General features: G+C 42.8%; 6 protein-coding genes and 1 non-coding gene across 7 annotated transcripts; 6 read left to right on the top strand and 1 right to left on the bottom strand.

Annotated features, from left to right (window-relative positions):
- The first annotated feature begins 6 nt into the window (after positions 1-6).
- On the top strand, positions 7-6,159 carry LOC133919389 (uncharacterized). Its single transcript, XM_062363766.1, has 10 exons — positions 7-339; positions 1,769-2,003; positions 2,193-2,279; positions 2,380-2,549; positions 2,963-3,105; positions 3,193-3,370; positions 3,469-4,066; positions 4,732-4,844; positions 4,927-5,170; positions 5,627-6,159. The coding sequence occupies exons 1-10, from the start codon at positions 140-142 to the stop codon at positions 5,852-5,854; spliced, it is 2,196 nt and encodes a 731-aa protein (XP_062219750.1). The 5' UTR covers positions 7-139; the 3' UTR covers positions 5,855-6,159.
- Positions 6,160-7,862: 1,703 nt separating this feature from the next.
- Positions 7,863-12,377, top strand: LOC133919388 (alcohol dehydrogenase-like 6). Its single transcript, XM_062363764.1, has 10 exons — positions 7,863-8,026; positions 8,125-8,261; positions 8,404-8,450; positions 8,533-8,855; positions 9,012-9,094; positions 9,179-9,254; positions 9,328-9,389; positions 9,708-9,803; positions 9,905-10,066; positions 12,065-12,377. The coding sequence occupies exons 1-10, from the start codon at positions 7,975-7,977 to the stop codon at positions 12,179-12,181; spliced, it is 1,155 nt and encodes a 384-aa protein (XP_062219748.1). The 5' UTR covers positions 7,863-7,974; the 3' UTR covers positions 12,182-12,377.
- Positions 12,378-32,066: 19,689 nt separating this feature from the next.
- LOC133917612 (uncharacterized) lies at positions 32,067-32,764 on the top strand. Its single transcript, XM_062361490.1, has one exon. It carries the CDS (start codon positions 32,368-32,370, stop codon positions 32,614-32,616), a length of 249 nt encoding a protein of 82 aa, XP_062217474.1. The 5' UTR covers positions 32,067-32,367; the 3' UTR covers positions 32,617-32,764.
- A 3,747-nt stretch (positions 32,765-36,511) lies between these two features.
- On the bottom strand, positions 36,512-36,584 carry TRNAA-UGC (transfer RNA alanine (anticodon UGC)). Its single transcript has one exon. It is a non-coding gene; the product is annotated as a tRNA-Ala (tRNA).
- A 9,065-nt stretch (positions 36,585-45,649) lies between these two features.
- Positions 45,650-47,265, top strand: LOC133919387 (putative GEM-like protein 8). The gene is made up of 3 exons (XM_062363763.1): positions 45,650-46,026; positions 46,130-46,213; positions 46,343-47,265. The coding sequence occupies exons 1-3, from the start codon at positions 45,888-45,890 to the stop codon at positions 46,798-46,800; spliced, it is 681 nt and encodes a 226-aa protein (XP_062219747.1). The 5' UTR covers positions 45,650-45,887; the 3' UTR covers positions 46,801-47,265.
- Positions 47,266-59,345: 12,080 nt separating this feature from the next.
- Positions 59,346-60,766, top strand: LOC133917611 (GEM-like protein 4). Its single transcript, XM_062361488.1, has 3 exons — positions 59,346-59,610; positions 59,750-59,818; positions 59,919-60,766. Exons 1-3 carry the CDS (start codon positions 59,445-59,447, stop codon positions 60,368-60,370), a joined length of 687 nt encoding a protein of 228 aa, XP_062217472.1. The 5' UTR covers positions 59,346-59,444; the 3' UTR covers positions 60,371-60,766.
- Positions 60,767-67,050: 6,284 nt separating this feature from the next.
- On the top strand, positions 67,051-67,656 carry LOC133918009 (alpha-amylase/subtilisin inhibitor-like). The gene has a single exon (XM_062361797.1). It carries the CDS (start codon positions 67,051-67,053, stop codon positions 67,654-67,656), a length of 606 nt encoding a protein of 201 aa, XP_062217781.1.
- Positions 67,657-70,807: the final 3,151 nt, after the last annotated feature.

Here is a 70,807-nt window from a genome sequence, read left to right as displayed (position 1 = left end):
CGAGCAAGGAAGGCGGAAAAAAAAAATCCGCCGGGTTGCCAACGGAAAAGAAGGCACAAACACGAGGCTTCCAGTCCAAGCGAGCAAGCGAAGGGGAGGGGGAGAGCCGAGAGCGACAGCAACAGAGAGGGCGGCCGGCATGGGGATCGTGGAGGCGTGGGTGCGGGAGAAGCCCATCCGCACCTTCCTCGCCCGCCTCTCCCAACGCCGGGCGGAGGCGGCTGCCGCCTTTCTCGCCTCCCCCTCCGGCGCCGCGGCCGTCGACGGAGAGAGCGGATGCGACGGGAGCATCCCGCAGCTATCCTCCATCGCCAACTCCGTCGTCTCCCGCTGCTCGAGGTATTCGGCCACGAATCTACTCCGATAAGGGGTTGGGGACGGAAGTTTGATCTGAGTTATTGACTGTTCATCGGCGAGGCTGCGCACGAACGTTTTTGGTCTTCCCGATTGGTGACTTGGTGTGGCTTCCACAACGCCATCGGATCGCACTAGAACTCCACAGAAATGTGGGAGATTACTTTGTCCCCAAACTTGATTGATGCATAAATATAAGGCGCGGGGTAGAGTGCTCGATATATAACTAAACATCAATTCAGGCTGCTCATCATCCATCTGTGCTGCATAAGTTAACTGAGGAAGTGCAGTGGCCATTGGGTGTGTGTGAGAATTGGAAAGAATGATCTCAATATTTTGCTAACGTGAGCACTGGAGCGTCATTATCTTCCTGTGAAACAGTGGAATGAATGGCGCAATCAGACAGTCACAAAATAACTACACCAGAGTTTCAGCTGTTATCTACATTCTACAATCAGTTCTTAGAGAAAGGACAGCACGCACAGCTGATTTCTCTGAAGGATCAATGTTGGATTTCTTGAAAACTTAATATTATCTAGTTATTGCTCAACATGTGTTGCTTCTCATATCAACTTCAACATTTTGTGAAAGGGATGGAGCTAACAACATAAAATAGCCACAATTGGATCAACAAAAGGCAGATCCGTTTTTGAATAAACCAAGTCCTATGCTATAAAGCATCTTTTGTCATAGGCATTAATTTTAAAGACATTGCATGATCTTATATAATCTCGAGTTGTCCACATTTTCTTAGTAATGTTTGTTATTGTGTTCGACAAGATCTTTTCATTTCCTCTCAAAATGCTCAGTTATGAATTGAATTGCTTTCTTCCTAACCCTTACAATTTCAGGATCCTTGATCTTGCAACTGAAAACTTGCAGCAAAGTTTTGAGACTGATTTCTTGAAAACTTAATATTACCTAGTTATCTTCCTGTGAAACAGTGGAATGAATGGCGCAATCAGACAGTCACAAAATAATTACACCAGAGTTTTAGCTGTTATCTACATTCTACAATCAGTTCTTAGAGAAAGGACAGCACACACAGCTGATTTCTCTGAAGGATCAACGTTGGATTTCTTGAAAACTTAATATTATCTAGTTATTGCTCAACATGTGTTGCTTCTCATATCAACTTCAACATTTTGTGAAAGGGATGGAGCTAACAACGTAAATTAGCCACAGTTGGATCAACAAAAGGCAGATCCATTTTTGAATAAACCAAGTCCTATGCTATAAAGCATATTTTGTTATAGGCACTAATTTTAAAGACATTGCATGATCCTATATAATCTCGAGTTGTCCACATTTTCTTCGTAATGTTTGTTATTGTGTTCGACAAGATCTTTTCATTTCCTCTCAAAATGCTCAGTTATGAATTGAATTGCGTTCTTCCTAACCCTCACAATTTCAGGATCCTTGATCTTGCAACTGAAAACTTGCAGCAAAGTTTTGAGACTGATTTCCCAGATAGTTGTAAGGAGCATAATACATATGCAAGGGAGCTAGTAGAGTACTGCTGCCACAAAGCTCTTCATGAAGTAACTACACGCCCGGACTATTTGACTGATAAGAATCTTCGCCATTTGATGTTTGATATGATGCTTGCATGGGAATCTCCAGGTGCCCAGGATGGATTTCTAGAAAATGTGAGAAATCTTCAATGCTGCAGTAGTTTGTAGGAAACCATTTTTTTTCTTCGTTTGATTTATCAAATAGATACCTTGTAAACAAAATAAAAATTGTGACCATATCTGCATTTTCCTAAGATAGGTTTACAGTGTTTTAGTTTACTTGATGATAGTTGTCATTGTTTCTGACTGTGTTGTGGTGGTCAGGATTCTACCTCATGTAATTCCCTTGAGACTGAAGATGAGGACGAGGGATCGATTTTTTATGCAAATTCTACAAGATTGGCTGTTCAAGTTAGCTCTATTTTGAGACTACATCTCTCTCTCTTTTCCATTCGTGACCACATTTATGCTGTGCGCATACACCTGATAATCTACTGGCGTTCATTTTTAGGTTGATGACAAGAAGATAGTTCGGTTAAGTGCTTTTGCACGGATAGCACCTTCATGCCCAATAGTAGCTGACTTGGTTACTGTCCACAATCTGTTTGATGCACTTACATGTTCATCTGGAGGCCAGTTGCATTTCCTTGTTTATGACAAGTATCTCAAGAGTTTAGACAGGTAATGAATACAACTTCATATATTACCAAAATCTTGAGATTATTTTCCCCGCCTTTTGTTAATGTCTTATTGCATTCATGCATAAATATCTGAAAGTCGCCATGGCTGAAACGGATATTTCAGTAAGTTATATAAACCAAGTTCATGCTCTCTGCATCTGGTGTTGTGAAAGCAGTAGTTGTGGTGCTGTAGAAGTGGTAAGCATAGCATTGAATTCATTTTTTTTAAAAAGCATAGCATTGAATTGGGGGAGTTAAATTGGTGAAGCATTGTACTTGGGTCGCAGATAGTTGACAGAGGAAGGGAGAAGGTGCACAGGGTTGTGGATCTTTAATATTGCTTTACGCTATGATTGTTGATTGATTCAACATGAGGTACTAAGAGCAGTATCAATGTATCATTCTCATTCATAGGGCATTGAGGTCTGTGAAAGGTATCATGCAGTCACCACTTGCTTCGAGTTTTCAGCTTGATGCAGGGGAGTGTATATTAGCTATGGATGGAGACAGGCCTATTCGTCCTGTACTGCAACATATTGGAATATCAGCATGGCCAGGTGAATCAATTAATTGCCAAATAACCCCTCAATTGGCAGTCATGTTGCACCTTGGGAAGGCATTAACATTTTCTTTCTTTTTGGCAGGAAGATTGATCCTTACAACACATGCTCTTTATTTTCAGAGTATCAGAGTAGGTTATGGTGATAAAATTGTTAAATACGATTTAACAACAGATTCAAATCAAGTGATTAAGCGTGATTTGACTGGACCAATGGGTGTTCGCCTCTTTGATAAGGCTGTGATGTACAAATCAAGCACTTTGTAAGTATTGAAAGGGGAAAGATTCTCCAATACCCATTTTCTTGAGCACTGTAGTTCTTCATGGGCTGCCTTCAAAACTAACTGCACCTTATTTACAGAACAGAACCAATTTATTTCGACTTCCCTGAATTAGGAGGTTCCTCACGAAGAGACTATTGGTTAGCGATCACCCGTGAAGTATTGCAGGTGAATAGATTTATCAGGAAGTTCAACCTTGGAGATGTTCAGAGAGCAGAAGCACTCTCCAAAGCTATTCTGGGCATCTTGAGATACTCTGCTGTGAAAGAAGCTTTTCATATTGCTCCTTCTCACTTTAAGACAACCCTTACTTTTAGCTTAGCAGAAAAGCTTCCAAAAGGAGACATGGTCTTAGAAGCCCTATATAATAACTATTTCCAGCTTTTGGACACTTCATTGAGCCATTTGGAAACTGAATCAATAGTTGACAAAATGCCACGGACACATTCTGTACCATTTTCTTTGTACGCTCTCTCGAGAATGGGATTTATTCTGCTGCAGAGAAAAGATGAAATCGAAAAGGAGATAAGCTTTTGTGCTGTTTGCTTTGGTGTTACAAAATCTCTGGAGGCTGCTCTTGAAGAGTCATTTTGTTACTCTGAGAGAATAGAGTCAGCACGTGCGACAGTAGATCAAGTAAAGGTGGAAGGTGTTGATGCAAATATTGCCCTCATGCAGGTGTGTTGGTGATAAATCAGTTTAAATTGTTACTTTTTGATCTTGCTAATTTTCCGTACATGCAACTGGAAACAAATATGTTTCTTTGTTGCCCTGGATTTGGATGTGGAAAATGCTTTCATTCTTTGAATAGTTCTTTGGCGAAACTCCTTGCGTTTCACATTATGCAAGCCTATTTCTCTGCTTATTGGTCAATGAATAGTGCCATGGTCCACATACTTGATGATCTTGTGGCCGTACCTTGTTTTCCTCTACTACATAATTATGCTTCCATGACTGGCCAATAGAAGAAAAGGAAACTTTTATACACGTGGCATTGCTGGTGTCGCGGCAATAGATTTACATGTTCATGCAAAACAAAACAAAACAAAACAATATCTTGCGCATGACCACCCATGGGTTTATTAAGTTTTTGTGCTGTCTACTGTATTCAGGCTATATAATGAGCTGTCAAAAATTGCATCCTTTTTCCTGAATATTTATCATATCCCTTTCTTAATTACATTTGGCTCCACTTTAATTGCATGTTTTCGTCATGATACACTGCTGGATCTGTTATTTTTCTCTTTCTTGGACATTACATTCATTCTCCAAATGAAATGATCCTTCAGTGTTGTACACCATTAAGGATATTTGAATTCTGATGGATTACATTTATATTGCAGGAGCTACTCTTCCCTTTCATTCAAGTAGGCAAGCTTATTTACTCTCTCAGCCAATGGGAAGATCCTCTTAAATCACTTCTATTCTTAGCTTTTATGCTGTACGTCATTCAAAGGTAACTTCATTGTGGTCGTTGTATCTTACCAAGTATGCTTACACATATCTAATTATTCAAATTTCCCCTTTTGGTTTCACAGGGGCATTGTCGGTTACATAGTGCCCTTTGTTTTCTTAGCTTTTGCTGTTGTCATGCTTTGGCATAAGTATATTGGAGATGGAAAATTGCTGGAAGTGCTTGAAGTAAAGCAGCCTCCAAGTAAAAATGCTGTTGAACAAATCTTGACCCTGCAGGAGTCTATATCCAAGTTAGAAGATTCTCTGCAGACTGCAAACATTGCTCTTCTGAAGTTCAGAGCTGTCTTGTTTGCATCTGTTCCAAAGGTTTGTCTTTGGATCGTTGCTGTTTGACATATTTGCTTTCCAATATCTTGATAGGAACCAGGGTCTTAGTTGTAGGCACATAGGCTAAAAAGTTAATAGTACATCAATATATACTTATGCATAAACAGTCTCTTGGCATGCCTAACCCGGTATTTTGTTTTACAAGCTGAAACCAATTGTTGATGAACTTTTTTTGACTGACAAGAATCAAGTTTTTTCAAAATTTTGTTTTGCAGTTCTAGCACAAAATGTTCTTATGCCTTTGCAACGCTCTTATCAACTATTGTGCAGCATTGTAAAACAAGCTAATTTGTGTTCTGAAGTTCTAGACTGAAATGTTCTTATACCTTTGCAACATCCGTATCAACTATTGTACAGCAGTGTAAAAAAGCTAAGTTTAAGCTGTACAAGAGGGCAAATCTGCTAAATGCTAATCCCTATCTTTTCCCCGTACAGGCAACTGAAATGGTCGCAGCAGCGCTTATTGCTGCAGCTGCAATTCTAGTCTTCATACCTTCCAGGTATCTGCTCGTGATGTTAGTTGTGGAGGTGTACACAAGGGAGATGCCGCTAAGGAAACAGAGCACTGAGAAGTTCCGCAGGAGAATTAGAGAGTGGTGGGCTCGCATTCCAGCTGCACCTGTGCAGATGATCAGACCAAATGAAAACAAGAAAAAGATATGACCATGGGCTCTCAAAAAGGAGAAAAGAACCCACAAATTTCCCCATTTCCTCGTTTTAACCTGACCAGCTAACATGTAGAGATTTCAACCCTGATTGCGCTTGCAATCATCGTTGCAATGAAAATGCTTACCGATTAGCCCTGATAACCAATGTACAGAGACATTGCTATGGATGTAAAATGATGAGTGATCCTTGACTGTCAGACATTTAGAAGTTAGGATGATAAGCTTCTGGAGTTCTTATGCGATTTTATGAACATAATTGAATGATTGGTTAACAGTGGCGCTCTTTCCTGCATTGAACTACGGAGGTTGATCAGATTATTGTGTTCCGCACTTCTGCGTTGTTGGAATGTAAGGTGGTTTCATGTAGATTCTGGAAAAGGGATGTAAAATTTTTGTCACCTTTTTTCCCCTGAAATCTTTGTTAGTATTTATTTGCGCGCTATGCCTGCTCGCCCCTTTCTTGCCATTAACAGCTTGTTCAAGTTCTTTCCACAGGGAGAACACACTTGTAGCCAGGGTTCACAAATGCAACATGGGTTGCGCATTCTCGAAATATTTAAAATGCACGAAATTTGAGCGAAAATTTGAAAAATTCAAATGAATTCATGTGATCAAATCTGGTTGACCGAGGAAAAAAAAGACGTTTGAATCGGACTCTCGAATGTGATACTTTGACTAGTTTTGTTGATATGCGATTGCATTCTTCATATTTCGATCAATATCAAAAACCGCTCGAATTCTTCGAAAACCGTTTGGTTTTCTCTATTTACCGAAAGCATTTCTCGAATTTCGGTGAGGTTAAAAAAAACCAAAAAATAGTTTAACCTTGTAAAATCAATAACTAATTCATCTGAGCTTCAAATCAAGTGAAACAAATTTTGTTGGTTTTCTTATAACATGATCTACATTATAAAATTATTTATACTCGTGAAAAATTTGAATATTTTCTGTGAGAAAATGTATTTGCTAAACCTAGTTAAATGCATAGTTAATTCTTTGCTAATCCAAAAATCATGAAACCAATTTTGTTAGTCTTCTTACATGATCCTATGTCTTTTAAAAATACATAAACTCATGAGGTAGCTATTTTAACCTGCAAGATTGTGTAAATGTGTTGCAACTAGATTAATTCATAACTAACTCATCACACCTCTAAAATTAGTGAACCACTTTTATTAGTTTACTTATACTATGTTTTATGTAGGAAAAATAATAGTAGACATAAAAAATTAATTACAATATTGTTTCTTAACATGTTCACTTTGTGCTTGTGAACTTTGTAAAAATTATGAAAAAATTAATAAAACTTTAAATGAAGTGAAGCAAATTTTAAAGATCCATTTAAGATATGCCCTATACGAAAAATATATGTTAATCTTTCCCTTAACGCGATGGGCCAAATCATCATGTTTACGTAGCCCATTTCAGTATTTTTTTTAAACTTCCTCCATATAAAATATGTTGCAAACGATATTTTTGAATCTTTTTCACAGAAAGTCTTAAAATTGTCTCTAATATTTTTAATATTTTTATGATTTTTTTGAATTTAAATTTTGATAATCGATCGGTTTCTGAATGCAATGCGGCTTCCATAGGTTGAATATCATGAATATCAATGTATTTTGTCGAATTGGTGAACCTTGCTTGTAGCGCGATGGTAGCATTGTAGTTATGCATGCCACCCGTCTAGGTTCTATCCATGGGATGTGATTTCTCTCTAATTATCTTTCAGACAGTCTCGAGCTTATATGGATCATAATAGGAGGGTAACATATTTATCATTTGCGGAGCTTAAGATTTTATGGATCTCTTTAGTAGGTGTGTGAGTTGTGTCTTAAAATATATGAAGATGTACTTGTATAAGATGTAGTATATGATATGCGTTTGAACTTTGAACGTGCATTAAGATACCATCTTAAAAGAAATTCTTTTCACAGTGTTGGCGGGTGCCAACGGTGGTAGGTGTGGGGAGCGCTGCTACCTAACGCTCCTCCTGAATGAGCGCCTACTAAGCGAATGGAGAGTTGACACGAAGGCCAAGCGGGTAGTTTGACTCCTCTCCACAGCCCACACCAACCTCCTACGGAGAGGAAACCGAGGCGACAATCTGCCGGGATGGCCGCTGCCGCCGCATCCTCCTCGCCTCCGGCCGCCATCACCTGCCGAGGTACGAATCCACCTGACCTGAATTCTTGCGTAGACGTGTTTTTGCACTTGCTCCTTGTACCAACTAGTAGCGAGTAAGATTCGGTGGCTTGCGCGCAGCGGCGGTGGCGTGGGGCCCGGGGCAGCCGCTGGTGATGGAGGAGGTGGAGGTGGCGCCGCCGGGGGCCATGGAGATCCGTGTCAATGTCGTCTCCACCTCCGTCTGCCGCAGCGACGTCACCTTGTGGCAGTCCAAGGTACGCGCGCAGTTTCTTCTCTTGCATGTGAAAGGCTCGGTGAAATGCTAGCTCTTCTAGCTTTCCTCCCTGAACCTTCGCTGAGACTGGCGATCTCGACATGTGCTTCTTACATGTATTGTGTTCGAATTCCACCACGCAGGCGCAACCTGATCTGTTTCCCAGAATTTTCGGGCACGAAGCATCCGGGTGCGCTCCCTGATCTCTCTTCACGCTGCCGAGCCTTGCGAATTGCTTGTACTACTGACATTTGAGCACCTTTGATCTGCAGAGTAGTAGAGAGTGTCGGTGAAGGGGTGACTGAATTCCAAGTAGGAGACCACGTACTTACTGTCTTCATCGGGGAATGCAAGAGCTGCAAGCACTGCGTCTCGGGGAAGAGCAACATGTGCCAGAAGCTCGGTTTGGAGAGGAAGGGTGTCATGCACAGCGATCAGAAGACCCGCTTCTCGGTTAAGGGGAAACTAGTGTACCATTACTGTGCAGTGTCAAGCTTCAGCGAGTACACAGTTGTCCATTCAGGATGTGCGGTGAAAGTTGGTCCAAACGTGCCGATGGACAGGGTGTGCCTGCTGAGCTGCGGCGTGTCTGCAGGTAAATCTTGAAGATTCAGATGCCAGTCCTTCTGCAGTTGTTTTTGCTCTTCTGGTTCTAAGAAATAAGAATTGATGCCTGGTGAGTGGTGAGCTTGCATTGTTGCATATTTTAATGGTATCTGATCATCCCCTTTTTCATTGTTCCATTCTTTAGGACTTGGTGCAGCCTGGAATGTTGCTAATGTATCAAGGGGCTCAAGTGTAGTTATATTTGGTCTTGGAACTGTAGGACTCTCTGTGAGTATCTACAGAAACTTCTATTATAAGCTAATTAGCAGACATCAAGAACTGCAGTTGTGAAGCCTATATCTGATGATTTAGGTAGCTCAAGGTGCTAAGCTGCGGGGGGCATCCAAGATTATAGGAGTTGATACTAATCCTGAGAAGCAAGAAAAGGGTATGTTGCACTGTCAAGTTATTCCCTCCTGCCATGAGTCCTGTTTGTGTTACTTATTTTGTTCATGGTGCAGGGAAAGCTTTTGGTGTTACAGATTTTATTAATCCGGATGAATTGAGTGAACCTGTTCAGCAGGTATGTTTACACAATTGGTCACCTGCTCATCACTCTCTGTTTTTTAGATTATGCCATTCTGCTTACTTGAACAAACTGCTATGTTTAATCAGACTATGGCTAGCAACTTAATTGGAGCTAAATACACTTGCCATAGCAGTACTTTCTCCAGGCATTGTTTTGAACAGGATTTTTTTTTTCAAATGCTCGCTCTATAAACAATATGCTTCACAATCCAATTTTTAAGACAGAAGTTTACTCATGATCATGTGTACACTGCATTTAACCTCCTGGTTGCAATGTGAGAAACCAAGTAGAATGCTTTCTTCATGCTTGCAGGTAGTCAAAAGGATTACTGATGGAGGTGCAGATTACTCTTTTGAATGTGTGGGTGATACTGGAGTAGTCTCCACTGCGCTTCAATCATGTTCTGATGTATTTTTCCTTCTCGCTTTTCTTTGCATACATATCACAGTTAACATATTCTGTTCCCTTTTATTCATATGCATTTCCCCCTGATATTTTCTTCTTGCCAGGGTTGGGGAGTGACTGTAACTCTTGGTGTACCAAAAGCAAAGCCAGAGGTGTCTGCTCATTATGCATTCCTTCTATCTGGAAGAACACTGAAGGGATCTTTGTTTGGAGGATGGAGACCTAAATCTGATCTACCTTCATTGGTGGATAAGTATGCAGACAAGGTACTTGTGAAAACTTTTGCAGAAACAACCGTTTTTTTAAAACCATCATGGCAACTTTATTGCAAACCAAATAACCGTAACATCATTCGTTAACAGCGCCAAAATAAAATTAGGAGGTTCCTCATGTCAAACAATCGTCAGAGGCCCTTCCGAGTTACAAGCTAAAGTATTTGCTACCTTGTTGGCTTCCCTCGGGCAATGTTAAAACACCACATTAGAAAATCCGCAACACATAAACATGCATTCTTCATAAATAGCTACAGCCGGACCTAAGGAATTGCCACCCTCCTTCATATTGTCGATCACTTCCGTACAATCAGAATTAACCACAATCGAGTTGCAACCTACCTGCTCAGCCAATATGAGCCCATCACAAAGTGCTCGTGCCTCAGCGGTAGTTGCATCCGCAACGTAGTCAATACCACAGCTACTAGCAGCAATGAAGAAGCCCCCATCATCACGAAGCACTGCTCCCTTTGCACCCAATCCTTGATCATTGCTGAAAGCAGCGTCGACATTCAGCTTCACGTAACCCTCAACAGGCAATTGCCATCCATAGCGTTTAACACCAGAACTTTTCTTTCTCGCTTTTTATTCAGAGTCAGTAGAGAGATCGCCTGGGCCAACTTGATGGGCTTTTGCACCGGTTCATTGTGTATAGCTTTCCTCCTCTCCCACCAGACATACCAGGCGGCTGTTGCGATCAGACGCCCTGTCCACCATGCAGGCGTCTTGCACAATCTGGTTCATCCCCATGTGCTCCTATATGTCTTTGACTCACGGGCACTCAAACAGAGCATGTTAATAATTTCACAAGCGAGTGTGCACAAAGGACACTGACCTGACCTAATGATATGCCGGTTTGCTAGAACTCCCAAGGCACGGAATCGCTCCCAGAAGAGCTCCCCAACAGAATATCTTGGTCTTCACCGGCAGCTTCAAACCCCAGATAGCACTCCACACCGGATTCACTTTAGATGTGCTGAACAGATTAGTACGCTGAAGTTTCCTCCTGTGTTGAAAGTCCCACTCGCAATAATGAGCAGATTTCACTAAGAAAATCCCTGTTTTAGTATGACTCCAAGCAACAAAATCCTTCATTTTCCCAGCAGCTAGCGGAATATTCAAGATCCGTTGTGCATCAATCGGCCAAAATATGTCGCGGACAAGTTCTTCGTCCCAAGCACCTGTCTCCTCATCCATAAGCTCAGAAACTTTTGTTAAAACAATGGCTCCTCTTCTAGTCAATATTTTCCTCGTAGGGCTATTAGGGATCCAAGGATCATCCCAAATATTAATTTGAGTACCATCTCCCACTCTCCAGATGTACCTTTTTTTTTAAAGTTTGGATTCTCCCCCATAGGCTTTGCCACATATACGAGCTTCCTTTTTTCAACTCAGCATTCCTTAGATCACCTAAGGGGAAGTATTTAGCTCGAAGCACCGAAGCACAGAGGGAGTCAGGTTCACACAAGAGTCGCCAACACTGTCGTGCTAGCATAGCAAGATTGAAGCAATGCAAATCTCTGAAACACATGGCACCACGCTTTTTTTGGTATACACATCTTCCACCAAGCAAACCAGTGCATATGCTTTTGTTGTTCATCATCTCCCCACCAGTACTGGGACATAGTATCTGTGATCCTTTTGCATACTTGTTTGGGAAGCTTGAAGGCTGACATAGCATAAGCCAGTATCGCCTGAGCTACTGCTTTCAGTATTGCAGAAACAACCGTTTAAAAAGACGAGAAAATTAATGATAGTAATATATTGCCCCTTCTTTAGAGTAATGTGAGGTGGAAAGATTATCTTTAATATACATGTTGACATAATAGATGGTAATTACGTACACAAATGATGCCATAAAACTACTCATTACTATGACACTAACAAAACAAAATGTTCCAACTTCTTCGGCGGATGGGCTGAAAGCTTTTATCTGAAAAATGATTTAGGAAGCATAAACCTGTATTGACTATTATATCTTTCACTTGTCAGGAAATCCAAGTTGATGGCCTAGTCACGCATGATATATCATTCGATGACATCAACAAAGCGCTTGAGCTGATGGTAGAAAACAAGTGCTTGCGATGTGTGATTCACATGCCACACTGACAGCGTTGAACAACTGCACATGATTTCCACCATATGCTTTACAATTGTTATTATATCTGCTGTTTCCCCCTCGATCACCCTTGTGGCTCCAGTACTCATCAGCACATCACAGCTCAACCTTTTTGGCGTTTTCTTGTCCTGGTAAATTTTGGTGTTGTAAGTCGAAGTACAGCATTATCAAGAGAATCTTATCCTATCTTATCCTACCCTATCCTATCTATATATATATATATATATATATATATATATATATATATATATATATATATATCCGATCGCGCCATGACTTAATCCTAATGTTGGACCATTGGCGGCATAGCATCGCTAATTTAATCTGCCAAATCAATCATCTTGAAATCCACAGGCTTGCAGCCTACCAGAAGGGTGTTGCTTTTTTTTTTTACTACAAGTAACACACACCACACTCACACAGTACGAATGCGTTCCTATCATACATCTATATACAATATCGTTGAAAGCCCTCACGTATATATAAATCCTGAATATCAAGATTTGAATCTACGTCTCCATCATCAGTGGTTCCCATCTGGGTGCTGCATTTGGACGGTCAATAGTAAATGCTCCGGCAGCAGAAGCATTCGACGTGCATGCCGCACCCGGATGAGAAAAAAAAGGCTTCAGTTGATTGGTATTGGGCTCAATTTATTTCACATGCGAAAACAAGATATATGCCTCTACAGGCCAGCCCAAATAAGTGGAGGCCCATCTAATCAAGCACTGGCACAGCTAATCAAGTAGAGTATCAAACACTGCTTAGTACAAGCCTCATTTGCATCATCCTTTACTCCTGCGCCTGTGGATGGACGGACGGTAGATTTCACCAACCGACGGGAAGAAGGCACCAAACCGAGACTCTAGCGTTTGTCAAGTTGCTGAGAACAGCCATGTTCCTATTGCACTGCAGCATCTGGCGTGACCATAACCTGAAGAAAGAAAGAGGAAATCCTGACAGCACGCCCGTACTGTAGGAAACTCTCCTACCGTGTGAGCTCCAGATTTACCTGCTTCTCGGTAAAGATCGTGAGGGCAGTAGAGTCGAATAGTCTGAACATGCCAAACGACAGCCACCACTACGGTGGGGTCTACGAGCAGAACAGAGATATGGCCCGAGCGGGATCCTCTGCCTTCGCTCCGGCGTTGACACGCGGTGCCGAGCTAGTATTTTTTTCATTTCATTCCTTTTTCGTATTTCACTACTCGTTCTTCTTCTCTTTATTTTCTTTTATCTTCAACTATTTCTTTTCGAAGGAATTTGTGAAGGAAAAAGAGAGAATCTCGTACTGAAAGGAATGACCTTGAGAATCTCTTCGTGACGAAAACTGTAAAGTAAAACTATTGAAATGTTGAAAGAATAAAAATTCTTTCGTAAAGAGATTTTGGATCCTGACAGAAATTGATTGGGAGTGATCTTACCGTAGAGGATCCATGTCCAGTCCTAGCACAATGGAGCTCGGCGAGCTGGTTATGCTACGCATGAGCAAACAACGGCAGAATTCTAGGATGGTCGATTGGTTTCTTGGATGCACGGTGGCACGAACCGACCGGACCAGCTTTGCCCGCTCGACACATCGCTGTCGCGCTAACCTTTGTTATCCTCTTACCTTCTCGTCCTGAAAAGAGAGCGTTCTCCTGGATCCTATTTTCGTCGTAGAAAAGGGGATGGGTATGCATTCTAAAGATCATTTTAGTAGGTGCGTTGTATCAGTACGACGCTTTTACTTTTGCGTTGCTGATGTCGGAGAATCGGCTGCAGCGGAGATACAAGAAGCATGCAGAGTCGTGCACAAGATTTCAGTCTGGAAGCAGTATGCACACCTCTTCGAAAGTGTCATCACCTCACTCAATCCTCGTCAATCCACGAGCGCAGTTGCCCCGTGGCTACGGTGGATCTCCATCTTCCTTGTGACCCGACGGCATAGTCGCGGACAGTAGCGTCCTGTGGTTGCGGTAGAGGCATGTTTGGGCATTGGGGAGCGGGCTAATGGGAAGGACGAGCCAGATCTCGGACCGGATTTAGGTGGTGGAGCGGTCGATCCATCCGCCTGGGCCCGGTGGTTTCCGGTATGTCTAGATGCCGTCGCAGCCTGGGGGGCATCCAGAACGGAAAATAATCGTTACACATTTTATCCGTTTAAAATTAAGATCTAGTTTATAGTGTGATATGTGCTATTTTTTTCACTTATAATTTTCTCTTACTCATATATAGATTTTATGATAACTTATATCACATATCACGTTATGAATTAAATATATACTTTAAATACATGAAATCAGATCTAATAAAATTATTTTTTGGTCTAGCCAGGTCTAAAAAGCGAGGTTCCTCAAGATGCGAAGCGCAGACCCTAAACCCCATCGCATGCTCCTGGGGAATTTCTTTTCTCGTCCCGTATGCTTCACTGTAGTGCAACCGATACACTTTATAAGATCAATATACTACGATTCTTTCCTCCGTCAAGTGCTCTGCTCTGATGATCCTTTTTCACTGCTAATCTGTTCTTCCTTTTCTTTTGTGCAGACCACCAAGTTTGTCCTCTGGGAAGGACAGGAAGTGATCCTACCTTCCACCATCCAAAGTTTCGAATTCGAACCCACCACGATAAGATGATCATGTGTTTCCCTAAAAGCATCTCAAATGATCCGTGTTATTTTTTTTCTCCTTCAAACGATCCCATTCCAAAAGATTCGCTAGGAAAAAATTCCTGATGGAGAAAGCTACGCACCTTGTGAGTTCGGAATAACCAGAAGACGTGCGATGACTTGCCTATGAAAATAAATATAGTGGTGAAGGTCGAGAGACTTGGCTGTAGAATATCGGAATCTTCTTCACTTCCTTGAGAAGCGAGGAACATTCTTGCCACAAATTGTAGCCGGAATAACAATGTTCGCTTTGGTTGACTGCAACGGCCACTGAATTGACTAATGAGGAGTATTCAGGAGGTCTTTGCTGCTTGTTTGTGTCGAAATGCTTTGTCTGGTTGATTTGGTAGGTCTTCCGAGTGTTTTCAGTTTACCACTGTTGCTTAAGATGAGACGAGAGCGATCGGGTTCATGTGTAACTTCTTAGTGTTCTCAAGAACAAATTAAGAAGAAGATGATGATCGGGAACTTCCAAGTTCCATGTTACCGAGGATTTAAAAATTAATAAGTAAAGATTTACTTAGATATGGTATATCCTGATGATGAAGTGTCATCATACATGTATCTATTATCTTGTACGATATATTTAATAACTGTCATGAAGTAAATAAGGTATGCGTTGATATTATAAGTAATTTATCGTGTTTTGCACGGAAACTATTCCCAGGTTAGCAATGAATCCTCCACGCAATACAATCTGGGAAGGATATGCTCGAGACTCCAAGTACAATATGTCTCTCTGACTCGAATATATAAAGAAGAGAGGGGTACATCGAGAGGCACTAAAGGAGTGAGAAGAAAGAAAAGACAGAGACTGAACAAGAGAAACATAGGTTGAATAGGAGCAGAAACAAACAATTAAGATTCGTAGCATATTCAAGCCACGATTAGATTCATCTGACAATAGCTTCAAGATTTAGAATACGAGAGAAGTCATAGAGATTCATTGGAGTTGATCTAGACACACCCCTGCTATAATTGTCATTTTCTAAGATTAATCAATGTTAGAAGACTCATTCACTTGCTGCATGTCAGGAGATGACCGATTCTTAGGGCATCTAGATCAGGTCGCTCCTCAGCACATCGTTCGCATCTAACCATCTCACCGATTGACTAGGATATCAACAACATGTTTGTTAACTCGATAGACTTGCACACTATGCTGATGTATCTATAAATGTAACCATGCGACTCAACGAATACAATCATCAATTGATATAGCAATTCTATCTCTTGCATGGTGTTAAAGCCCGTTTCTTGAGCTCTTCTTCTCACCGCTGCCCTTCTGGGATTTCTCGACGCCCACCCTCCCACTCCCATCATGAGTGACGATTCCTCCACCACACCTCCACCTTTGGCACCCGTCTCAGCCTCCACTGCGGCCTTGCCCTCCCCAGCCGCATCCGCCACAATATTCATCTCCCAGGTCATTCCGACCACCAACATCAAGTCCTTGGTTCCGTTCACTCTCGACATAGCGGCCAACAATTACACCAAATGGTGTGCTCTCTTCATCATCGTCCTTGGCCGCTTCAACCTGCGCGACCATGTCAGCGACGCTGAGCCTTGACATGATGACCCTGAGTGGGTTAAGGAGAACCTCACCGTCCTCATGTGGCTCTATGCCAAAATCTTTGACGAGCTCGTCAGCCCTGTTATGAAGCCCGATGCCACTACATACGGCGTTTGGAGCCAACTCCATGTTGTCTTCTGGGGGAACAAGCCGAGCCGCACAGTCCATCTCGAGGCTGAGTTTCACGGCCTCATCCAAGGTGAGATGTTGATCTCCTCTTATTGTCACAAGTTATATACCCTCATCGACGCGCTCGCTGATTGTGATTAGCCCATCGTCAAACGGACTCCTGTCCACCAGCTCATCCGTGGATTCAGCCCCAAGTTAAAGGTTCTTCGCACTATTCTCACAGTGCTACCAACATTCCCCACCTTCCTACAGGCCATGGACATTCTCACCCTTGAGGAGTCCTCTCATGCCAGCTTGAATAAGCTAGAAGCTGATTCTGCGCTCCTCGTCATCGGCTCCAATACTTCTTCCAACAGCTGCACGAAAAATGTTGACCGATCCAAAAACTCCTCTGATCACGGGCGCGATCGTGGTCGTGGTGGCCATAACGGTGCATCACATGGTGGTCGCGGCTCAAACCAGCAAAAGAATCAGTAGCCACAGGCTCCCCCTATGCGCCATCCTACCCGGGTTGGGGTGCACCGTACGATGCTCATTAGCATGCTCCATGGATTGGATCCATGGGACAAGGCATCCTTGGGTCTTAGTCTCCATCATCTTCCTTCAGGCACGCCTACTCCGTCCATCAACTAGCTGTTTCCCCCACCAACCCCAACACATGTGCCTTCCTAAAAGTGCATCTAGACCCCTATATGGGTTTTAGATAATTGATGACAAGTGGTCACGGGACTAATAAAGTTAAATGAGTTTATTAACAGGTATTAGTCCCATTAAGAATTTATATGACGCTAGGAGTCCTAAAAAGGGAAAAGAGAAGTGACATGTGAATACTCTATAGCTTTAAATTTATTTTACTTTTGAATTTAAGTTTAGAAATACCGTACTATTAAGAGGGATGCATGTAGATCTACTTGAAGACATCTTAGTACTCAAAGTACCATTTTAGACCAAATGAGAGACACAAAACACCCCACGAACACCAAAAAGTTCTTTGTTGTGCTGTGTACCTAGAAGTTCTGAGTTGCTGGAACCTCTGGGTGGAGCTTCGAGTAGGGATGCTCGGTTTGGTGTTTTAAATCCTACCCGAAAGTTCTGGGTAGCCGGAACCTCTAGATTGAGTCCGGGCAGGGGTGCTTGGTTACGACCTCTGAGTTTAACCTGGATGTTCTTGGTTGACATGGAAGTTTCAGGTGCCGAAACCTCCAGATTGTTTCTAATCAGGGGTCCTCGTTTGCTAAGTCTATATCTAACTTGGAAGTTCTCGGTTAAACCCGGAAGTTTCGAGTAAGTCCAGAAAGTATTGTAACCCCCACCTTGCAAGGCTGCTGAACTACATTGAGACAAAGCATTCAAAGCCCATTTAGAAGCTCTCCCCACTTCTCTTGGCTTTAATTCTTACATGGATTTGAGAGTTGGGTTGAGATTTTGAGAAAGAGTGCTAGTGAGCATCATTCCCATCTTTGAGCACTCGATTTCATCATCAAGCTGTTTGACATCGTGTTTGTTGCTCTTGGAGGTTCATCCTCCTAAACAGCTAGGCGTCGCTCAATGAGCACCTAAGCTTGCGGCGTGCCTTAGGATGTTTGTGAAGGTTCATCCTTGCCTTCGTAAGGAAAGAGGACATTTGAGTAAGTCCAAGCTCGATCTAAGTGGTCGCTTGGTGAGGATTAGGGTTGAGAAACACCCGGTTCTTTGGAGCTCCTTAACGGAGATGTAGGAACCTAAAGTGGAGGTGTCCTAACTTCAGGAAACAAATCTTTGTCTCCTTGCTTACTTAAGCTCATATTTATTCTAGTTGCTTTTGGGCGATTTGCCCGATCTACTTGATTGTGAGCTTGTGACTGCAGAAGAACTATGGAAAAGTCTTTAGATATCATTTGGAACATGTGGTAACCATTACAATCAATTAGACTTGCTTAGGAGCACTTTAATTTCAAATTTGTGTTATGTACCTGGATATTCCGGGTTGCGCTCGAAACTTCCAGAACTCAAAAGTTCCGGATTCTGTTAATCCACTGTGAATTTTTATTTTGTAGGAATACCTATTCATCCCCCTTTAGATGACATCTCTATATTTCAATTGGTATCAGAGCCTAATCTTCCACAAGGCTGCACCGCTTGGAGAATTAGAAGATGTTGACGTCCGGGGAGAAAAGTCCGAAAAGCCCAAAGAGTCCGAAGGATGAAATATCGGGTGACAGCAATAACAAGGGAGTTAAAATAGGCTTCAAATATGATAAATTAAATACATCAATACATTTCCGTGCCACCCGGACGTGCTCCACACCCCAAGTAATAGTTGTGCATATGCTCCTTACATTATGTTTCTTATAGAAAAGTTGACAAAGAAGGAGTTTTGCAAGGAAGTTAAACATGAGCCTTTGAGAATAAGGTTAATGAGCACCAAATTAACTTCTATGACATCCTCTCAACTGTCTTATCAAGCAGCTCCTAGGTGGGGGTCCTTCTCCTCCTTCACATCGGTCTTCATTATCTTCATCGTCAATTCGTGTTATGTTAAAGGCAATTTTCAATGTGTGCGCTCACAATACTGTGAAAATTAAAGAGCATAAGGATCGCACCAACATGAGGTTGAGAAAGCTAGAAGAGAGGAAAAAGCAATTCATGCACATTTGAGGATTGAGTCTCCTTTCTCTCCGTGGCTTTTGAGAAAGAAGGTAGTGAGCTCGAGGTTTTTGAGGACCCATGTGCTTGGTATGATGCTACTCAAACTGTTGCCGGTGCCGGATCATCTCATGCTCAAGCAAATATTGAGGAAGAATAAGAAGAAGAAGATGTTGGAGGTGTCGAGGATAGCTCCAGTGTCGAGGACAATGATGGAGATGGAGATGGAGGTGAGTACTATGAGGAGGACAACGACTGAGCTTTCTTTTTCAGCTTCTCTTTCCTTTTTGGTGACTTGATGCCAAAGGGAGAGATAACATATCTTTCTGTTGTCTGTTCTGTTTGCCTCAACCTGGACATGTAAAATCTTTATCTTTTCCGATGTTGGACATCTAAGACTATTTATTGTAATGGTGTGATAAACTACGTGGTGTGTGATATGTTGAACTTAAAATTCATAAGAACTTATTTATGTTAGTGTGAGATTTATGTGATGCTAAACTATATCATGTATTGATGTAATGATTACTTTCTCTTTTATTGTATGATATATCTTGTCATATGCATCACGGTTTATTTTGTTCACTCACATCTTTTGCACTCCACGGATGCTAAGATATAGTGGGAGCTCTTGCAAAATTCTCTTAAATATGTGCATTTGAAGTTAAAATTAAATGTTAATCAATGCACACATTTAGAGGGAGCTTACAATATATCTTACGACTCAAAATATTTAATTTAATTATCTTTTATAAGCTTTAATCATGTTGTCATCAATCACCAAAAATAGGAAGATTGAAAGTGCATCTAGGTCCCCTATGTGAATTTTGGATAATTGATGACAAGTGATTAAGGGACTAATGAAGTTAAATGAGTTTATTAACAAGTATTAGTCCCATGAAGAATTTATATGATGCTAGGAATCCTCAAAAAGGGAAAAGAGAAGTGGGATGTGAATACTCTATAGATTTAAATTTGTTTTACTTTTGAATGTGAGTTTAGTAATACCATACTATTAAGAGGGATGTGTGTAGATCTACTTGAAGATGTCTCAGTGCTCAAAGTACTCTTTTAGACCAAAAATGAGAGACACAGAATACCCTACAAATACTGGGAAGTTCATTGTTGCTTTGTGTACCTGGAAGTTTCGGTTGCAACTCGGAAGTTCCGAGTTGCCGGTGTAGGATTAAGGATACTGACTAGAGAGGGGTGAATATGCAGTATTAAAACTAATTGCTAAGCGATAAAGAAAACTTACAAAAACAAATTAAAGATCACTAGACCAATATGAGAACAACTAAGAGCTATGTCAAGTTTTGCAATCCTAGGTTATATGCAACAATTTATATTTTAGGAAGATAAATTGCATAAAGTAAATTGCATAAAAGTAAATTACTCAAAGTATGACACACGAAATTTATCCTATGGTATTGGTGATTTGCCGATCACCTCTAATCCATGTTGAGGTGAGTTCAAGTTTCTAACTGTTTCTCTATTAAGTATCCAATTCTCACACCGAGCAACTTTATCTTAAGCAGAAATAGAATAAGAACTACACAATACCCCGATTTCACTAGAGTAGCACTTTGTCTCTCCGACAAGGCATGCTCAAAGCCTCTCACAGTCATTGTTGTGGCTCCTTCACAATCTTCTTCGAAGGGCTCAATAGCGCAACAACCTCCAAGCCGTCTAGGAGGCGGCGAACTCCAAAAGTAACAAGATGATGCTTACTTGAAGGATCACTAGTGCCTCAATGCTCAAGCTCTTTAAAGTTATACTCTACATACTCTCACACTCTCAAAAATACAACCACTAAGCCAAGAGAGAAAGAGGAGGAAGGCAACATCTCAAATGTGTTGTAGTGAAGTGCTAGAGAGCTCTCTTGAACCAGCCAAGCGACTATATATAGGCCACACTCCAAAATATGACCTTTTCTGTTGATTTGACACCTATGTGACACTAGCGGTCAGACCGCCAGCCGTTCAACGGTTATAAAGTCGTGATGATTACTTCTGACACAGGCTGGCGATCAGACCGCCAACCCTCTTGGTCAGACCACGAGCAAGAACCCGAGTGCCAAAACTCTCTGTTCTCGACCGGTCAGACCAGCCATGCCCGGCGGTCAAATCACTAGCCAGAGCAGAGGGTCTGAACTCCTCTGTTCCTTAGCGGTCAGACTGGGTCGCACCATGATCAGATCGGGACTGAGGTCTGAACACATCTCAAACATGGTTATACAGTTGCTAGACTGGCAAAGCCGTTCGGTTAGACCGCAACAGTTGAAACTTGAACAAAACATCCTTTGCTATACAACGGTCAGACCGGCCGTTCCGGCGGTCAGACCGCCACAACTCAGAAACACCCCAAAGGCCGTCTTTCGCTGGTTTCTCTTAAATTAAATTTTCCACTCTATATGAAATGCAAGTTTCAGCCATTGTGACATTATAGATGTCTCAAGTAAACGAATAGATGTCTCAAGTAAACGCACATCAATCACTCTTAATAGTATGACACTTATCCTATCAATCCGGTCAATTTTCTTCTCTAATCTCCTTTGACCCGAAAAAGAAAATACCCTACAATTATACATTTGCCTTGAGCTAGCAATTTTCATGTTTTCCACACATGCTTCTTCTAGCTTCGCAACATCTTTGTGACTAATCTTTTTATAACTCAAAATAAACATGTTAGTCCACAAAATTTTTATTGTCATTAATTACCAAAACATGAATTAGAATTAGGGGGCTAGATGCTTCAGCCAGAACCTCCGGGTGAAGCTCCGAGCAAGGGTGCTCGGTTTGGTGTTTTAAAGCCAACCCAAAAATTTCGGGTTGACCTGAAAGTTCCAGGTAGCCAGAACCTTCGGATTGAGTCTGGGCATGGGTTCTCAGTTAGGGCATCTGAGTTCAACCCGGAAGTTCCGGGTGCTGAAACCTTCAGATTGTTTCCGAGTTGGGGTCCTTAGCTGCTAAGTCTATAGCTTACCCTCCAGGTATGTTCAAAAAATACTGTAACGACTAGTTTTTAGAGATTAAGTATAAATACCCCTCACTCCCACCTTGCAAGGCTGCTGAACTACCTTGAGACAAAGTATTCAAAGCCCCTTTGGAAGCTTTTCCCACTCCTCTTGGCTTTAATTCTTGCAAGGATTTGAGAGTTGGGTTCAAATTTCGAGAAATAGTGCTAGTGAGCGACATTCCTATCTTTGAGCATTCGAGTTCATCGTTAAGGCGTTCAGCATCACGTTTGTTGCTCTTGGAGGTTCATCCTCCTAGACGGCTTCGCCTGACAAGCACCCAAGCTTATGGTGTGCCTCAGGATGTTCGTGAAGGTTCATCCTCCCCTCCATAAGGGAAGAGGACATTTGAGTAAGCCCAAGCTCGATCTAGATGATCGCTTGGTGATGATTAGGACTGAAAGAAACCCGGCTCTTTAGACTTCTCAACGAAGACATAGGAACCTCAAGTGGAGGTGTCTAAACTTCGGAAAATAAATCTTTGTCTCCTTGCTTACTTGAGTTCATATTTATTCTAGTTGACCTTTCAACGATTTGTCCGATCTACTTGACTGTGAGCTTGTGACTGTAGGAGAATCGTGGAAAAGTCTTTAGACATCATTTGAAACATGTGTTAACCATTAGAATTAATTAGACTTGCTTAGGGGCACTTTAATTTCGAATTCATATTCTGTACCTAGATATTCCTGGTTGAGCTCGAAACTTCCAGAACCCGGATGTTCCAAATTGAACCCGGAAGTTCCAAATTCTGTTAATTTGTTGTGAATTTTTATTTTGTAGGAACGTATATTCACCCCCTCTAGGCTACATCTAGACCTTTCAGATATCAACGGCCTCATCCAGGCCTTACAAACTATATCTCTTTGACAACCTCAAGCTTCTAGCGAATGGTACTTTGACTCTGACGCCCGCACGCACATGACAAGAGACCCCATTACTCTCTCCTCTTATTGTCTTTCATCAATACCTTACTCTAAGCATGTTATTGTTGGGAATGGGGGCACTCTTCCGGTTCTTGGCACTAGATCTACAATCATGTGCACTCCCACCACCGAATTCTTCCTCAAAAATATCCTCCATACACCTACATTATCGAGAATCTCATTTATGTTAGACAATTTACCAAATATAATGATTGTTCAATCGAATATGACCCATGTGCCTTCTCTGTGAAGGATATAGCAACCAAGACTGAGATCATGAGGTCCAATAGCCGTGGAGCTCTCTACCCATTTCCACATGCGAGGGGGGCACGGTCATCAGACGCTCTCCTTGTGCTATCTTCATCAGAGGAACTTGGGCATCGCAGTCTTGGAGATCCAGGATGGTCTTCTTTGAATAAATTAGTTTCTCAATTTTCCCTTTCATGTTGCAATAATGTCCATCACAAACCTATCTGTGATGCTTGTCAGTTAGGTCACCATGTTCGCCTCTCCCTTTATGATTCCTCTACTGTTAGTTTCTTCCCATTTCAATTAATCCAATGTGATCTTTGGACTTCTCCCATTACAATTTTTACAGGCTTTAAATACTATTTTGTCATTCTCGATGATTTTACGCACTATGTATGGACATTGCCACTATGACACAAATCAGAAACCTTTGCTCACATTGTCTCATTCTACACTCTTATTCTCAACCAGTTCCATATGCACATTCAGTCCATACAATGTGATAATGGGAAGGAGTTTGACAACCAAAAACTTTGCAATTTCCTCACTACGCATGGCGTCACCCTCCGGATCTCATGCCCTTATACTTCATCTCAAAATGGCAAAGGTGAGCGTGCCATATGAACAATTAATGACATCCTTTGCACCCTTTTATTTCAATCATGTATACCTTCATCCTATTGGATAGAAGCTCTCCATACATCAACATATCTACTTAACAGATGACCATGCAAACCACTTCGTTTCTACACACTTTATCAAGCCCTATATCATATACCACCCAAATATGACCACCTTCGTGTCTTCAGATGTCTATCTTATCCCAATCTTGCCTCCATCTCTCCAGATAAATTAGCACCCAAATCTGCTGCTTGTGTTTTCTTAGGTTACCCACATAACCACAAGGGTTATCGCTGCCTCAATTTGTCTACTTGCAAAATAATAATTTCTAGACATGTTATGTTTGACGAACTCTCCTTTCCTTTTGCACAGACACACCCACATGCAGATCCTCCGTGTCTGTCACCTGCAACTGATCCCGACACATCCACCTTGGATCACGTTCCTCTGCGACAACTCGGGATCCACCCTTCTGTCCCAACCACCATGGCTGATTCCGCGGCTGCCATTCCAGGATTAGCAGTGCAACACATGTGTTCCCCACCTGACCCAACACCACCAGCAATCCTGGTAGGCTCAGCGAGCTGCCACCCACGCTCTCAACCCTCTCATTACTCCGCACAGCCAACATCCAACCCTCCCTCACATGCAATCAGACACAACATGCACACACGCTCCAAATCTAGGATCTTTGTTCCTAAACACAAATTCAATATGTCCACTCACTCTTCTTTCTCACCCATACCCTCTTCTTATCGCGTTACCCTTAAAGACCCCAACTAGTATAACACCATGCTTGATGAGTATAATGCACTGATGAATAACAATACTTGGAGTCTTGTGCTTCCTCCTGTAGGTGCCAACATCATTACTGGCAAATGGTTTTTTCATCACAAGTTAAACCCAAATGGCTCTCTTTGTCGTTACAAGCGAGATGGGTTGCACGTGGGTTTTCACAACAAGCTGGTGTTGACTACGACGAAACCTTTAGTCTCGTCATCAAGACAACAACAATCCACATTGTTCTCAACATCTTGACATCACTTAGGTGGCCAATTCATCAATTGGATGTCAAAAATGCCTTTCTTCATGGTACACTTTCTGAAACAATTTATTGTCAACAACCTTCTGGTTTTATTGACAATTCACGTCCTTCATATGTTTGCAAACTCAATAAATATTTATATGGCCTAAAGCAAGCTCCTAGAACTTGGTTTCTTTGCTTCACATCATACCTATTGTCTCTTCATTTTGTCGCTTCTAAATGCGATCCATCTTTGTTCATCAACAAATTAGGTTCTCAAATTGCCTACCTTTTGCTTTATGTCGATGATATTATACTTGCTACAAACTCCTCTTCCCTTCTTGCGCATTTCATGTCCAAACTGCATGGCGAATTCGTCATGACAGATCTTGGCCCCCTTCACCACTTTCTTGGTGTTTCAGTTCACACCACATCCTCCGGCATTTTCCTTTCCCAAAACAGTATGCGCAATAAATATTGGAGCGTGCTAATATGAGCCATTGCAATCCTTGTGCCACTCCTATAGACACTAAAGCAAAAGTTTCTAGCCTCACTGGTCCATTGTTAGTCAATCCAACCGAGTATCACTCGCCCAGTCATCATCTATGTTGTCCAACAAGTTTGTTTGTTCATGCATTCCCCACGCGAACCACACCTCCATCTCCTTAAACGCATACGGCGGTATCTCCGTAGTACACTGGACTTCAGCTTGCACCTTCACAAATCCTCATCACATGAGTTGGTGGCATACTCCAATTTCGACTGGGTAGGGTGTCTGGACACCTATCATTCCACATCCGGTTACTATGTTTACTTTGGTGATAACCTGGTCTCTTGGTCCTCAAAACGCTAAGCTATTGTTTCACGGTCTAGTGTAGAGGCTGAATACCGTGGAGTTGCAAACACGGTTGCAGAATGTTGTTGGCTTTGTCAGCTATTGAATGAACTTCATCAATAGCCAGCTCATGCCGCGGTTGTCTACTGTGACAACATGAGCACGATGTACCTATCTACAAATCCGGTGCAGCACCAAAGAACAGAGCATGTTGAAATCGACCTTCATTTTGTCCAAGACAAGATCACACTTGGTTCAATCAAAGTACATCATGTCCTGTCCTCTTATCAGTATGCATACATTTTACTAAAGGGCAGCCAAGTGCTTTGTTTGACAATTTTTGTGACAATCTGCACGTCTGTCGTCGTCTAGCTTGAGGGGGGTTGTTAGCAGACTCATTCTCTCATTGCATGTCAGGAGAAGACCGATTCTCAGGGCATCTAGATCAGGTCGCTCCTCAGCATGTCTTCTGCATCTAACGATCTCACCGATTGACTAGGATCTCAACAACCTGTTTGTTAACTTGATAGACTTGCACGTTGTGTTGATGTATCTATAAATGTAACCCTGCGACTTAATGAATACAATCATCAATAGGCACAACAATTCTATCTCTTGCAATCCAGACAGCACATGACGTATGACTATTATTCCAAGGGAGACATGAACCTGTATAAAATCTTGTGTCATTTTCTTTGATATGCACAATTGATGAACATGCATCCTTATTTTTAAATAAGTATTTGCATAATCGACTTTACTGATCATCGACACGTGTTTATTCAAACTTTATAATTCCCAGATATTAACGTATTAATTTCTCGAACATATATAACTATTGAGCTACTATACACTAACTAACTCACCAAAATTTATACTTCAACATATACTGGTCTATGTTTGCATGGTCTTGTCCTTTTTATTATAATCTTGATGAACTAATAACGCATGCATTATGCACTTGTGATTAATTGATGGATGCTTCATCCATCGATCCAATTATGAAACAGAGGTCAGACTATTTGCTGATAGAGTTATCAAAATGTAACACCTAAATTTTAATTTTTGCAATAGTTTAAAATTTTGCTAGAATTTTAAATAGGAGTTACAAATATTGTTCAATATAAGAAATTGATTTCTAAATTTAATTTTTCCATAGGTTATATATAAGTTTGATGCATTCATGCTGTTATAGTTGCAATAGGTTTTTATGCGTGGAAAAAGTTTGCAAAAAATATCCTTGGGGACAGCTGTGTAAGACTGAATTTACCTAAAAATTGGACGGAAAAACTACTACAAAGATCACAAGAAACCCAGCTCATCGCTAGAAGGCGCTCGTTTAAACCTCTTTTGAATTTGGATCAAAATGTAAAAAGAAAAGCAATTTAAAAATTGTAAAAGCCTCTTGGGCCGATTTACCTTCTTCCGGCCCATCTCACCCTCCCCCTTCCTCTCTCCCCCCGCGTGGGCCGTCAGGCAGGCCTGCCCACGCTGGCCAGAGCCGGCCGCTGCCCCCGCACCCGAGCCAGCCCCCTCCCTCCTCTGTCTCTCTACCTCGTGGGCCCCGCCCGAGCCGAGCCACCGAGCCGCGCCCCTGCCCGCCGGCTCCTCTTCTTCCTCCTCCTTCCCGAGCTCAATCCCGCCCACCGTCACCGCCCATTCAAATCCGAGCCTCCTCGAGCCGTTTCGCATCAATTAAGCGCCACTATCGCGATCCTCGCATCTCAATCAAGCACCCTGGCCATTTTCCCCCTCCATTACCCCTCTCTAATGCAGAATGCACCGCATTTATCTCCATCAAGGCCGCCCACCAATCTCTTCGAATTCCAGCCGATGCACTTCCCCTCTCGCGCATATAAGCTGACCTTTGTCTCCGTGGCGAGGTTTCGCACCAATTTAACACGTTCCCCCCTCCTTTCCCGCTCAATTTCACCCTTAGCATCGTCGTCTTCTTCGTTGCCGGTGAGAGCTTCGTCGTAGCCGTAATTCTCCATGCCTAGCCGTCTCTAACCCTTTCCTCCCCTCTACGGCTTCGCAGGGTCACCAGAGAAGCTCCCGGCTGCACCTCAGTGTCGCCTGACCCACGGAGCGCCGCCCGCGCCGTGACCGAGCCTCGCCGTCTACCTCTCTCCATCGCCGGCCTCCCTCCGTCCTTCTTCACTAACGAGAAGCCCGTGGTAATGCTCCCCTCGCGCTCCTCTTCATTTTGTGTGTCTCCCCGTCGAAATCTGTGGCCGGACGCGCATTTTCGCACGTCTCCGGCAATGCGCCAGTGACCCCGCCGCTGTCAACTGGCCGTTGCCCGTGTCCGCATCGCCAGTCCAAGCCCCCTTCGCCCCCGGCCGTCTGATCGAGATCCAACAGCCAAGATCGCATACCCCTTCACCATCTCATAATCAGTCCACCGTGGACATGGACCAACCCTCCAGGCCGTGGTCCATGGGTCCATGGACCATTTCTATAGGTTTTTCAGTTCAAAAATAATTCAGTTTTGTTTTATGATATCATAAATAAGATTTTTAGTAAAAAAACAAATTGATTTATTCTCGGAAATCAAGTAAAATTTGCAGAAAAGTCCCTGGAACTTCAAAAGCTTATAACTTTTTGCTCGTAGTTCCGATTTGGGCAATTTTCACGCTCAGATGTTCATAGCGGTATGTAGAATCTTTTTCTAGGGTTTCTACCTAGTTTTGGTACTGTTTGGTATACTATTCTTAGAGGTTTCCCTTGTGTACTTTTTCTGGTTTGTCGATTAGGAGGTGAGCAGTTCAGGAATATTTAAGATCAAGCTTTCGAGGACTTTGAGCAACTCTCCGCTGAAGGCAAGTGTCCTTGAACATCTTGCTATCATTTTAGGATTCATGTGTAGCTATTTATTCCTTCATTGCATGCTTGTCTAAACTGGAATACCATGTTAGGGTTTACTAGCTTTTGTATAATTATTCCTTGTCGCCATTGATGAGTCATGGTTAATGATGGGTAGATATGCTAGTGCTCTCATAGTTGTGTAAATATTAATCTTGACTAATGTTTATGAAACAAGAATCGGGTATGGTAATCTTGTAGCAATATGGTATAGGGATCCTAACTGGATGGTTGGTTTAAGATGGTGCTGCACAGCAGGTTTGTGGTTGTTCCTGTGTGGGATCCTAAGGATCAGTTCTTGAATATGTAACCAAGCTAAACCGTAAGCATCCACGGGGCCTATATGAGTACGGACTTACCAACTAATTAGCCACCCTCCGGTTCTATGAGCACCATTGGATAGTTGAGTGGCACAAGAGGGGGCTTTTGCATCAATGTAATCGTCTGTTAGCGGTGAAACCTCAGTGGATGTTTGCAGGTCGACAGGAGATTTGTAAAGGTCTTGTAGTAATCTCCTAGCGTACACCTCGAAAGTGTGTAAGTGTTTGATCAGCAAGGCAATATGGAGGCTATCACCTGGTAATACGGGTGATGAAATCACGACCCGTGACGAAATATGGGCAATCTCTGCAGAGTATAAACCTGATCGATCAGCCGTGCTCACGGTCAAGAGCGGCTTGGACTTCTTTTTGATTAGTTGGGATCAGAGTTTGGTATAGATGGTCGGGTAGCCAGGTAATATAATTACCTAGTGAGTCTTGGTAGTCGGATGGAATCCGATGAGCTGTTCCTCTTGATATACTTGTGTTTTCACACTTAGTAAATAGGATGCCTGCGGTTGGAGATTTAGGTCAAGATCACGTAGTGCAATAAACCAGTGTCTAAGTTGCATATCATGCTTTTCTACACTTACGAAGTACATTTTTGTACTCACACATGTTATCCCTTCTCTTGCATTATACCGCCGTTCAGAAGTCAATGAAGCTGCAACATTTGATGAAAACAACTTCAACCTGGAGTTGCTGTTCTAGGCTAGAGTGCCCCCGGTTGACACATGTGGGTTATAGAAGCCCCGCTGGCGTTGAAGATCTTCAGTTACGTTGTGTTTTGTTTTAGACTCTCGGGTCCTTTTGTATTAAATTAATTACGTTATTATAATAATGATATTGTGATGATACACTGATGATATAAATGTATGTATGAACTTGATCTTGATATATATATATATATATATATATATATATATATATATATATATATATATTGTCCAATTTTATATTTAAAACTGGGTGTACACAAAACTCAAACATTTTAGCAGCTTGTGATAAATCAGGTAGCCTGTTGAGCTTGTGATCACGATAGACGACGTCTCAATTTGATTGCATTTCTGCAGCTCCCAACAAACATGGCCAAATGGGCCATTCGGGTCGGCCCGGCTCGGTCCGGCCTGAACGGTCCATCTACTGTAGCGGGCCGTGCCGTGCCGGCCCGCGTGCCTTCCCCTCAGCCCACAGCACAGCCCGTCGGTGACCGTGCCGTGCCGGGTCGGCCCGGGCACGATTTTGGTCCGACGGCCCGATCGGCCCGGCGGGCCGAAATAGATAAAAAATATATATAGAAAATGAAAAAAATATATATATAATATATAGAAAATAGATAAAAATATAAAAAAATAGATAAAAAATAACTACAAAATTAAAAAAATATATATAAATAGAAAATAATCGGGCATTTGCGTGCCAGGCCAGATCGTACCGGGCCGTGCCAGCTTGGGCTGGACCGTGCCTGTACCGACCCGACTCGGTCGGGCCGTGCCGTGCCGATCCGTCGTGCCGCGCGCTCGGTCCAGACACAGTCCGTGACCTTGTATCGTGCCTGAACCGTATCTACAGTACCGTGTTTCGAACGGGTCCAATAGACATGACCCATTTAGACGTCTTTAGCTCCCAATAGCACGCGTACCTTGGCTAGGCTTGCAGTCATTCGCCGTGCATGCATGGCCGTTGAGTAGGATTAGACATTTGAACTGCCCTTCAGTCAGTGAGTACCATTGGCTAGTGCAATTGCCCCTTTTTTTTAAGTAGGGCTAATGCAATTGCCCTTGAGTAGGTGATAGTAGTACTCATTTGTCTTGTCCAGCGAAACTGCTCGGCAAAGCCGTTTCTCTAGAACCGTTTGGCCTGACGTTGAAAATGAAAACTCACCAGGCAGTGCAGCTGCGCCTGTGAGCTTGCTGCCAGGAATCCTCCGGTGGCCGAAGCGAGCAGGAGCAGGCTGCGCCACCAATGAATGCACGGCGCAGAAGCGGCAGAGGAAACAATTCCATTTCGCTGCCGATCCTTCAATTCGTCAACTGTTGCTTCCCTATCAATCAATACCGCAGCGCATGCAGTTAACGGAGAAGCAGCCCGGCCACTCTGTCGCCCCCCACCCCCCGGCGGTCCCGCACCGAGGAGACGAACTATACAGTGATAATCACCGAGGACTCCATTGCCATTACTGGCAGCCTGGTACTGGTAAAACCCTTTTCTTGGTACTCCGTATTCCTATGGTACTCCGTATTCCTATGGAGGTGCACGAGGACGCGCGCGATGTCACCGCTACGGGCCTGGAGCCTGGAGGCTATCGGAAAGTGAGTATCTTTCTTTCAACGCTCCAACAGATTTTTTTTTACAGTTCTTGTTATGAAAAAAATATCAGATTATTTATTTTAGAATGAGGTTTTCTCTCCTTTCTTTTCACAATTTCTCTCAAAAAAAAAGCTGCTGAAAATAAGATAAAATAAAAAAATCGAAAAAAAATAAAATGAAGAAAATATGATCGGAGATGTCCGAGAATTCAAGCGGACAACGGGCACAGAGTGGAATCCCGCAAGAAATTCTCGCCAATCCACACCGGCCACACCGTCTGCCCCAGCGCAGTGCGCCCATCCCCCACTGTCCCAAGCCAAATCCGTCCGTCTCCCGGCCCCACCGCATGTTCCTGAGCTCAGCCTACAAGCGACCGCTGCCTCACGGGCGAGGGCGAGGGAACGCAGCGAGTATGCGGGTTTCTTCTACCCGGAAGTCTGAAATACGAGTACGAGTAGGAGTAGTATTATATGTTAAAGCACATACGTGCGTGTCACGGTTTGCACCCACACGATCTCCTTATTGTGTTGTTTCCATAGCTAACAACCATAGAGGTAACTGCTTTGGCTATAGATACAAACCATATAATCTCCTTGATTTGCTTCTTTTTGTTAGGATCTATTCTTCTTCTACAAGGCTATGCCAGCCTATATATAATCGGCAACACATCAATGTAAATTATCGACGTAAATCCTTTCTGCTTTTTCAGTATAAACTAGCCGTGTGGCAGAATTAACCGAACCGGATCCGGGAAGAGCCGTACAGGCGTTGAAAGAACGGTGTGCCGAGCAGGAAGGAAAGGGGGGCATCGTTATATAGGCGTGGTACGCTTTCCCCGCTTCGCCATCTCCTCCTCCCGTGCGGCCTCCGCCCCCGCTTGCGCAGAAGCGCAACCTACCACTGGCCACTGCAGAGCACAGCTACTAGTAGTAGGTATACGTAACTGAGTGGAGTGGTAGAGGCGAGCGCGCGGGAGGACGCCTCCGCTGCACGCGCGGGCCTCTCTGTGCAGCCTTGCAGGAGGAAGAGGAAGGGATGGCGGCCGTGGTGGCGGCGGTGGAGGCAGGGGTGGTGGCGGTGGCGAGCGGGAGGAGCAGCAGGCTGCTGCGGAGCCTCTACTGGCGCCTGCGCGCGCTGGTTCGGCGGCTGCAGTCGGAGCGGGCCAGGCGCGGGCGCCGGTTCAGCTTCCACTACGACGCGCTCAGCTACGCGCTCAACTTCGACGACGGACGCGCCGCTTCCGCCGCCGACCTCGTCCTTGTTTCCAGCGACGTGCTTCGGTGACGGACTGATTGATTGTTATCGTGGGCACTGGGTTTCTTTGGGGGGCGGGAGGTTTGTGCAGTGGAAGATGATAGGCTGGGGTGGGCCGTCGGCGTTTCTTGTGTGCTGCGTGCTTCTTGATTTAAATAGGACCTGCGATTTCGGTTCTTGTTTGCCCGATTTCTTGCTTGTTCCCTGCATTTTCTTGCCGTTCAAGCGTGCTCGCGTTCCGATGATTACGGCATGAACGTTTTAACCTGGGCAATCGGGTAGCAAAAGTTGCCCTGTGGGTTATTCTATACCATGCGTTCTGGCAACGCCGAAAAGTGCAGACGCACAGCAAAGAGTAAGCATGTCTACAGTCACTAAATCGAACTGTTTATGCGCACTAAAATTGCAGCGTTATGTGCTCGCCTAAATGTTCTTGTTTGGTCTGGAGATTTTCGTTCGGGTGCAAGATGGAAAACGGTGGCAAGATTGCATCCTTCAGCCCCAAATTCTTTAGCCGTTAGCGGTGGAACGTGTTTGAGCCACCTAGGGTAGTTTACTATGCAGGTGCAGAATCCACAAGTCTATGCACCCACATCTGTGAGACTGCCATCGCTGTATGCCCACGCGCATAAAGGAGAACAAAATGACAGGTGCAGCTACGGCGGAGGTTGGAAGAAAGCTGTGGCAAAGTTGGTCTGAAATTAGCAAAAGCCTTTTTCACATGGGAGTAGATAGGGCGACGACTGACGAGTCATAATTCCTTGGGGCAAGGAAGGGGAAGGACAGGGCAAGGGGTTGTTAGTTGTTGCTGCCTCGAAAGTGAGGAACCTACTGTCCCATCCATCCGTTCTTTCGTCCCTAAGCCATGGTCTCTTTTGACGTAAGAAGATCAGACGAAAATGTCGCCGGACATGCATCCCGACGGCCATCGGTACTCGGTGCCCCTGCAGCTCCTATTGTGCCGTCCAATCGCTCTTCACGCAGCTGCAGAAGCCAGCTGATCCAAATGACGTGGACGATTGGAAGTAGAACCGTGCCTTTGCTATGTACTCGATTATGATCTTCTTTTTCTTGTCAGTGATAAATAAGATCACCAATTCACCGTCCCACTGCTGTTATCCAGTTTTATACGATAATACTACAAAAGAGTGGTGCGCACTACAGTGTAGAAGGAATAAGGTGCGGTCCAGCAGAAAACGTATCACGATCACGCGCGCAGGCATCGTCCAAGCTAAAAGCGACGGTGCTTGTGAAGCCATCCCGGAATAAAACACATGGACGACGTGAAGAATAACAATCGATGTGTTTTCATTGCCTTCTCGGGTGCATTGATTTATGTGCTGAATTTATTGGGTGCAAGTACAATGATTAATCACGCACGATTTTTCTGAGAATTCTCCTGAACCATGATGCATATATACAAGCAAGCATGGCCCTGGAGTACTGCAAAACCATGTATCGACGCAGCATAGTTTTCTTTTTCAGAGTCAAGGTCAACACAAGTTGGCGATCAAATTTAATCCCTCATGTTCAACAATCACCAAGAGGCCGAACGTGTGAAGAGGCCCCGTGCCATCAAATGGCCGAACAGGTGAAGAGGCCCGGGATGAAGGCCCAGATAGAAACACGTGGAGCTTTACTGGGCCGAACTGAAAATTGCCCAAAAACAAGCGAGGAAAAATGACCATTCCTATATATCGGTCAACTGACCGATTTTTTTATTTTTATATTACTTAGATCGAAAAATTGCAAAATTATATTTCTGTTTTGAAAAATCGCACATATAGACTTATGTCACCCGTTGGAATGGCGACATATTTATTTTTTATGTAAATTTCATAAAACTACACTATGATCATCAAAACTATCCTAAAATTATATGTTTTTCCTCCTATTTCACAAATCATACTTACTTTACATCACTTTATCACCAAACTACACTTCTTTTGATTTAACTATCACAAAACTATATTTTTTTCTCCTATTTTACAAAACCACATTTACTTTGCATCACTTTATCACAAAACTATATTTCTATTACTATAAATAGATCTGACAAGATTTGTCCACGTGTCATATTTATACCATTTGGGCGGCTAAATGGTGTCATGCCAACCCCCACCAACACCAATTTTTTGCATCTAGGAATTCAACTCGCGTTAGATCGGTAGCTTCCAAGAGAATGAGCTCAAAGACCATGTAAGATGTGCTAACTTGGCAAGAAATTGTGACATAGTGTAGTCGGTCACGTCAGTGAACGGTGAGAGCTGAAGTCTGCAAGTATGATGCATAGTTCTATCTCAGATCTATTCACAGTAATAGAAGTGTAGTTTTATGACAAATTGATACAAAGTAAGTGTAGTTTTGTGAAATATGATGAGAAAAATGTAGTTTTGTGATAATTAAACTAAAAAGTGTAGTTTTGTGATAAAGTGATATAAAGTAAGTGCGATTTTATAAAATAAGAGAGGAAAAAATGTAGTTTTATGATAGTTTTGATAATTGTAGTGTAATTTTACAAAATTTACTTTTTTTTTTACTTATCGCCCGTTGGAAAAGCGATATGCAACTATCGCCCTTTCAGCAGACAATGAGTCTAGATATGTTATTTTTCAAAACTGTTGTCTATTTAAAAACAGTTTAAAAATATAAAAAGAGAAATATGTTAGTTTATTTTTTGTTGCATATTGAAAAACATATTTTTCACTTGTACAAAAAATACATTAGTTTATTTTTTGCTGCATGTTTATGCCAATAATAAAAAGAGACGATTTTTTATAAAAATATCTATTCATCCCACTCTAGACGACATTATTATCCTTTCAGAGATTGAGCCTGAGACTAGACAGCTATTCGCCACCCTAGCTGAGTCATCAAGGCTAATACCGCGTCAGCGAAACGCTACCAATAAGGCAGGCTGAGTTATCGCTACGTAGGATGAAATCACCATTAAAATCAGTTAAGGAGGTAAATTGCACCTATTTAAATAGTTACAAGATGCATGATATCTATTTTTTGTTTGAGGTACAAAGAGACTCGAATAATAGTTGAGGGAGATAATATGGACTTTTTCCTTTAAAGAATGGATATGAAAAATGATGCCAGTATGTTATGGTTGCTTAATTAGGAGATCGACAAGTTTCACTGACGTAGATTTAAAAAATTATCCAAAAGAGGGGACCAGCGTATTTAAGAATGGATATGAAAATGATGCCAATATGTCATGGTTACTTAATTAGGCGATGGACAAGTTTCACTGACGTAACTCTGAAAAATTAGAAGTCACTGTTGTAAAGAAGGAGAACATATCAAATGTTGCTTACGTGCCAATGTTTGCGTCGCCTGGATTGAACTAGGTATGCTGAATCAGAAGATGAGAACAACTTCACTGACGTAAAGAGAGGGGGGAAATGCAAACCCTCAAAGGCCAGTTTGGTTTTGAGATTCTCACCCAGAAGTTGCTTTGTTGTAAAAGGTCCCTTATAAATTCGATCTGATCTGATCTTCACCCCGGTAAAAAGTCATTATATTTAATTAACTCTACCATACCCGAGTAGTAAGGAACCAAGTAAGAACGATAGCTTGTCTAACTTGAGCCTTAAGTCACTTCTTCAGAGATAGGCTTGACGGACAAAGCAACCAAGCGAGTTGAGCTCGAGTGGAAATGCGACTTAACCAGCTCTACGCGGAACTAAGCCCGGCTAGGCTACCATGTCGAGCTCTACATCCACATCCACAGAAATGGGCTAGAGAAGCAAAATACGTGTGCACAGTAATATAGTTCATATTGGACCAAATTTGTGGGTGAACTTTTGCAACAAAACAACTTATGACAAAATTTTAAAACTAGACTGACTTTTGAAGGGGTTTGCATTTTTCCATAAAGAGAGAAGGGTAGAAAATGGCCAAAGGGCAGACAAAAATATGGAGATGCGGGGGATCGAACCCCGTGCCTCTCGCATGCAAAGCGAGCGCTCTACCATTTGAGCTACATCCCCATTTGAAAATAATTAATTTTGTTATATTTTATTGTTATTTCAGCAGCCAGGGCATTCTACCGCTATTTAGTACGGTTCGACCAATAGATCCGGAGGTGATGATTGTGATTATCTCGAGTTGAGAAACTTTTACTCCCTCTCGTCATAAAAATATTTATTGCATTTTATTTTTTACGTTTATTGATGTGTAACTTTAATTATTATTTTTTATTAGAATATTTAATAAAATATAATATTATAAAATTAATTTTCAAGATAAATTTATGTGTGTGATTTTTATGTTTTCAAACTAAATATTTTGGATGCTATTGATGGCCAAAGTTTTAAAATTATGACCAAATTTAATCAAAGCGATAAGTATTTATGACCGGAGAAATTAACAAACATATATTATATTACAAACATATATTAAATTGTTATCTTTGTTCCACAGATTAATCCTTAATTATTTTTGGAGTTCAGCCGTCCTTCGGTGCTTTCTTAGGGCATGTACAAAAGGGCGACAACAGCTGTCTATAAGGTTTGCCATGTAAGATTTTTTATGACGTGGAGAAATGTTAATGAAGAGAGATGAATATCGTCTCTTGAGCAAAAGACCGTCAGTAGTACTCAAAACAAAACAAGATGTCTCTTGTGTTGTATTTATTACAAAGAAGAACTAAAAGATAATATGTTCTAGAATTCATCTTTCAAGCTGTTTATAGATGACACAGATCATATTATAGACAGTATCTGTCTCAGCTACTGTATATAGTTTCAGATCATGCAACATAAAATCGGCGTAGAACAGCAAGCCCTTCAGTGAAGGCCCGCGGGTCAGCTAGCTCAAACAAGGCAAGCGGCAAACACATACTAAGGGTCTGTTTGTTTCAGCTAGAGATTCTGAAAAACAGCTTATAAAAGTTGGATTGTGAAAAGATTTTAGACTGTAGATTTTAAAAAAATTTAATGGACAGTTTAGTAAAATAGACTTTCACAATCTATCAAAAGCTGAGGAAAACCAGCTTCTCAGATTCTCACAATCCAACCAGCAGATTTTAAAAAACTATAACCAAAAACTACATGTTTGTTTCAGCTTCAGATTATAAAAGCTAAAAATCAGAAATCAGAGCTGAAACAAACAGGACCTAAACGCCCACAGCCTACAAAACGCGGACCGTGTCAGCCGGCCAGCGGTCAGGCGGTGGGAGTTGGGGGAACAGCGGACGGGCTGGGCAACAATGACCAGCCTAGGCGGGGAGCGATGAGCCCACGAAGCGTGCAGCCCGCAGCCTATCCACGCGCCACAATCGTATGGGCTGCAGAAAAAGAAAAAAAAAACTGCCGTTCAGAAAGGGAGAAGAAAAATCTGTTGGTCCTGCTTGCCTTTACTTTTTTAACACCAGTATAGATACAGGTACATATTTATATCATCACATATACATACGTATATAACGTATATTGAGATCGAAGATGTGAAATTTTAAGATTAACGAGATTAACAAAGTCAATATAAACTCTTCATTATCGACTGATATATCATTTATTATTAAAAAAAATCACTTAATAAAACACATAAAAAACAAAAATAAAATTTGATCATGATAGATAAAGAATACAAACAACTCTACTAACTATACAATAAAGAATAAAATTTGATCACATGAACGACAAACTAGTGTGTACACGTGTAGAAGTACCTACTAGGCTTGTTCACACGAACAACCAACTAGTGCTCGCCAAGGTTTAGGTTACCAACCGGAGCTCGGTTATCGAGCTCTGGCGGTAACCGAAAAATCGCAATTATCGCGGTAGTCGCTCGAATTTTTAAAAAAAAATTGGAAAAAATTTATTTGAATAAATTTGAAATTTGAGGAAAAATGGTGATTTTATCCGTTCGGTAACCGGTTGAATTGGACCGGTTACTGAGCGATTTTTGCGATTTATCGAGCGATTTTTTTTGAATTTTTCGTATTATCGGTAACCGCTCGGTTTTCTCAATTTATCGAGTGGTTTTCTCGATTTTTTAGTAAAGTTCAACAAAAAAACCTAAAAATTATATCAATCTTGTAAAATTAATAACTAATTTATCTGAGTTTCAAATCAAGTGAAATAAATTTTGTTGGTTTCCTTGTAACATAATCTACATGATAAAAGTATTTATACTCATAAAAAAGTTCAAATTTTTCTGTGAGAAAATGTATTTTTAAAACCAAGTTAAATGCATACTTTACTCTTTGCTAATCCAAAAATCAAGAAACTAATTTTGTTATTCTTCTTACATGATCCTATGTCTTTTAAAAATACATGAACTCATGAATTAGTTATTGTAACATGCAGGATTGTGTAAATGTGTTGTGACTAGATTAATTCATAACTGACCCATCACACCTCAAAAATTAGTCAAACTACTTTTATTAGTTTATTTATACTATGATTTACATAGAAAAAATAATAGTAGACATGAAAAGGTTAATTACAGTGTTGTTTCTTAACATATTCACTTTATGCTTGTGAACTTTGTAAAAATCATAGAGAAATTAATAAAACTCTAAATAAAGTGAAATCAATTTTAAAGATCCTCTTAAGATACGTTCTACACAAGAAAAATATGTGTTTATATGTTAAATTTTTTCTTAACATGGGTAAATAACTGAGTCGCACGCTTCAACTTTTTTCATTTTTTTCAAACTTACTCCCTATAGAATATGATGCAAACAACATTATTTTTGAAATATTTTTTTCACAGAATGTCTTAGAATTGTTTCTAGTTTTTTAAAGATTTTTTTTTTATTTTTTTGATTTTTTCGAATTTTTTGAATTCAAATTCAGTTACCGTTTGGTTTTTGAAATCAAGCCGGACCGAGATAGCCGGTTATCGTGGTTTTTGCTCAATTACCGTCGAATATTTGAACCCTGGTGCTGGCTGCACTCCATTTTCGAACAGCAAAAGCCGCAGGGAGTTCCAAGTGTCACAGCCACATGACCCGGAATTGCCGGCCAAAGCAACGCCGGAATAAAACTAACTCTCTGTTTGTTTGGGTTTTTGGTAACTTCTATTTCTCAAAAATTAAAAGCTAAAATAAAAAATATGTTTTTGTTGACTTTTGAATGAGGTTTTTGAGAAGCAAAAGTAATCTTTTCTATAAGAAACTAGAAACAAGTCTAGATGTAAGAAACAGACTTATTCAAAAGCTCAAACAAACAAGACTCAACTTAGAAGCCTAAACAAAACAAACTTAAATAATGGTCTGCTATTAGTTTGTAGGAGTCCAAATAAAGAAAACTTAAATGGGGCTTTTCAGACAAACTGATTGTTGCCTGATTTGCTCCCATTCCTAACCACCTCGCATGGAGCTAGTGCAGTAGGTGCAATTTCGTTATACAATCTCACCCGACACCTTGGCAGACACATTCCATATGTTCTGTAATGTTGTCTAAGTACTGTTGGTATGCTCCAAAGTGTGAGGACAGAATAGATCATTAATTTCTCGGTTGCAGTTTGGCTGCTGCAGTTATCCTATTAGCAAGCTGTTTAGTATTCCGAAATCTCATTTAACTGTTAAAAAGTTATACTATCTATACGAAATCAGGCTCCACAAATCAATGACAGCTAAGTCCGATCAACTGTTACTCGGTCTGATTCAAAATACATGATGTTTAGGACATATGACACTTTGACATAACATTTTAAATAAAACATAACATTTTAAATAAAAACAATTAAATATTATGAAAATACTTTTTATAAAAAATCTATTAATATTTATCTTACATTGTCAATCTAAGTAATTTTTATATAGTGATGACCAAAATGACATGCATTTTGAATCGGAGCGAGTACAAGCCAACCACAACTTTCGAAACGCCCCTTGAACTACTGCTACGCTGTTTCGCAGCTCCTAGTACATGGGTAGTCCGTCTTGATCTGACGCTGCGGAGCTCCAAACATCTGGTCTAAGAAAGTACGTACTGCCAAATACGATCTGATAAGTCGCTGCCAAGATGCGTCCATGTCCACACCTGCAAGCTCCCAGCCCCTCGTCCTCATACGCCTGGTTCCCAGAGCTCAACACACTGAAAAGCTAGCCAAGGATGCAGGAACTGCCGGTCCCAACCTCCACATATATACAGCACAGCTCCTTGCTTACCAGCACCGAACGATCTAGATAGACACTTCAACGACTGCCACGGTGTGCGTCGCACGTGAACGAGGCAAGAACAAAGGCGCGCGCGCGCACACACATACACTTGACAAAGCCAGCAGTAGTTCACTTCACAGCCGAATCAGCAGTGACACCGAACAGCAAAAGCAAATTGAACCCGGGAACCTCACCACGCCCTGTCGACAACGCACAAGCCTTTTCTGCGTAGGATCGTTGCTAATCGGCAGCAGCGAGCAAGCGACCATGCTTTGCTTTCGACTGGACCGCACAACCCCAACGGAAAAAGCTTGTGTTTCCGAGCATTACATTACGCGCAGAACCCATCCTTATCTGCCGCGCCGAGCGCCGAGGGTGGAGCCCCCGCGCACGCACGCATGATTTACTATGATTTCCCCCTGTAATATACGATCGTATCCGCTGCTTTCCGCCGTGTTTTGAGCCCCTTTACAAACAGGCACGGCCCCCTTTTGCCGTCAGACTGCAACCGCGGGGTCTCAGTGGGGGTCAAATTCGAAAGCTGCTCTGCTCGGCCCTGCCTTTTCGAGATCTGCGCAAACATTTTTGGATCAGGGGAAAGGGAGGCAGGGCTGAGCTATCGACTTTGCTTTCTTTGGATCGCTTGCGCTTGCACCTCCTGATTAAGGAAAGAACAGTGGGGAAGGATGGCCAGCGTCCCTAGGGGATCCCCATGGGTCGTGGTGTCTCCTAGATTGCTCCCACTAGTCGATTGGTCGCCGATGATAAGCTATCCACTTTTATCTTGACTTTATTCATAATTCATAAGCCATATAACGAGTATAACGATCGCATGCTAAAATATGCTGAGCAAAGTCCTTGATTAAAGCTGAAACTCATATGTGTTAACAGTTAGTTGAGTACAATCTCACTGAGTCGATCTGAGTTTGAGATTTGATATCATTTTAATAAAATCGTAGAAACATCCTCTCCTCGATGCTCATTTAAAATGATTGCTGAGTCCTTGATTGGAGCTGAAACCACCGGTTCTGAATGAAGCCTTTATCAAACCAATGGTGGGGGTTGAAGACCTTGGTATCTACCAAATGCAACTAGAACTCAAGCTACATTAAAAAATTCTTCTAGATTATTTTTTTCCGAGAACGTAACGGATTAGTCTTCTAGATTCATTGACTCTGCATTTGGTATTTGACCAGCATGTCTGAACCCGGAAGCGTCAAGCTGATGGTAACTTCAGTTTTCCTACCATGGATGTATGCCGTACCTTTCATGCTCCGGTTACCACTTTTACCCCCTTTGCGAGATTCCTTCTACATTTGATGGAGCAACTAGCGACGGGGGTGTTGTGCAAGTTTTCGCTTAGATTCCTCAGTTCCTTTCCCATTTCATTCCGCAAGATGGTAGTGCAACAGAGAAAAGTCGCGCTTGTGGTCGTTGACCCGTCCAAGCTGCAACGGCCAAGTGTTCTACTACATTCTTCCTACGCAACGCGCAATAATATTGCAAGTACTACTAAGCAACACATAGAATCAGAGACAGTTAGTCTACGACATTAGATTATTCAAACGTCGCGCCCCACAGAACAAAAAAAGGGTCGTGCTATAATTCTGATGCCTGAAAACGGCGGCTATCTCATGAGACCATTTTCAACCGTCCGAATGAAAATGGACCCCATCGGCTCATATCTCCTGCAACTGACGGTCTTTTCCTTCCTCTCGTGCTTCGCCTCACCTTGCCTTTTCCGTGCTCCCCTGCCCCGACCTCCTCCATCTTCAACAGCTTGCCTGCCTTCGGATCCGTTGACACCGTCTCTCCCTCGCTAACCAATTAATTTTCGAACTCCTCTACTACCAACTTCGCTCACCACCTGCCTGTCGTCTGTGGCTCCAGTGACGCCACCACCACCTCACTGTGCCGCATTCCATCGCTGGTCAAATTATCACCCTAGCCTCCCTCTAATTCCCAGAGTCGCCGATAAACCTAAACTATAACATTTTTCCTGAAATCACGCTTGTGATTTTATGTGCTGAAGATTAGGAAGTGTGAAAAATATTACTCAAATGTTCTAAACTCCAAATGAGCATTTCATTCAGAGCCCGCATATTAACATATTGTGAAATGCTCAAACTTAAAATATCTCGTACACGCAAGTGCAGGGTCCAACACCAAACTTTACACAACAGCGAAAATAAGAAGAAGAAAAAAAAGAAGAAATGCCACTTGTAAAAAGAAAAACAAGAGAAAGGGAAAATAAAGTAGTAGCGAAAGGAAAGCAACAAGCAAGCTGTATAATTGGTTGGGTGCACCAAGCCACCGAGCCCAGCGAGCGCAACGCTATCGACAGAAAACCACGGCGTGCGGCTGACTCGGCGCGTCGTCGGACAAGACGTGGACTAGTGCCTCGGGCCTCCGTGGCCGGCCATGAAGCAACGGAGCCGGGGGAGGAGAGGGCCGGGCGGGAACTCGTGACGTTGTCTCCATAGCAAGCAAGTGGTCCCGTTCCGAAAGAATGGGTACACATTGGTTATGTGTATCCTTCCTATATTTCATACATTAATTTTAAAGTAAATTAAAGAAAAACGGTGAAAAAGATATATTTGTAAATGTCCGTATCCGTGCAGTAATATTTCAATAGGATAAGGTGGCTTTACGGTTTTATCAGTCATACTTTTTTATTTTTTTATGATATATAAATATTCTGGATTTTTATATATTTATTCGGATAGTATGGTCACACTTTTTGATTTTTATGTATTTTTCCGATGAGATGATCATATGTTTCTGATTATTATGTACTATATATAAACTAGCGTATCAACTCGTGCGACTGTACAGGTTAGAAATTTAGCTTATGGTTGAATTGTAGATATTTATATTAATAATGGTTGTATGCTAAGATACATCAACTATTTATATTTAAATATTAGAATGTAAAATATAAATATAATTTTTTTTCATAATATTGGAATCATGTTTATTATTTGTGAATAGATCTAGTTTATAATTTTCATTTTTTATTTGTTTCTTGATTTTTTGAAATAATGATTATTTTTAATGTCGTTACCATATCTCATATTAGTTTTTTAAAATACATCATAAATTCTTTGATATTATTTTTGTGTGATAATCCGTAATATGTTTGCCCTGTGTTGTTTTAATTTTGTAGTGTTTGATTATAATTGATTTGAAAAAGTGCGTTGATTACTAACGTAACTAAGTTGGAGTTTGCTAACGTAATCTTGTTGGACAAATGATATCTACAGCAAAAAAAAAAAGTAAAGGTAAGGTAAAAAGTAGTCTTGGAGCTGGACTCTATGATTTGTTTTTTAATCTTCTATGTTGTTTCGTCTGGTTATTGATCTATGGTTATAGTTAGTCAATTAATTAATTTGATGGTTGGATGTTTTGCTTTTTTATAGGAATTTTTAGGATTTTTTTAGATTAACGTGGGAAAAAAAGCCTCTAGTTAGTAAATATAAAATGCTTTGATTTTTTATACGTTTGTTTTGGTGGAATAATTTTTTTTATCATTTTACAGTTTTTATAAATCTTAAAATGTTTTTGTAAATCTCAAAATATATAAACGACACAGATAACCTATATGTACACACTATAAGCGAAGTTGCATTTTCCCTCGCCCCGGTTGTGCCGACTGCCGAGTAGGAAGGCCCCACCGCCTCGTCAAGGTGTCACCATCCCCGTGCTCTCTTTACAGCGACAATCCCTGGAGAGCCCAGGTTTCGATTCGATGCGGATCTAGCAGGGGCCAATCTAGCGACCGGTTTGATAAAAGGGGTGCTTGAATTGGGGTTCCTGCTCTCCTATGATTAGCATAGATCCGGTTAATTTGACTTCGGTGTAGGTGTGTTTTTTTGGCATTCTTCAAGAACATGTTTGCAAGTATTTTTAGACAAAACGAACCAACACTAGAGCTGCATGTTATATTAATAGAAGAGAAAAGGTCTGAGGGACCAGAGTACAAAATATAAAGCATAAAAAACGCTAGAACGCAAGTATTTTTAGACGGGGATGTCTATTCCAGGGGCGCACATTATTTACTCAACTAAGAGGCTGTTCAACACCAAAGCCAAATTGTCTAATATGTAAATAGAATTGTTGAGGTTGGGGACAATTTTGTCTAGTATGTACATAGATTTTTGTCTGGCTAAGTCCATTTTAATTTTAGTCAAAAGGATCTAACCATATTATTTTTAGTATAAAATGGAATTGGCCAGACAAAATTAAACACATAGAGAGGATGAAATCAACAAACTCAAGACTGTAGAAAATCCAAATATTGGGACTCGTAGGGCAATCTTGACTTTATATAATTATGTTTCTAGTTAATTACTTACAACTTTGTTAACAGTCAACTGCACAACTAAAAAACATAACAATTTACAATCGAAATGCTTACCCAAATCCCACTTAATGAAAAGTTATACTCGATTGCTTTGCTTCGTAGGATCGAAGTGCTTTTGATGAGAAACCAAGTAGAAAAGACAATTATATGACCGACGTAACTCTAGCAACTTGTCTTCGTACAATGCACACAACGCAACGTCGAGTCATTACTCGAGCCATTTCTACGCTTCTCACGGTAAGAATCTCTCGGTCGGTGCCTTTTCAAAATTGGATACTGCCGATTTGCAACCTCCAATTGGCTCGCCGGCAACAAATTAAGTTGCACACATGTTCAGAGACCCGAATCCAACCATTTGGTGCCATCTCATGAACTCTGCCAGACTCCGAACCAAATGCATCTCGCATCCGGATGTATCGACGAGCATAAATTCCATATGCACTTACTCTAAACGAGCTCGACAAATACGTGAATTTCAGAAAAGCGGCATGAATACAAAACAGCACTAGTACAAAAGCTACGGGGCCCCGTGCTCGCGCAAATTAGGTAGCCACCACCAAGCTTTACTAACGCGAGCTTTTTATCTTGATGGGGAGATGAGGACTGTTCCATCTATTCCCAATTCCAAAGTGCTGAACTAGATGGCCACCGAGGCGTTTGGGTCTTTCTGGGGAGGAAAAGATAGGCACCAACCCTATAAAGAGAAGCTTTCCTCTTCTCGTTTGGGCCTGAGCTACCCGCAACCACCGCACGCTAGGTACCAAAGGCAGCAACAGAACAGAGCAGTGTTACGAAGCCTTCCTTGCAAGAGTTGCTCTAATGGAAGGGTCAACGAGCCAAGAGCATGTGATTGGGATCCCGGTGAGCAGCAGGGCTTATGGTATAGAGGAGCCGGAATTCCCGGCGGAAGAGACGCCCGAACATGGCGGCTTCGTCGGTTCTTTTCAGTCCAACCACGGTCAGAAACTCGCCTGTTCTTTATCTGTTCGATTGGAGTCGACTGCAAGGTGTGGAAGAAACAAAGAAAAGCACGTGCTGATCAAGTTATTTTTCCGTTTCAGATGAGCACCGCTCGACTGCCGATCTGCCGACGAGCAAACATGGCAGCAAGGGAGACAAGATCGCTCAGGGCATCAAAGAGCATGGTAAGTAATGATCTTCTCCTACATGGAACGATCGGAAAGTTGTTGAAGGAAGCAGATGCTTTTATTCTTGGTCATGGACTCATGGCTTTGGAAAAGTAGACTGAACTTGCTTGCTCCGATGTTTTGCAGTGACTCTTGGGCCAAAACTGTCCGACACGGTCAAGGGGAAGCTGGCGTTGGGCGCGAGGATCATCCAGGCCGGCGGCGTGGAGAAGGTGTTCCGGCAGTGGTTCTCCGTGGACAAGAACGAGAAGCTGCTCAGGGCGTCGCAGTGCTACCTCTCGACGACGGCCGGCCCGATCGCCGGCATGCTCTTCGTGTCCACGGCGCGGGTCGCCTTCCGCAGCGACCGCTCCCTGGCGGTATCCACCCCGCGCGGCGACAAGGCGCGCCTGCCGTACAAGGTGACGATCCCGCTGCGGAAGGTGAAGGCGGCGCGGCCCAGCGAGAACAAGCACCGGCCGGAGCAGAAGTACATCCAGCTCGTCACCAACGACGGTTTCGAGTTCTGGTTCTTGGGGTTCGTCAGCTACAACCGGTCGCTGCAGCACCTCGAGCAGGCCGTCGCGTACGCGCAGGCGCAATGACGACGCGCACTGACGCACGAGTGGTGGAGCTGGTAGTTTCTTCGTGTGCACGCCGTGCCTCATGCTCTGTAGTTGGGATAGTTCTGTGTATGTGTAGGCTGCAACATGTCGTTGTATATTTGGGGGTCGCCTCGTGGATTAATCGGCTGGTTAGCAGCAAGTTGGTTAGAGGCGATCAATCAGGGGCATGTGATCTTTTTGGGGATTGGCGAAGAGGAAAACTCATGAGGTGGACAGAAATGGTTGGGCGCCAGTGGCAAAAGTGTCATCAATATCCATTCTTTTCTCGAGAAAAAGATGTGTTGATATGGTATTGTGTGCTATCAGAGGGCCTCTCAAAACTGTAGTTTTTCGTGACATAAATCTCTGGCTGCTGCACAGTGTGCAAGCGCGGCGATTTCATGCGTATTAGCACCTGTAACTCCATAAAATTCTGGCATAATTTGATGTACATGATGATATTCAGAGCTATTTGTAGTCACGGTATTTTTGTTGCTTTGAGGTGATGTCTGAAGAATTCCGACATTAAGCGTGTTCATTCATAACATATATAACTGTTCAAGTGCTAGCATTTCTATGCCAGTCTCTGATGATGGCACATAACTGAACGAAAGAGATTGAGTTCAATTAACTGCTTTCGTACAAAATCCATAGTGAAAGAGATTGAATTCAATCCACTGGTTCCTTACAAAATCCAGTCTTACAGTGAGGTTCCTGCATTGATGTAGTATCAAACATGTTGTCCAGCCTGGTTCGATAAAACAGAAGAATAATCATTAGGTAGGCGTAGGACAGTCTCATATCAGAGTCAGTCAGACTCAGATCCACAGAAAATCAGAAAACCACATTCCTCTGACCCACAAAATCGATTAACTTGCAAACCAAGATTTCTAATCCGTCCTCGATAAGAACCAGAGATTCTCATGCTGCAGCTTTGATCCCGTGAACCATATTTCACTAGTATCTGAAGTCTGAATAACAAATAAGTCACACAGTCTGCAATTTTTTTTTAAAAAAAACGAACAATTACACGGAGCTGAATCAGTCAAGTTCCAGCAACGCCTGAGTACGACCGATGACTCTGCCAAGCCGGCAATGTCAATTCGCACCCTCTGCATCGCTCAAGCCTTAGCACAGAAGCGCCCAATACGCACCTCGACTTTTACAGCTTCCTTTGGTTCGCACTTCTCTTTTCAGTTGTTTCCCTTCCATCTTTGGATGAACAATGTGCTTTGTCCCGCTGCTTTGGACCATCAGGTAATCCTTTTTTAGAATCTTCACACGGTTATCCGATCAGATGACCTTTAGTTGCGCCTTTATCCCTTTACCCACTTGAAGATAAAGCTACGGACCAGAACCGTTTGTCTTGGCCATGAAGGTATCGCTTACAAGAGGAGGAGCAGGATTGCCATTGGAGCAATATCACCTCACCATTTCAGTGACTTAAAGAGAAAGTCCACCTTGGATTTGCTTCAAGCCGAAAAACTCTCTTCTAATTTAGTTTCTCAAAAATAATTTGGGCAACATGCATTTGCTCCAAGCTGTTGCAAAGTTGGAGGCGCGTAACTTTCGCACCTTTCCGCTGAAAAGACAGCATTGTTGGACTGAAAATGTTGCATCCTGGATATTCCGACAAAAAAACCAATATATCCCACTACCTAGTGACACACTTCCATGGAAGATAAAGCTATGGACCAGAACAGTTTGTCTTGGCCATGAAGGTATCGCCTACAAGAGGAGGAGCAGGAGCGCCATTGGAGCAATATCACCTCACCATTTCAGAGATCAGAAAGTGACTTGAAGAGAAAATCCACCTTGCATTTGCTTCAAGCCGAAAAACTTTCTTCTAATTTACTTTCTCAAAAATAATTTGGGCAACTTGCATTTGCTCCAAGTTGTTGCAGAGTTCATAGCTTTCGCACCTTTTCGCTGAAAAGACAGCATCGTTGGACTGAAAATGTTGCATCCTGGATATTCCGACAAACCCAATAGATCCCACTACCTAGTGACACACTTCCATGGAAGCATCGACACGATCGAACGGCATAACTAAGATTTGCCGAGATCGACGCCGAAAGGATCCAACTCATCACTTCTGAGCTTTCCATATCACACGGCGCCGGCGAATGTACTTCTTAAGAGCCCGAGCTTGCTTTGCGCCCGTGTGGCCCTGTGGGACACCGGCATGGGCTCGGCACGGCGTGCTGAGTCGGTCCGGCGTGGGACGCGATGCGGACTCGGCGATTTCGTTGGCCGAAGCCAGGAGGGACGAATGGGATGGCGATCGGAGACTTCGGTCGCGAGGGAAACCGGGACAGAGACGAGAAAGGAGACCGGTCCGGACTACTATGCATTTCCCACCCTCCTCGAGTGGCCAAAACCAGATATTTTGCCCTTCTCTCCCGGATAGAGCCCGGATTAGACCTCACACGTGCTGGGGACTACGGTTCAAGACATTTCTTCTAGACAGACATGTATATAGAATATAGGTTGTAGGTTTTAATTTGCATATAGGTATGTGTGGATGAGTAGTGTGTGGTGTGGGTCTTTATATGAGTTCAACTATTATAATTTATATTTAGAAGAGAGATCTATAAAAGATCAGAGATTTCAGTGGAAAAGGAAGTTGTTTTACGCATTGGATCGTCATGTTTCCACATCATCCGTGGTCCACAGGCTGTGGGGCCTCGATGTGCATCTACTCCTCCCGCGGCTGCAGCCTAGGGGAGCATTTTTTCTTTCTTTCTTTTTTGTAAGAAAATGGGAGCGTTTCTTGTGCTATGAGTCAGATCATGTAAACATGTTTCCAACGATAAAGTTATACACTATAATTGATAGGATCTTGCATTTGAGCCATGACATCCAGATTATTGGGACCATTGTGTATCTTTATTGCTTTCTATGAGCCGGTAGATATTTCTTGTGTCCTTCTCCGTTTTCGCGCACTTACATCCTCCCTCTCTCGATATTTTTCTCTAACACACGATAATGTGAATTCGTTAATTTAAGATATGGTTGTTTTTTATTATGATTCTAGGATTCTGATTATAAAATCAGAATAAAAAAAATAGATCGATTCTACGATTTAGATTCCACAATCTAAAGGTAGATTATATCATAATCCATAATCTAGAGAAAAGTTGTTTATGAATTATGATACATATTTATCCACCATTGCCATTACAAATATAATATTTCACTTTTTTTTCTCTCCCTTCGCTCTCTCCCTGCTCTCTCCCTCTTGATGCCAATTCGAGCTCCCACCGCCCGATATCCCACTGGCTCGAGCTCCCGTAGCCTGAGCTTCCACCGACCCGAATTGCAGTTAGGCTCACCAAGGTGAGGAGGTGGCTGAACCGGCCGAAGTCGAAGGAGTGTTAGCGGTGGGGTGCTGGATTTTGGGACGACATTGGTGGGGAGTAGAGGCGAGCGGCGATAGGCTCAGTGGAGGTGGAATTAGGCATGGCTGGTGTAGCCGAGGAAGCAATGCTGCCCAAGGACGGCGGCAGGGTCGCGATGTTGCGCGGTGAAGAGCCTCTCGGCGATGCGGCCACCTCCAGATCCGCCGTCCACCACAGAAAGAGGAGCAAGGAGAAGACGAGGAGCGGAAGAGTGAAGAGTCTGAGCTGCGTCATGATGCAGTGGTGCGGCAATCTGGTGAGTGAAATCGGTAGGGGAGTTGGAGAGGAGCAGGATAAGATAGTCGTCATTGAAAGAGATGGTCGTAGCCGCGACAATCAATGGCGACAGTGGTACTAAGTGGAGAGCGAGTCTGTTGAAAAATTATAATAATCTGATGCTATTTGTTTTAGATTATATAATTTAGATTTATAATTGAGAGAATCATAATCTGGATTGTTAGAATCATAATAAAAAATAAATAGGCTCTTAGTCCCTCGCGTGGTCGACTCTCTTCCCATACGATATCGCTCTCTCCTTCATCAGTGCCGCTCATTCGCCTCTGTCTCCCACATGCCTCCATTTCCTTCTCCATCCAGACAACCTCCACATCTATCCTTGGTGGTGGCAGCTCTCCACATCGCCTCTGTTGTCTTCCTGTAGCGTCATCTCCTTCTTCACACGTCGTTATACTATTGCCTTATCCTTGTGTCGCCATGATATATCTGTCCTCCTATGCTGGGGCATTAAGCTTCCAGACTAACCTTTTCGTGTATAGGGAAAACGTAGGTCTCTCTGCATGTGGCGTCAACATCATCTCTACTTGTTTATTTGCTGAGCTGCTAGCTATCTCTAATCAAAGTTTTTATTGTAAGTGTAGCAAAAATGGCCATATTAGGCTATGTACGTGACTTTTGTGATTAATGAAAACATAGTAAATGGGATTAACATGTTTGTCAAGTATATGTTTTAGTAGATCTCATAGATGCAATACATAAAGAAACTATTGTAGCCGGGACAGAGTTTGATTGAATTGAAGAAGTCCCAATAGAAAAGCCCTTATCGGATAGTCCGGTGCAGAAGAAAGTGAACACACCAGAGCTTTATCTGCAGAAAAGAACAAAACAGATGAAGCCACCGGATAGTCCGATATTGATGAAAAAGATGCACACTAGGGTATTCTCATGGAAAGTTTATAAGTTGTGCACTGATTGGATAGTCCGGTGATGAAGGGTATAAAGCACTGGAGCAATTCTTGCAGAGGCGATTCCAAGTGCTGAAGAATGGAGATCATGTGACCGGACGGTCCGGTGCATGTATTGTGTACATCGGAGCATTTCTTGCAGAGAAGGTGTCAGGAGTTGAAGATTAAAATTTAACTCACTGGATGTTCCGGTGTGAAGAGGAAGTGCACCGAAGGCTTGCACTGGAGTGTTTGCACATAGAAGAAGTGGCACGGTTTGGCTAAAGTTAACTCACCGAAAGGTCCGGTGATGAAGTTGAAGAATCCATCGGAGTATCCAATGTTTAGGATGACTTTGAGTGAAATCCAACAGCTAGTTACTGATGGTGTACTCACCAGATTGTCCGGTGATTGTACTACTGTTGTCACCAAATAATCTAGTGTTAACAGTTTTTTTAGCTGTTGGGTTAACGCTAGTGCGTGAGTTTGAGGCTATAAATATGCCTACACTCAGTTATTTGAAGGGGTGGCTATCCAGAGAAACCTATATATACTTGAGAAGACATTCAAGCACCAAATGGCTTAAAGTGATCATCCAAGGCAATTAGCACATAGATTAGAAAGTGATTAGGTCTATTAGACCTGGAGAGAGTGTTGCTAGGTGATTACTGTCTAGAGAGTGGATTAAGGAGTGATCCAAGCTTGTATCGACAGGTACGTCGGCGCCTTGGAGTCTTAGTGACTCATCGACATCTTGAGCCTTGGTGGCTCAAGCTTGTTGACCCTTTGACTTGGTATGCAGCGGTGGTAAGATATGTGTACGAGGACGCAGAGACCTTTGCCTTGGTTGTTCAAGCTATGAAGTGATCGTGGAAGCAAATGATCAAAAGAGAGGCTAGTATTGAGATCTTGTCTTCTTGTCTTGGTGGCTCATCTGACTTGAGGTCTTTTTTTGGTGGATTGGTGGCTCAAGAGTCATTACCGGGTGCTGACTGAGAGCATATCTTTGGTGGAGCTCCAACGTGGACTAGAGGTGTTATGCATACCACCGATACCACGAGATAAAAATCTCTTATGCTGAGTTTGTCTCTCTACCTTATTTACGTTTTCGCATTTATATAAATGTAATTTACCTTGTTAGAGTAGGTAGCAATCCTCTTGAGCGATAGAGTAGACACATTATATAAACCTAGAGTACATTTAGATAGAATTTGAGATAGATTTATCTTGTAAAGTGTTTAGAGCCATTACTTTCTAAGTGTCCTTCACCCCCTTCTCTTAGGATGTCACCGATCCTCACAATTAGTATCAGAGTCTCGTGCGCTATTGAGAGGTTTAACATCCTAGAGTTGTGACATTTGAGGTTGGGATGGACACCCATAGTGCTCCACTTTTCGATGGCACAAACTTCCTCCGTTGGAAAATTCTAATATCTTGTTATTTGTAAGCCCGAGGTTTAGATGTTTGGAGGATCACTGAGGAAGGGATGAGACATCGCATCACAAACAAGGAGAGAAAATTTGATGCATTGGTGAAGAATATTATTTTACCATCTTTAAATATTGATGCATTTAATCGTGTTTATTCTCTCAACAATGTACATAATATTTAGACTAGTCTCATTGAAATACATGAAGGCACAAAGGATGTGCGCAATAAGAAATATCATATGCTTGTGACTAAGCTTAATGTCATCAAACAACTACCCTATGAAAATACTAATGATATGTACTTACGTTTAAATATTTTTGTCAATGAGATCAATGGGTTAGGTTTGAAGCAGTTTGATGATGATCAAGTGGTGAGAAGAATACTTCAAGGTCTTCTTTCAAAGTACAAGTTGATAGTCTTCATCATCTAGGACAACAATGATATCAAGAAGATGACTCCAAGTCAAGTGCTCGGCAAGATCACCGCACATGAGATAACTATGAACATGTGGGTAGAAGCTTCTTCTTCATCCGACGCCAAGAACATTGCTCTCACAAGCAAACAAGCATCATACCAACATATGAAGGCAAAAATGAGGAGGCAAGAGCAAGAGTCAAGCTCAAGCAAAAGTGATGCAGATCAAGAGAACAATGAAGATGATGAGCAAAGCACATCAAGCGATAAAGGAATATATCCCAAAGTCGTCAAGATCATCTCTCAAGTAGAGAAGAACATGAAGAAGATCAATGCCAAGATTGATCATCGAATCTCCATAAAAGACTTGGTTAAAATAATTGATCACATCAAGAAGGAGAAAAAGACCAAGAGTAAGAGGAAGACAAGAAAAAGAGTCAAAGCATTTGTAAGCATGGGAAGATAGATGAGTGAAGATGAAGATTCAAGCTCAAGTGATGAGAGCTTCGCCACCCACTCCTCTAAGAGAAGCTCTTCCTCAAGGTCGTCATCATATAAGTGTCTTATGGCTAAAAGTATGGAAAGCAATGTATGTGATGATGAATCCAATAAGGATTCCTCCTCTCAACAAGAATTTAATTTAATCAATGAGCAACAAATAGCCCTTAAGAAACAATCTAAATAACTTAAGGAATTCAATGCTCTCAGTGACATTATGATACCTTTGTTTCTAATTATAAACAATTAGTTAGTAAATTTGAATTGCTAAACAAGGAGCATAAAGAACTTCAGGCAAAACTTGAGGGCATTGAATCTCAAACTAAGGTTCCTTTGAAGCAATCTACCTCTCTATTTAATTTTAATCATAAGATAGATGTTTGCATTTCTTATAATGATTTAATTGACCTATCTAACTCATCCCTTTGCAATGAGATATGTGTTAAAAATGTTATTATAGAAACATGTGATGATCTCATTGCACAAGAAAATAATGAGCTCAAGCAAGAAGTGGAGAAGCTCAAAAAAGGCTTAACAAGATTAAAGGACAAGAATTATGTCCAGCCTCCTCAAGATAATCATGCAACTATGTGAACAAGCTTGCAAAGTTGTCCACCGTTATATACTTCAAGTGCCATCAAGAAGGCCACAAGTCTTTCCAATACAAACAAGTCAAGAAGGAGATTAAGGAGAAGAAGAAAGCAATGAACCTCTCTGACAAGACATTCAACATCTACACCAAGCCCAACTACAAGACCAAGACCAAGAGCAACCATTACAAGCTCAAGAAGAAAACGATGGTAAGGTGGTTGCACACAAGGATGAGAGGAAGGAGTGGGGATGGAATCAACCTATTTGAGTGGCTTAGGAAGTCATCATCAACATGTAGGGGGCCCAATCAATTTGGGTTCCAAAGAAGACTTGAAGCCCAAGAGTTGGTTGGGGGGAGTTGGATACTTAGCACACAAAATGAGGTGAAGATTCAAGAAAAGAAACCAAGTATATAAGTTTGGGCGCATTAATAAAGATCATAATCATAATATACCCAATATTCCTCATTCAAAGGTAAAAGAGGTAATAGTAACTAGATTCATGTTCATGTATTTTGTGTTGCATCTAGTTACTTTGCCTTGTCTAGGATTGCATATGCTTATTTCAATTTATTGCAATGTCTAGTGTAGGTTTTTCATACGATAGATTGCTTGTATTTTTCTCTAACCCATGAGCAACCTACATGGTTTATTAGTGGTAGATTCTTTTCATGGGACTAGTCTTATATTTGATATCATTTATGTGTCCTAAGTCCAATCTATAGGGTAAATTTCCATTGATATCAATGACAAGTGCATATCTCATAAGTATTCAATACTTGTATGCACGTATTTAGGGCGAGCATATCCTATAGGTTATGATTTTGATATTAACATGTGTTTCAAGTAATAACTTTTGTTGTCTCATGGAGTGATCAACAAGCCTCCAGAGGTATACAATGCTTAAATATTTTAATTGGTATCATTGTCAATTCATTTATTCATTTAAGCTACTTCTATGCATAATTTGGTTTAAACTTACATCTTGACATATTGTCTAGTTGTGTATATATCTTAATTATCATATGTATGCACACATATAGGGGGAATTTAAATCATATTATGTGAGTTTCATGAATTGTGATTAGTGTGCTTTCATTTCAATTGGTACCATATTCTGAAAATATTATCCCTACAAGTGGTATCCTTGCAATTGGTATTATTTTATTGGATCATGATTTATGAAGTTCTCTCCCATGAGCTCTAACACTTTTCATCAAATCAACATATGTTTGTAGCACTTTTTGAGATTTTTGATAAAGGGGGAGAAGTTTGAAGACCAAAGCAAGAGACATGCCTAGTGGAGAACAAACAAGATGCCAATATTGATAAAGGGGGACCCAAAAGCATGCAATAGAGAAGCTCTTGTATGGGTCGGTCAAGGAAGATAGTGGCAATAGAGAAAGAGAAAACCACAATAAAAGTAGACTAAGTGGTAAGAAAATGCATCCAAGCAATGTTATAAGGTCTTGTGCTCTCTGCAATGATATAATTTATTATTTGCCACTTGCTTTGGTTGTGTTGTCATCAATCACCAAAAAGGGGAAGATTGTAGCAAAAATAACCCTATTAGACCATGTATGTGATTTTGGTGATTAATGACAGCATAGTTAATAGGATTAACATGTTTGTCAAGTATATATTTTAGTAGGTTTCATATATGCAATACATATAGAAGCCACTGTAGTTAAGATAAAGTTTGATTGAATTGGAGAAGTTATAGTATAAAATCCCTCACCGGATAGTCCAGTGTAGAAGAAAGTGAACACACTAGAGCTTTATCTACAGAAAAGAGCAAAACAGATGAAGCCACCAGATAGTCCGGTATTGATGAAAAAAGATGCACACTGGAGTATTCTCAGGGAAAGTTCACAAGTTGTGCACTGACCGAATAGTTCACAAGATGTGCACTGACCGGATAGTTCGGTGATGAAGTGTATAAAGCACCAGAGCAATTCTTGCAGAGGAGATTCCAAGTGCTGAAGAATGGAGATCATGTGACCAGATGGTCCAATGCATGTATTGTGTACACCGAAGTATTTCTTACAGAGAAGATGTCAGGAGTTGAAGATTGAAGCTTAACTCACGAGATGTTCCGGTGTGAAGAGGATGTGCACCAGAGTCCTTCACCGGACTGTTTTACGCAGAGAAGAAGTGACGTAGTTTGGCTAAAGTTAACTCATCGAAAGGTGTGGTGATGAAGTTGAATAATCCACCTGAGTATCTGGTGTTTAGGATGACTTTGAGTGGAATCCAATGGCTAGTTTCTGATGGTGTACTCACCGGATTGTCCGGTGATTGTACTACTGTTGTCACTGAACAATCCGGTGTTAACAGCTTTTCTGAACCGTTAGGTCAATGGCTAGTGCGCGATTTTGAGGCTATAAATACCCCTCCATTTAGTCATTTGAATGGGTGGCTATCCAGATAAACCGATATATACTTGAGAAAACATCCAAGCTACCAAAGTGTTAAAAGTGATCATTTAAGGTAATTAGCACATAGATCAGCGAGTGATTAGTGCTATTAGGCCTAGAGAGAGTGTTGCTAGGTGATTGCTGCCTAGAGAGTGGATTAAAGAGTGATCCGAGCTTTATCGAGAGGTCCACCGGCGCCTTAGACCTTGGTGGTTCAAGTTTGTTGATCCTCCGACTTGGTGTGGAGCGACAACAAGATACGTGTACGGGGATGCGGAGATCCTTGCCTTGGTGCCTCAAGCTCTGAAGTGATCACGGCGGTAAATGACTAGAAGAGAGGCTAGTAGTAAGACCTTGCCTTGATAGCTTGGTGCCTCATTCGTCTTGAGGTCTTGCCTTGGTGGCTTGTGGCTCAAGAATCATGATCGGATGTCGACTGTGAGCATATCCTTGGTGAAGCTTCAATGTGGATTAAGAGTGACATTCATGCCACTGATACCATATGATAAAAATCTATTGTGCCGAGTTTATCTCTCTACCTTATTTACATTTTTGTATTTACATACTTGCAATTTACCTTGCTAGAGTAGGTTACAATCCTCTTGAGCGGTAGAGTAGACATATTAGATAAATCTAGAGCACATTTAGATAGAATTTGAGATAGATTTATCTTATAAAATTTTTAGAGTCATTAGTTTTTAAGTGTTCTAATTCATTTTCTCTTAGAACATCACCGGCCCTCACAATAAGGTACATAAATTGTTTTATTTCAACTCAAAAATACCCTGCATGAACTTAATAAGAAAAATATGTTCCTGAAAAAGACTATGTACTAGGTACTTCAAAAATGAACCACCCAAAATTTCCATAGATTAGCCTCCGTGTGATGGCACCTCACTGGGGCGAAATTTTTGGTGCAAACTTTGTCTTCGTGCAATCTTGCAAACTAACAAACCATGTGATCCGCATCCATCAGTGTACCACGAGTCCACCATCCCGCTAGACATTTATTGCAGATAACCCTGCACCCTCATGATTTGGTGCCGAGTTTGCCCGAGCGAGGGGCCTCCACCATTGCGCCCATCACTGCGGCACACGTCCCCGAGCACGTAGTCATCCAGGGTGTCGCCGTTGAGCCCATAGCCGTCCAGGGTGTCATCGTCGAGTCGACCCCAATGCAGCAGAGCCCGTGGAAGTCGAGCCCGTCATCACTGACCACATCGCCCCCGAGAAGCGGCGCCGAACTCGGCCAGGGCAGCACGCGCACGGGGAGATGGCCAAAGAAGAAGTAGATGGCAAGCAGGGCTTCTCGGCCGAGAGGTGGGCAATGGCTTGAGGTGCGAAGGAGCACATGCCGGCTTGGGCTAGCGGTGGCTTGCACGGGCGACGCGGGATGCAGAGCACGGCGGCGACAGTGACCGGGATGGCGTGGTGGCTTAGCGCGAAGGAGCAGAGATGGGTGGCGGCTCACTTGTGCTGCAGTCACGCGTATGATGGCAAAGGGCGCGGTGACAGGAAGAAGACAAGAACTGGAGAGGATGATCGGGCGGTGTGAGAGAAGATAGTCGGCAATGCTTTGCCAGGGCAACACGCAAGTGTGCCCTGGGATGGCGCGCATGCGAGCGGGACGACGACACGCACATGGCGAGGAGAAGCAGAGCACAGCGACGACGCGCAGGAGGCCACGAGGCTGTTGGCTCGACGACGCAGCGTTGAGCAAATAGGGGGATAAAGGGGCAGAGGAAGAGGAAGATGACGCTCACCGAGGTGGACGGTGCACGGACGGCGACACATCCACGGCGGCTCACGGGGAGCCAACAACGGCGCATGGCTAAGCAGTGGCGACGTCGATGTCCACGGTCTCAGGGGCGATGGGGTCGGCATCGACGGGTTCAACTACGTCGGGCTCGGCTATGTTAGGCTCGGCGGCGACACCCTGAACGACTACGGGCTCGACAGCGACACTCTAGACGGCTATAGGTTCAACGACGTGCGTAGTGACGACGGGTGCGACGACGAAGGCCCCTCGCTCGAGCAAACTCGGCACCAAATCGCGAGTGGTGGGGGTTATTTAAAAAAACCCAGCGGGATAATCCAGATCGTATGATCCATTAGATGCGGATCGTATAGTCTAGATGATCGATTTGCATGATTGCGCGGAGACAACCGTTTGCACAAAAATTTCGCCCCCCCCCCCCCCCCCCCCCCACATCTTTTCCCGTAACCCGGCGCAAGAATTGTGCGAGCACATGGGCTGCTTCTTCGAAAACGGCAAGCCATCCACCGCGCTAAGCCAAGTGTCCCCGCACCGCAGCGGCCGTGGACAAATGAGGCAAGGGCTCCACGCCCGCGCGTTGGCCGCTCGCCAGACTCTGCCCGGCCGCGCGCACGATCGTAAGTTAGGTTCAAGTCTGGCGAGAATACTATTCTACGAGAACGGATGGCACAGCCCCACGTAAAGCCTGGTCCTTTGGCGAACGTGGACCGCTGCTTTTCTGGCGCCGATGAGCCGGTGCTGACTCCGCGATTCCGCTCACTTTTCCTAAAGATTTCATCACACCGCTGCTTATAAAACTTGCTCCCCTGCCCTGCCATCCCGAGCCACCTAACCTTACTCTCTCTCTCTCTCTCTCTCTCTCTCTCTCTCCTGCACCACACCGCAGGTGCGCCAAGGAGTCAATAAGCCTCTTGGATAGAGAGCAGCAGAGAGCCATGAAGACGTCGAGCGGCGGCCATGTGATCGGAGTGCCTGTCACCTCCAAGTCGTACGCCATCGAGGATGCGACGAGGGACCGGCCAGCGGCTAAGAAGGACGGCGATCGCCTTGCGGTCTCGCTGACGCACCCGAGCCCCTACACGTCTTTCGGCTACAAGCACAGTACGTTCTCGATCCGGCCCTCAATACTGTTTTTTTAAACGAACGGCCCTCGCTCAAGATCGTTGTCCCTCCAAAACATTGTGTGCTACTACAATACGTACTTGATGCTAATCATAAGTTCACACGTCATGTCTTCCAGGCAGCAAGGGTCAAGCGATCCACTGGGTGAGCAAGCTGGGCAGACGAGCTCAGAGCTTCAGGGACCATGGTGAGCAGTCAACTACTTTTACTACTGCCACAGCTAGTCCACATAGGTTAACGATCGAATGGTACGTGTACGTGAACTGACGACGTGTTTCACGGTGCAGTGACCTTGGGGCCGAAGTTGTCGGAGACAGTGAAGGGGAAGCTAAGCCTGGGCGCTAGAATCCTGCAGGCCGGCGGCGTGGAGCGTGTGTTCCGGCAGGCCTTCTCGGCCGAGAAAGGCGAGCGTCTGGTGAAGGCCCTCCAGTGCTACCTCTACACCACCAGCGGCCCCATCGCCGGGATGCTCTTCGTGTCCACCCGCAAGATCGCTTTCCGCAGCGACCGCTCACTCACCGTCACCTCCCCGTCCGGCGACGTCGTCGCCCGGGTGCCCTACAAGGTGGTGGTTCCTCTGAGGAGGATCAAGAGGGTGAGGCCCAGTGAGAACGCCGACAAGCCGGAGCAGAAGTACATACAGGTGGTCACCGTGGACGGGTTCGAGTTCTGGTTCATGGGGTTCGTGAGCTACCAGAGATGCTGCAAGTACATGCAGCAGGTGATCTCGGAACTGTAGCTTATGGCTCGATCGACGTGTCCGGTCGCCGTGGAGGTCCGTGCGAGCGTGCATCCTATCTGTCTGGCAGTAGAAGTGAAGTTTGTGGGCAAGCGTGCGCGCCTGCACGGCAACGTCTTGTTGGAACGTTCGTAGTTCCGAACTGCTCCACCATTTTTCTGATGGGAGCACGTTCCTTCTTCGTCTTGTGGTCTGGATTGGGTGACAATTGTGCGATCTTCAAAGGTCTGTTAGTAGTATTGATGGACCAAGGAACTTGGTTTTACTAAATGAAAATATTTCAACCGTTCTTACAACGACGAGGATTAGTCTTTCTTTCCTCAGTCTTTTGGTGTGGTTCATAAAAAAGCAGGGACGGAGCTTCATGGAGGCCAACATGGGTCATGACCCCGTGTTTGCTCCTCTAGTATGCAAAAACAATGTGTTTAATGCTATATTTGATTAAATTAGCATCAAATGGCACCCCATAGTTGCATATTTCATCTATTTCTTGCTAGTAGCCCCCTCTAAACTTTGGCTCAAGCTCCGCCACGGTAAAAAGGAGTCACAATCTAAAAGGACGAAGCGCCTCCCTCCACTCCTAGCTTTATTAAAACGCAAGTGCCTCGAACGGTGGGGAACAAAAACTTTTCATAAAGGGATTCCATCCAAAACCTACTTCCATGTCCAAAAAAAATTCCTATTCCCTCCCCCTTATCTTTTTTTTTTGCAAGGAAATTCTCTCCCCCTTATCACCGAGGTCACGCCCAACAAGATCTCGTCAAACCGCCACCAGTAGAGCTCTTGCAGTCGAGTCGCTATGCTCCATCAGCAAGTGAGCTGCCCTCACCGCTGTGGTTCCGTAACCGAAACCCTAGGTTTCTTTTTTTTTTTGAAATTATTTCAGTTGATCTTTCTGAGCGATTTTTTTGTGTTTAAACTTTTCTAATTGATTTTTTAGTAAAAAATATTTTCCGTTGAAAATATTGAGTTGGAATTTTTCACTTGATTTCTATTGATTTTTTTGCTTGATTCTTATTTAGATTTTTTGTTGTTTTAATATTAAAAATAGAAAGAAACGAGGGGAGAAGGGAGGAATGGAAGCAGAACAATTCTAATGTTCACGTGTCTTCTAAAATTGCTAAGATATGTGTTGATGGAAGAGGATGGACTTTATTAATTAACAATCAATATTTGTGGTGTATATATATAGGGATTTTTATCTCTAGGGCACTGATAAAGCATGGTTTGGTCCACACTGTACTGCACTCCTCGTTTTTGTCCCAGCCGCACTACAAAAACGTGGTTTGGTCTCTAGGACACCACGTCAAATAAAATAATCATATGGTGAGTGAAAAGACCTTGTTGCCCTTCTCCTCATTGTTTCATTACCAAGCAGGTCTCACCAGAAAACCACTGAGATCCGCTCCAGCCCTTCCTCCGAGCAAGCAGCACCAGGTGATTTCGTCGTGCACAGCGGATTGATGACAGCTCGGTGCCAAGTCGCCAACCATGGAGAAGAAGTCCTTGCATCGCCGAACCACAATGAAATGACGCGGGATATTGCTCAAGTCTCTCATCCGCTCTCCAATCCGTCGCCAGCCTCTCCTTCTCCTTCCTCCTGTTGCCTGGGCAGTGCTTTACCTCCATGCTGCCGCCAATGACTAAGGAGCCAGGCCACTTCCCAAGCCGACCAATGGCACCCACACCCAAGCTCCCTTACCTCCTCATGCCACTCTATACCCCTGATGTTCTCTCCTACCCCCTCACTCTCCTCTCATTGAGAGCACCATAGAGGGAGTGATGCCGCCGAGCTACTCACGCGCCGCCACCAAATCCAAAGCACTGCCCAATTCCACCGACAAATCTGCCCCACCTGAGCCCAGGAGAGCGAAGGGAGAGGTCGTCTCCAACTACCTTCCGCCGGATACTACATCGAATCTCGTGTGCTGCCGTCTTCTTCCCTGAGTCCGGTGACCATCTTCATCCCTTACCGTTGCGCCGCCTCCCTGTAGCTCCAACCTCCAACTCAGAGTCCAGTGAGCTTTGCCCTATGTTGTTCAATGTTTCGTGCGCGTCACTTCTGTCTTAGCCCACCGTCGGCGTGGTCCTCCACGAGCGCTGCTCGCCGCCGCTCCATGTGGCTCGCCACTGGCCGCTTTTGGCTGGGCCCGTCCACCGGGAACCCCTCCAACAGTTTCTCCATCATGCGCAGATGCTCATAGTGCCGACCCCTCACCGTCTTGTCACCGAAATTTGGTGCCCGTCGTGAGCCAGATCGCCGTGGGCCCTGCCCATCTCTCTCTTTCTCCTTCCTGTGTGAACCCAATTCATGGTGAGCTGTAGACTCATCCCTCTCCCTATATGACCGACACATGGGACCCACCTGTCAGCCAGAATGTCAGATTGGTTATGGTCCTAACGATGTAGATCTCTCTGAATTTCAGCATATCGTCAAGGGACTTAGTAGAGCCAATGAGAGAACCATAGTGGGCGTGTGCAAGTGGTTGATACGCCATTTTCAAGTGGATCCCCAGCACCATGAGCTTAAGTTGAGAACCATGCTAAGCCGTGCTACTCATGGGTACTTCAGGGAGCTCATCCCAATTACAGCTGCTTGAAGACAGTACATAGATATAGCATATGAACATAGTTGAGGCATACCAGAAGGATCCAACATAGATAAATGTTGAGGAAGCAGTAGTAGGAATAAGTCAGGTAGTTGTGGATAAAGCAGACTCGGGAACTATGGGGGACAAGCATGATGTTAGGGGTGTGCACGAGATGCAACCGAGGGATGTAGCCAATGAGGAGGAGCACATATCTAGCATAATTGAAGAGATTGAGAGAGAGGATCAGGAGCTCGAGGAAGCCATTGTCGATGAGGATACATCCGACAAAGAGGAAAGTGCTCCTGTTCTTGCAGAGTGGAGGAATCAAAAAATTTCAAAGCTATTGATCCTTGAGGGCCATCAGACACCGTGGGAATATCATGAACGAGGTGTCCCAGGGTGATGTGTACCCTAATAAGGAGGTTGTTATTAATGCAATGAAATACTGGTCGCTGTCTCTTTGGAGGCAGTTTAAGGTTATGAAGTCAAGCAAAAGGTAGTACAACATCAAGTGTTTGGTGCCTGATTGCCCGTGGTGGGTGCACACATTTAGGAGGAAGCGGGTTGACTATTGGGTGTACTCAATAGTTAGGGAGCATAACTATCATATTGAGGAAATAGAGTTCTTCCACCAAAAACTATCATCTGCTTTTGTTGCTAATGTTATGTACGGAGAGATTGTGAACAACCTAAAGTATGAGCTACGATCAATAATCCGTGATATTGAGGAAATGTTCAGTACACAATAAGCTATGCCAAGATATAGAGGGCGAAACAAAAGGCTATTCAGATGAGATTTTGCTCATACGAAGCATCATATGACAATTTACCACGTCAACTAGCCACAATATGTGCGAGAAACCCTGAAAGTTACTTTAACATCAAGCATTACCCCTCCAGTGAAGTGTCTGGAACGTAAGTATTGCAGTGTGCTTTCTTTGCATTTGTGGCAACCATCAAGGCATTGTAACCTGTCGTAGATTATCTAGGGATAGGGTATGAGTCAGTGCATATGTCGCCACATACAGGCAACAAATGGTTACAATGAGTCTTATATGTGATATATTTTACTTTTATTAATAGAATGGCTGGCTGGGATTTATCATTCTGCCAATATGGTTTTTCTAAGCTCAATGATTTCATAGGATTCCCTGCCTTCCATACAGATGTAACAATAACTCATTACCGAACTTTTACAGATTGAAATGACTACACTAAGCAACAGCTTCCATAGGGAATCTTTGCCAAGCATCAATGCCATAACTTTCCTAACTTTCACAGGGAATATATGCTCATTTGTCTTTGTGCACAATACTCCTATGCTCTAGACCCAGCCATGTCCATGCACTCAGTTCATGCACCAGCCTCCACCACAATAAATAACCCCATCCTCAACCATAGATAAACCACTCTTTTCTTAGCACTCTCAACTGCAAGGTCTTCCTTAGCTCTACCAAGCCTACCTAAGAAATATTAGGGGATTTTCATCCGATGTGCTTCTACGGTGACCTTTGCAGGTTTTACGAGTCTCAGAACATCTCCTACTCCTATGGCAAATGTTTCTTCATATGTGCCAACTACCAGTACGACCCACCTCGACACGGACCATATAAGTACCCACCGATACAGCGATATAGATCACTCCTGTGACACTTTCCATATGATTTCACGCACTATTTTACTAATCTTCCATCTTGTTTCATTTGTCCAGTCTCCTCCACCTATATGTGACTTCATGGAATGGTTGGACATAGAGCAAAATGAGCACCAGAAGCGGTCGGTCGACATGAAGATACGGTGGAGGAGGGAAGCATACGAATGCCGAGAGTACGAGCAACAACAGGAGGAACTATGGCTAAAACGTCAGGAGTAGGAGCTCATGAGGAAGCCAACGAAGGAGCGCGCCGCGACTTAAGCACACAAAAGAAAGAAGGAAAGAAAGTGAGAGAGAGAGCTCGTCGCGTTAAGGCAGAGGATCCCGATGCCCTGCGAAAGGGCAAATATCCTAGGTTTCACTCAGTAAAGAGCATCTATTATAACCCGATCTAATTTTATTCCCTAAGGTATGTTAAGTTTAGCAGCGACACGCTATTAGGTTAGTCTTTAGCCGTACCGTATATAACAACATTTGTTGTCGTCATCTCTTTATAGTTATGATCCATTCATGTAGCGACGAAAAATCACACATCTTATGTAATGTTTACCAGCGTATGTAACCTCTATGACAGATTCTATCATAATTGTGCTTCACAATTATTATTGTTTGAAAATATAGATTTTGTATCATCCCAACGTTACTTCACTTAAAAAATTACTCACACAATTTTACATCAACTAGATAAAGAAATGTCGTTCAACATTCACGCACCTCATTGCCTCAGCCTCCTTGTAGCCGTAGTTGATATTTTTGAAAGAGTTTGAGTTCTTGTTATACGAATGTACATTGAGCTATAAATTTACCTCATTAAATATATGATTCTTCCTAAATTATTATTAAAAAATAATAGGACTTCACCACGCTGCTTCACTCTCCTCTCCTCTCCTTCTCTTTCTTCTTTTTCTATAGGCTAACCGTCACTTAAGAGGGTAGCAGTGATCTAACCACCCTATCAGAGAATGGTAAGTGATAGTAGGCGGTATGTCTAACCGCACTATAAGAGAGTGGCAAGGACTTTACGTGCCAGTGTGGCATACTTATCGTCCTTTAAAAAGGTTGCAAATTTTTAAAGGTGGTAAGAATCTATTCTCATAATTCTTTTATCTGAGATATATTTATTTTATTATTTATGTTAGAAAATGTTAAAAAAAATCCAGCATGGCGTAGCCAGTGCAGCGCTCCGGCTGATTGCGCAGTCTGGCAACGAGTTGGACTCGTTGTTACTGTGCCGATTATAAAAGGAAAAATGATCGGCAGACCAGGGATATAGAGTCGAATAGATTATAAAATAGAGAGACTTTTTGAGAGAGTTTCATCTAGGGTTTCAACAGGAACTTTTTTTTATACTTTGAAGATACATCTTGTTATCCATTCCTGTAATGAAGATCAAATTTTATAAGTTTTCTCCGTGTTGATTTTAGATGGATTTTTTTAGTGTCATGATTTTTGTTGATTTGATATATCTAAAATCATCCTAGAGCACCAAGTTAATCCTCTGAAAATTATGGTTGGTCTTTTTTCATAATTCTTGTGATATTTAGATTTGGTCGGTTTTCATCACAATTTGTCTCAGTCTGCTTACGAATTCCGTATCTTTAGATCCTGTAATTCGATTGACCTAATTCTTCTTGAATTAGTTTCACATTATTGTCTAGTTTTTACGGTAACAATTTGAGGACAATCCAACGGTTCGATTTGTCTAAGCATCATTTTAAGTGATACGATAACAGTCTGTTCAGAACGTATTATGAGATTAAATTGAATATTTTGTTAGGATGATTAAAATTTTAAATTAGCTTACATAATCATTCACCCTCCTTTGATTTGCGTATAATCGATCCTACATATTCCATCGCTATATATGTGTTATTTATAGTATGCATGTACACTATCTCGATCTATGTACAAGATAAAATACTTAAAAATGAAATTAATAGACAGGCCCTCAGTGATATATACTTGTAGAATACATTTAAATTTCGTTGTGTTTGTTGACGAACTCAAAATAAATCTTGTCTCTTTTATGATTGGCACTTCAAGGAAGACTTAAAATATGTGTTGATACACTAAACAGAAATCCATCCTCTTGTGTGATATGCGTTGGTGGACGAGTGGATGCACTTTTATTAATTAAAAAATAAGTATCTGTGGTGTATCCCTCTACTTGGATATCTTTAGAGTTCGCAAATTAAATGTTTTCTAAAAAAATCGTTTCCAATGTTTGCTCGTAGAATGGATATGGGTTTTAATGAGCTATATACGTAAACAAAAAAGAAGTTTTACAAACATGTAGAAAAAAACATTTATGCTGCCTGGCAAGACCACTGTCTATAAAACCCCAAAGCCTTGGTAGTTTGAAGCAGCAAAACACCCACATCCAACGATTTCAGCCAACTCACAAGGCCAAACCACTGCTAGCTAGATTGATAGACATGAAATATCGTCTTTTTCTCCTCCTTCCACTCCTTACCATCTTCCTCCCTTGCATCGCCGGGGATGCCACCCAACTGGTCTACGACACGGAGGGCCACGAGCTGAGTAGCGATTCTCTATATTACATTCTCCCGGTAGATCGCGGGACCGGCGGCGGCATCAAAGTCTCCCCTGACAAGACAGAAAGTTGCAAGTTCTTTGTGGTCCAGTCTCGCAGCGAGGCTGTCACCGGCATCCCCGTGCAATTCAAGCCGCAGAATGCTTCGGCCGGTGCGGCGGTTCGCCTGTCGACCGACATCAGGATCAGATTCCGCATCATCACAACATGCATGAAGTCCTCGGAATGGTATGTCACCAACAGCTCGCCGCTGACATCGCGTCAGAACGTGGCCATTATGGGAAGGGTGGGTGGCCCGGAACCACCACCATCGGCCAAGGTGTTCCGCGTCGAGAGGTATGACGGCGCAACGAAGGGGTACAAGCTGGTTTCGTGCACCGGCGAGGGGCCGTGCAAAGATGTGGGCCTGGATACTTCTGAGGAGACGACGTGGCTGGCCACAAGCAACTCACCATTTGTGGTCGTGTTCAAGAAGGCAGATGCATAGACGGTGCCATTCCTTAGGATTTATCCATGTTGCATGCGTTTGTTCTAGTCGTGCACCGATAACAACTCTGGTTTATGTCATATAGTCTCATGTATTGGCTTATACTTTCTACAATAAGAGACTATTTATGATATATTGAGCGCTCTGGTATTTCCTTTGATGTCTTTATGAATTGGTACTTAATGAAGGACTTTTTCTAGTTACAACTATAGGATTAAGATAGGTGACTAGAGTAGGTGGATATACATCTTACAAATTTTGTACGAAATACATGACTTACTCCTTGTTCACCCAACGCTTCTTAAAAATACACAAACGGAAACATAAACTTTATAGAGACAAAACGAGAAAAAAAATTTCAAAGCAACATAACTCCATGAATGTAAAGTTGATATTTTATTTATAACAATATAGTCCCACTGCTCTCGGAAAACTTGTTCTTCGTTGACCTAATATGCGTGCGTGCCCGTGAAGTTAGGGCACTATGTGATGATGGCAGGGCAGTCTATCAGGAAAGGTTTCATATGGATGGTCATGGGACAGTCGATTAGCTAGAACTTATATTGAATCTTCTATGGATATGTTTACGTGTTTGGCTAAATTCTAGTCGTGCATGCGTTAATACCTTGGCATGCATAGCCAAATTAGGCTATCCGACAACCTCTATCCATCCACCTTTCTATTTTTGGAAACCCCCACCATGTCGCACGAAGCGTAGCGCGCATCAACCACCCCGCACACTCCCTCCTCCCCTCCTTGAGACCTCCACCAACTTAGCAAAATGCGTCGTTTGCTATGGATTATTAGCGATCCACCAATCACCATTTACAGTAGAGTCCATGGGAAAAATAAATTTGTATCAACCACCCTCCACGACGACGACACCACTCCACTACCCTCCATGCCCACTGACCATGCGCGCAGGGACGTCCCAACCTCATCCTTGGCCACCAGTTCGCTAGACTTGCTTTTAAGTTCAAAAAAATTTCTCTTGAATTTTGGCAAATGAAATTCAAACTAAAGAAAACCAGTATAAATAAGGAGATCAAATTTGTTTCAACTTACAAGTAAATATGTACAAAGCAGAAAGCAAATCTGTTTTGATTACAAGCAAACCCATATAAATTCAGAGGATAAATTTGATTCAAATTACATGAAAAAAAAAATCACTGCTAACTCAGAGAGGAAGTTGCATACAAACACATAAAGTAGTTTTGTTTTGATTAACAAGCAAATCCATTGAATCTGATGAACAAATTTATTTCAATTTACAAAAGTAAATGCATACAAATAAGAAAGCACATTTGTTTCTATTTACAAGAAAATCCATACGAAACTCAAGAGAAATTTGTTTGAACTTAAAAGCAAGTCTAGTGAGCTAGTGGTCGAGGACAGGGTTGGGAAGTTCCTACATGCATGGTCAATGGGCGCAGAGGGTGGTGGAGTGGTGTCATCGTCGTGGATGGTCAAGTGGTCCCACTCGCAGGCGAGGTGCACCCTCGATCTCGCTCGAATCTCATCGAGCCAGGAGGAAGAGACACGCTCGATTTGTGTGCAGTGGACGAGGTTTAGAGAGCTCTCGTGTCTAGATCCGACATCCCAATCCCAGTCCCAGTCCTAGTCACTGTCGCTGCGGGCTCAGAGGGCTCACGACGATGGCACGAGGTCGGAGAGAGGGAGATGGGAGTGGGACGTCGCCCATTGCTAGTGGCTGCAAGGCATGGGGCGGCGGGGGCTTTGATTTGGTTAGGCTGAAACCAAGTCAATCCATTTGAGCATAGGGAGAGGAGAGGACGAATTAGGAGGCAGGCAAGTTGGCAGCAGAGATGATGGGGATTGTGGAGATAGCGATGAGGATTGGGGAGGGAGAAGGTGCGAGTGGAGAGAGATGGTGGGGGGGGCATTAAAAAAGGTGCGTGGTCGCAATAAAAAGAGAGTTGAAAAGTCCTTCACGCGGAAGCACGACCGGACGACCGATCTGAGCGTGCATGCCATAGGACAAACGCATGCACGCTCACAATTTTATCTTTACCTATATTTATTGGTTCCAATTAGACATTTTGTAACCCAAAAGGCAAAAACAAACAATGATCACGCATCTATAAATAACTAGCATATGACAGAAGCACTTTCCCTTTCCTTTCTCCCTTCATCCACACGTCTTCCTCCTCGTAACTTTCCCTTTCCTCGCCGAAGCATTGCTATCTCCCATGCGCGTGGTCTATCCCTCCTAGTCTTGCTCACGTATGCCCCCTTGCAAGGAGCGTACTACCTTCACATACCTCACCGCAAACCACCGCTGCTGCAGTGTGGAAAGGCCATGACAAGGAGACTACTAGCATAGTGCGCTAAGTCCCTGCCTCCTTGTTGGCATGCGCAATGCTGCCTCACCGCCTGCGAGGTCATGATGCTCATTTCCTCTTATCTCTGTCTTAATAACCTAGGTCGAATTTTAGATGACGGTTTACTTCTGGTAGTGTTGAAAGATGGGGATTTCCGAAGTTCTAAAAAGTTTGAGTCAAAATTTCCGATCTATGCCTGATTGTTTGATTTTTCAAACTAAAGCTCTGAATCTATATTTGAATCTCTAGTTTTGGTGTTGAAATTAGTTAGGCATTCCTTTAAAAAGTTTTCGAAAATTTCAGCTGAAAAGTCTGATCTATTGAACTTTTCATTTTTGACTTATGATTCATGAAATTTAAGGCTTGAATCATTTGAGCTTAGAGTTGGATTTGTTCCAATCGAAGGCCTTAGAACTCATAGATTGCATATGTACTGCTAGCTATTCATATCCGTGCGGACTGAAGCGGGAGTTGCCTAGGCGGTGGTTTGAAACCGTGTGCAAGGCAAGGGGCCAAACAGACAGAAACAAAATATTGGATTAGAAAACTGAGTTGCATATTTCCTCTACTTTATATCCAGATGACATTGGCAAATCTGCTATTGCAATATTCCATCGTTATTCATGTGCAATATATAGGTATGCATGTACACTCTCGATATATCTACAGGATAAAATACTTTTAAAAATGCTTATTGAACACTTCTAAGTTCCATTGTGGTTGTTGATAAACTCAAAAGAAATATCTCCTCTTTTGTGATCGGCACTTCATGGAAGAATTAAATGTCTTAGTGAAATCAAAATATATAC

This window comes from Phragmites australis, chromosome 5, assembly GCF_958298935.1.
Source record: "Phragmites australis chromosome 5, lpPhrAust1.1, whole genome shotgun sequence".
Classification (NCBI taxonomy): Eukaryota; Viridiplantae; Streptophyta; class Magnoliopsida; order Poales; family Poaceae; genus Phragmites; species Phragmites australis.
Note: the sequence above shows the minus strand (reverse complement) of the source record. Positions and strands in the feature narration are given on the sequence as shown.

Coding starts and splice junctions, on each gene's coding strand:
- LOC133919389 (XM_062363766.1), top strand. CDS start 140: ATGGGGATCGTGGAGGCGTGGGTGCGGGAGAAGCCCATCCGCACCTTC. Junction 2,280..2,379: donor CTACAAGATTGGCTGTTCAA/GTTAGCTCTATT, acceptor GTTCATTTTTAG/GTTGATGACAAGAAGATAGT. Junction 5,171..5,626: donor TGTTTGCATCTGTTCCAAAG/GTTTGTCTTTGG, acceptor TTCCCCGTACAG/GCAACTGAAATGGTCGCAGC.
- LOC133919388 (XM_062363764.1), top strand. CDS start 7,975: ATGGCCGCTGCCGCCGCATCCTCCTCGCCTCCGGCCGCCATCACCTGC. Junction 8,027..8,124: donor GGCCGCCATCACCTGCCGAG/GTACGAATCCAC, acceptor GCTTGCGCGCAG/CGGCGGTGGCGTGGGGCCCG. Junction 9,095..9,178: donor TTGGAACTGTAGGACTCTCT/GTGAGTATCTAC, acceptor CTGATGATTTAG/GTAGCTCAAGGTGCTAAGCT.
- LOC133917612 (XM_062361490.1), top strand. CDS start 32,368: ATGGCGGCCGTGGTGGCGGCGGTGGAGGCAGGGGTGGTGGCGGTGGCG.
- LOC133919387 (XM_062363763.1), top strand. CDS start 45,888: ATGGAAGGGTCAACGAGCCAAGAGCATGTGATTGGGATCCCGGTGAGC. Junction 46,027..46,129: donor TTCTTTTCAGTCCAACCACG/GTCAGAAACTCG, acceptor TTTCCGTTTCAG/ATGAGCACCGCTCGACTGCC. Junction 46,214..46,342: donor TCAGGGCATCAAAGAGCATG/GTAAGTAATGAT, acceptor GATGTTTTGCAG/TGACTCTTGGGCCAAAACTG.
- LOC133917611 (XM_062361488.1), top strand. CDS start 59,445: ATGAAGACGTCGAGCGGCGGCCATGTGATCGGAGTGCCTGTCACCTCC. Junction 59,611..59,749: donor GTCTTTCGGCTACAAGCACA/GTACGTTCTCGA, acceptor CATGTCTTCCAG/GCAGCAAGGGTCAAGCGATC. Junction 59,819..59,918: donor TCAGAGCTTCAGGGACCATG/GTGAGCAGTCAA, acceptor TTCACGGTGCAG/TGACCTTGGGGCCGAAGTTG.
- LOC133918009 (XM_062361797.1), top strand. CDS start 67,051: ATGAAATATCGTCTTTTTCTCCTCCTTCCACTCCTTACCATCTTCCTC.